General features: G+C 44.0%; 2 protein-coding genes across 4 annotated transcripts; one reads left to right on the top strand and one right to left on the bottom strand.

The window, feature by feature from the left end:
• Window positions 1-22,937: 22,937 nt before the first annotated feature.
• LOC138649864 (general transcription factor II-I repeat domain-containing protein 2B-like) lies at window positions 22,938-35,022 on the bottom strand. The gene is made up of 2 exons (XM_069740585.1): window positions 34,926-35,022; window positions 22,938-25,230 (listed from the first exon to the last, which is right to left on the bottom strand). The coding sequence occupies exons 1-2, from the start codon at window positions 34,971-34,973 to the stop codon at window positions 23,407-23,409; spliced, it is 1,872 nt and encodes a 623-aa protein (XP_069596686.1). The 5' UTR covers window positions 34,974-35,022; the 3' UTR covers window positions 22,938-23,406.
• A 107-nt stretch (window positions 35,023-35,129) lies between these two features.
• MRPL23 (mitochondrial ribosomal protein L23) lies at window positions 35,130-55,517 on the top strand. 3 transcript variants are annotated; one of them, XM_069740032.1, is made up of 5 exons: window positions 35,130-35,276; window positions 44,706-44,828; window positions 52,848-52,930; window positions 54,447-54,520; window positions 55,081-55,517. In XM_069740032.1, the coding sequence occupies exons 1-5, from the start codon at window positions 35,260-35,262 to the stop codon at window positions 55,243-55,245; spliced, it is 462 nt and encodes a 153-aa protein (XP_069596133.1). In that variant the 5' UTR covers window positions 35,130-35,259; the 3' UTR covers window positions 55,246-55,517. The 3 variants fall into 3 exon arrangements, with proteins under 3 accessions (XP_069596133.1, XP_069596134.1, XP_069596136.1); XM_069740033.1 differs by lacking the exon at window positions 35,130-35,276 and adding an exon at window positions 41,237-41,461; XM_069740035.1 differs by lacking the exon at window positions 35,130-35,276 and adding an exon at window positions 42,224-42,340 and having other exon boundaries at window positions 55,081-55,392.
• Window positions 55,518-72,089: the final 16,572 nt, after the last annotated feature.

Here is a 72,089-nt window from a genome sequence, read left to right as displayed (position 1 = left end):
AACATCGGGGTGCTCAGGTACGCTCTTTATCTAGCATCATGGGTGCTCGAACACCATGCTCGAGTTCCCGTCCCCCATGTTTCTCGGCTGTAATGGACAATAAATATGCGGGGATTGCCTGACATACACAATAATGCCATAACCATGTTGCCTTCTGGCATTACTGTGATTTGCTGACTGCATCATGTCATCGGATCTTATAACGTGTTAAATACGTAAAGTTCATTTCTGCAGGTGTTTTTAGCCTGGTTTTAAAAAATAAAGAATTTTAAAAAATGACTTGGGTTCCCAACCTTTTTAGATAATCAGCCAAGGTAAAGCAGACAGATGGCGGCATATATTATAAGGCTGAAAAGGTTCATAGTCATTGGACCCTTCCCAGCCTAAAAATACAAGCCTGCAGCCACCTCAGACATGGGGCATCACATTACATACACCAATTCTAGCGCTTTGCCCACCTCTCCCTGATTGCACGGGTGTGGTGGCAATCGGGAAATTGTAATTGGGGTTGTTAACAGCAATGATTTGTAAAACCACACAGCTGCCATCAACCCCTGTAGATAATAATGGAGATGTGTCCATAGAACACCCACATTAGATACCTGGTAAAAAAAATAGATAAAAAAAAGAGAAAAAAAACATTCTATTTGAATAAAGACTCAACACCACCATCCCTCGTTCACCAATTTATTAAATAAAAATCCATGCAGGTCCAAAGTAATCCAATGAATCCAAAGTAGTCCAGGAAAGAATAGCTAAAAAACATAAAAAGATAGAAATATAGAAAACAGACACTCCCTCGTTCTCCAATTTACCTGAAATGTTGCCATGCAGGTCCAATGTAGTCCACGGTCCTCGAATCTGTCTCCAGCGCTTGTGAGTAGCAGTAAAGTTCTTGTTATTCACAGGCGTTAGGTAGTGACAACTCTCATAAGAGAAGCTGGGACTCGCTGAGTTTGAGAGCAGTGAGACCCTGCGACGATGATGAACGTTGACGTCACTACCCGGCGTCTGTGAAGAGCAGGCACTTAACGGCTGTTTGACATTGTTGAAAGTCTGCGTTCCTCCCACCGCCACCTTCCTCCCATCGCAGGCATACTGACTGCCGGGGCACAGGCACAGGGTGGGCAGTGTCACTGAGTCACTAACACCTCTCACCGCCTGTGCCTCTTTCGCTGCACTGAATTGTACTTGCGTCTTTAAGACGATGTGAGCGCTGCGAAGGACAGGAGGAGAGGAACTGTAATCAGCTCCTTGTCTGCCGGTAACTCCTGCACAGGAATATGGCACTAGAACCACCAGCAGCTTGTTGCTGAGCTGCATTTGTCACATGACCTTAATTTAAACCAATAACAAAATACTGACTGGCACTTCCAATTCAGAAAACTCTTGTGTACAGGTACAATCTGAGTGTAGCCATCTCTGTACATAACAAACAAAGTTCTACTCTGTAGAGGTAAAGCATATAAATATGAAATATATGAAATATTAATAGGAATACTGCTCTAGAAAATAATAAGAAATGGAGATACTTACCACATAATTTGGGCAAATCACGCATGCCCAGAAGCCATCACCAAGGCGATCTCTTGTTTGCAGGGAACGTTCCTAATGTGAATCCTCTCTACCTATCTAGAGCAATAATGCTATTCATCTATCTATATAATCATCTAAGGTCCACTTCCGTCTGTTTGTCTGTCTGTCGCATAAATCCCACGTTGCTGATTGGTCGCGGCTGGCTGGGCATGACCAATCAGCGACAGGCACAGTCCGGCCACGAATTGGCCCCTCCCTACTCCCCTCCAGTCAGCACCCATATAGTGTTTTAGCAGTCCGTTAAGCGGACTGCATTACACCGTGGCATAACGCAGTGTAACGCAGTCCGTTAACGCTGCCATTAACCCTTTGTAACCAACTTTTTACTATTGATGCTGCCTATGCAGCAGCAATAGTAAAAAAGATCTAATGTTAAAAGTGATAATTATAAAAAAAATCATTATATTCTCACCTTCCAGCGTCCGTGGCAGCCTTTCTCGCTTCTCACGATGCTCCGATCCCAAGAATGTATTGCGGCAACGACCCGTGATGACGTAGCGGTCTCGCGAGACCGCTACATCATCACGAGTTATTGCCGCAAGGCATTACTGGGAACGGAGCGTCGCGAGGAGCATCGCTAAAGGCGTGGGCTGGATCCGTGGGCCGCCGGAAGGTGTGTATATAACAATTTTTTTTAAATTCATTTTTTACCAGGATATGGTGCCCACATTGCTATATACTACGTGGGCTGTGTTATGTACTACGAGGGCTGTGTTACATACTGCGTGGGCAGTGTTATATACTACATCGCTGTGCTCTACACTACGTGGGCTGTGCTATATACTACGTGGCTGTGCCATATACTACGTGGCTGTGCTATATACTACGTGGCTGTGTTATATACTACGTGGCTGTGCTATATACTACGTGGCTGTGTTATATACTACGTGTCCTGTGCTCTATACTACGTGGGCTGTGTTATATACTGAGTGGGCTGTGTTATATACTGCGTAGGCTGTGTTATATACTGCGTGGGCTGTGCTATATACTACGTTCTAGAATACCCAATGCGTTAGAATCGGGCCACCATCTAGTATTTCATATTTACATGCTTTAGCACTACAGAATGCAACTGTATTTGTTTGCTAGGTATAGAGATGGCTGCTCTTAGCTCGCACCTGTACACACCTGTTTTCAGAATTGGAAGTGTCAGTCTTTTATTATTTGTTACAGCAGCGGGCTTGGTGAGTACTAACTACTTTTTTTTTTCATTTTTGGATTCAATGCACTTTTTTGGTTATGCACCCCTAGGGCCCACGCAACCAGGAGGAGGTAGAGGTACTGGTACAGCACTGTACGCTGATAGGTGATCGCATATGACAGCAGTGCGGGTATTTATATTTCTTCTTTTGGACTTTTATTATTTGTATATTGGCTCTCCGTCTAAGCAGTCCGCCTTCCATCCAGTCGCAGTATTAATGGCAGAAGGATCTTATCTACCCATAAATTCAGGTTCTAACATAAGAGAGGTGTTCACACTAGGCAGGTTCCCAGCAAATCGGAGATTGCATTGTCGTTGGCTTCTGGGTAAGCATGAATTGGCCAAATTTTGTGCTAAGTATCTCCATTTTTTCTTATTATACAGAGCAGTAATGCTATTCATAATTCATATATTTCATATTTACATGCTTTAGCACTACAGAATGCAATTTTATTAGTTTATTAATATAAACAAAATGACCCCCATTATAATTAAGCTATATTAGTTTCCATAACTATCCTTGGGTCTCACATTTAAAATTTAGGATGTCAGAGGTGAATATCGCTCTTTGTCCCTTGTATTTGGTAAATGGCCCACAAATAATGAATTATTCTTCAAAGACATTGAAATTGTGGTCCCTATTATGCCTCACCCTAAAGTACACCACACTTTTTTTTTACTTTGCTGGTATATTTAGAGGGGGCATACAGAGCAGAATTTCAATATTTGCAGATGACACTAAACTCTGCAGGGTAATCAATACAGAGGAGGACAATTTTATATTACAGGATGATTTATGTAAACTAGAAGCTTGGGCTGATAAATGGCAAATGAGCTTTAATGGGGATAAATGTAAGGTCATGCACTTGGGTAGAAGTAATAAGATGTATAACTATATACTTAATTCTAAAACTCTGGGCAAAACAGTCAATGAAAATGACCTGGGAGTATGGGTGGATGACAAACTCATATTCAGTGGCCAGTGTCAGGCAGCTGCTACAAAGGCAAATAAAATAATGGGATGCATTAAAAGAGGCATAGATGCTCATGAGGAGAACATAATTTTACCTCTATACAAGTCACTAGTTCGACCACACTTAGAATATTGTGCACAGTTCTGGTCTCCGGTGTATAAGAAAGACATAGCTGAACTAGAGCGGGTGCAGAGAAGAGCAACCAAGGTTACTAGAGGACTGGGGGGTCTGCAATACCAAGATAGGTTATTACACTTGGGGCTATTTAGTTTGGAAAAACGAAGGCTAAGGGGTGATCTTATTTTAATGTATAAATATATGAGGGGACAGCACAAAGACCTTTCTGATGATCTTTTTAATCATAGACCTAAGACAGGGACAAGGGGGCATCCTCTACGTCTGGAGGAAAGGAGGTTTAAGCATAATAACAGACGCGGGTTCTTTACTGTAAGAGCAGTGAGACTATGGAACTCCCTGCCGTATGATGTTGTAATCAGTGATTCATTACTTAAATTTAAGAGGGGACTGGATGCCTTTCTTGAAAAGTATAATATTACAGGGTATATACACTAGATTCCTTGATAGGGCGTTGATCCAGGGAACTAGTCTGATTGCCGTATGTGCAGTCGGGAAGGAATTTTTTTCCCCACTGTGGAGCTTACTATTTGCCACGTGGGTTTTTTGCCTTCCTCTGGATCAACATGTTAGGGGATGTTATGTTAGGCTATGGGTTGAATTAGATGGACTTAAAGTTCATAGTCTTAATAACCATGTTACTATGTATTTTGGTGAAATAGGTAACAATTAATGGAAGTGGTTGTAGAGGAGAAGACTGGGCTGTGGATGCTGACAAGGCACGGGCTCCGGAACTGCTGGGGCCGAGCCTACTGTTGCAGAGGGGAAGAAGATTGAGGATGGAGCAGTATAGAGGGGGAGTGGTGAGCCAGGGGATTATAAGATGGTTTGCGTGGGGAAAAAAAGGGGGCTTCTCACCAGAGAGGGGTGTCAGTGAGGACCCATGCTGAGCCACGAGAAAGGATAGGTCACTCGGCAGCGATAAAGGGCGGGTGCAGCAAGGATCCTTAGACTTTGTCAAGTGATGGAGTATACACCAAGTAGAGTATTGTCGTGGACTGCTCTTGGCTGCGCAGCAGCCTAATGGACTAGGGGCTTAGCTGGAGAGACCGGTGACCGCCCGCTTCAGCCAGAAGTGAGACCGACTTGATAGGCGGGGAAGCTGGAAGAAGTCAGCCCCGGCCTCAGCCGGCAGCAAGCCCCCCCAACCCAGGATAAGAGACAGGCACCAGAGTCACACCAAGTGAAGTTGATAGATATTTAAACTGCCACCTTGAGTTGTTCTTCTCCTCTGTATTCCTCGATATTCACCTGAATTATTCCCTGTTGCTCCCTGCAAGGAGGTTATCCCTGTAACAATTAAATTAGCAATTGTTTTCCCGTTAACCTTGCTCTGTGCCTCTGTGTCACAGCATCCAATTACCTATTTTACATGGTCATCAGAGATTGTTACCGGACTGATTGGAAGGGAGAGCCGCAGCGTTAGGAGTAGTGATGAGCGAATATACTCGTTATTCAAGATTTCCCGAGCATGCTCGGGTGACCTCCGAGTATTTTTTAGAGCTCGGAAATTTAGTTTTTATTGCCGCAGCTGAATGATTTGTTAGCCAGCATAAGTACACGTGGGGGTTGCCTGGTTGCTAGGGAATCCCCACATGTACTTATGCTGGCTAACAGATGGAAATCATTCAGCTGCGGCAAAAACTAAATCTCCGAGCACTAAAAAATACTCGGAGGACACCCGAGCGCTCTCGGGAAATCTCGAGTAACGAGTATATTTGATCATCATTAATTAGGAGTCCTGTTATTATAGTTTCTAACCCATTCCTTTTCTCGGGGGGGGGGAGCCATTGGTTTCATCTGCCTAAGCACCAAAATACCTTGTCCAGGTTTTGATGACGATATTAATAAATATAAGAAAAAGCAGTTCTGTATATGAGAATAATCTAACAAAAAGCAACATAGATGTTTTACAAATGTATTTGTGCAATCAAGTTTTCACTAATTTGCATTGATGATAAAATAAAGTGTGTAGATACAGTCACTTTCTCTGGAAAGGAGCAGATGATGATGATTCCGCTCCTCGGGCCTTGGTTTACAGTTGTGCTGATTTCGGACATCCAGGTCTGGATCACACATGACAGAGGAGAAGAGCAGGAATGTGTGACATGTGATCTGTGTAGTTGGAGTTTTCCTGGATTCCTACAGCATCGCGATCAACCATTTGGCCTTCTGTCTGACCATGGGCAGGAAGGTGAAGGAGCAGCCGCTTCCTTCCGTCTGTCCATGGTCTAGTAGGTGAAGGAGCAGCCGCTTCCTTCTGTCTGTACATGGCCAAGTAGGTGAAGGAGCCGCCGCTTCCTTCTGTCTGTACATGGCCTACTAAGATAAGGAGCAGCCGCTTCCTTCTCTCTGTACATTTTCTATAAGTGTAGGAGCAGCCGCTGCCTACTGTCTGTAAATATCCGGCATGTGAAGGAGCAGCCGCTTGCCTTTTTCAGTCCATAACCGGTAGGTGAAGGCGCTTCCGCTTCCTTCTGTCTGTACATGGCCAAGTAGGTGAAGGAGCCGCCGCTTCCTTCTGTCTGTACATGGCCTACTAAGATAAGGAGCAGCCGCTTCCTTCTCTCTGTACATTTTCTATAAGTGTAGGAGCAGCCGCTGCCTACTGTCTGTAAATATCCGGCATGTGAAGGAGCAGCCGCTTCCCTTTTTCAGTCCATAACCGGTAGGTGAAGGAGCAGCCATTTCCCTTTTTCAGTCCATAACCGGTAGGTGAAGGAGTAGCCGCTTCCTTCTTTCTCTCTGTATCCGGTATTTGAAGGAGCAGCCGCTTCCTTCTTTCTCTATGTATCCGTTAACTGAAGGAGCAGCCGCTGGCTTCTTTCTCTAAATATCCTGTAGTCTTCTCTTTACCACCACATTGTAGATGAGTCGTCCAGATGGTGACATAGCAAGTATAGCTGAAAGAAATCCTTCAATATCAGTCTTTAATTACTTGCTATGTTGATCCAGAGGAAGGCGAAAAATAACCCTGAGGACTCGTTCTTAGCTAATCCTCATATCAAGGGAAAAAAATTCCTTCCTGACCCCAAATATGGCGATCGGAATAAATCCCTGGATGTTTGGTGCTCAAATCTACATGGATTTTATGTGGTGGAAGCTCGGTAGGTTTGTCACAGTCCGGTAAATAAGAAAGTCCAGTTACGTTGTCTCATCCGATAAATGTAAATCTTCATTCCTGATGTTACTGGAATGGGGCTGATTGTTATCAGCCTAATAGTCCTGCTGTAAGAAGAGAAATACACACGTCTGAGAATCAGCTCCTCACATTCAGTATATACAGTGTACTGGGGATATAACAATAAGGGGTATAGTGGGTAAGTGTGTTACTGGGTAGTGACAACATTATGGATGTCTGTATGTGTTGTACTTACATAGTAATATGGGAATGGTGGCTCGGATCTGCCGCACTCCACATCGCTCCAGTCTATGTAGCAGAAGAATGGGTGGGATCTGATAGATGATGTAATGGCAAATCGGGCAGATGGAGTTCTGCAGAGAAGCTAGAAAATGAAAGAAAGTATTAGTCATTAGATTATATATTATTAGTGATAAGTTATTACACAATGTCTATGGACTAATAAGCAGAAAAACACAAAAAACTATGTGGCTGCAGCATATTCACATTCAATATCACTAGTGCGCATATGACCCATAGTACATCACAGGACACGTATGGACACACTGAACTCCAACTGGGAAACACCACAAACACTATTCAGTGCAATAAAGTCCAAATATCAATTAAATATATTGCAAAGATATTTATTAATTAAATACACAAGATCAAAATGGCAGAAAACATGGCTAAAAAGTGACAGATCATACCATTTCAAAGTGGCGGTGGGAGAACACATGAGAACCCTGAACAGAGTCACATAGTTACAAGCAGTAATAGCCAAAAACCATGATGCACAGTGGCAGCATCTGTAATCACATAAGTAATGGCACAGCAGCGACACATGCAATCTCCCACCCTCCCCGACGCGCGTTTCGGAAGTACAACTTCCTTCCTCAGGGGGCCCCCAATATATTTAATTGATATTTGAATGTCTATGGACTGTCCACGTCTTATCTTCTATCTCCATCTCATCTTACTCACCCCTTTTAGGATATCAATGGTATTAATGCAGATCCCTGGTGGAAAATAAAGGATTTGCTCACACACAGACTCGTGGTAATCGTCCATTGAGCCTTCGCTGTAGAATGGACGGTCACCTACGCTCATCATATATAAGATGACGCCGAAGGAAAATGAGTCTGCCAGATGGTTGTATCCTTGACGGTTCATTATCTGTGGAAACACAAGATTGGAGAGGAGCTGAATATACCGGATAGGGGATTTACACACAGAGACTATGAGGACCGGTCTGTGATTACGTATGAGCAGGATACATTGGGATCAGATTATCCCTCAGTCCTACCATCAATCACACAGAGATGTTCCTTACCTCAGGCGCTATGTAACCCTTAGTGCCAATAAACTTATTCACTATATCATTCCCAAACACATTAATGGCTGAACAGCCAAAGTCTGAGATTTTGATGTGTCCGGTGTCTTGGATGAGGATGTTATCTGGCTTCAGGTCACTGCAAGGAGAAGGAGCAGACACTGATTGTGAGGATAATTCATGACAAGAACTTTCTACAATAGATATGTAAGGAGACAAGCGAGAGTCACAGGTGACAGATTTATGGAGGTGAAATGATTACCTATGTATGACGCCGTGTTCATGCAGATATTGGAGTCCGCACACCATCTCTGCCGCAAAGAGTCTGTGGAGTAGAAAGTAAAGGGTGGATCAGTGGTTACACACACAATCATACAAAGAACATGAGGAGATCACACACGTGTCCTCTGCATTATTATTTTTTTTTGTTGTCATAGTCCATTGTTCATGGACTACAATGTGCGAGCAGTGGATTATTAACATTTAGCACAAGTCATTTACCTTGTTGTCTTTGTGTTAAACAACTTTGAATCTTTCATGTGGTCAAACAGGTCTCCTCCAGCCATATAGTCCATGGATATTCCATAATCGATTGGTGTCTCCATATACGCCCGCATAGACATTAGGTAGGGGCATCCGGCAGCCATTCTCATGACTTCTAGCTCTGTTGAGAAAATGTCCTCCCTACAAGAACTTTTGTCCATGATCTTAATGGCCTGCAGTCCTTCATTGACCATATCTGATACCAAGATGACCTGTAGAAAAATCACAGCAGATCAGACCAAACTCCCATCTATTATTGTGTAATATTTACATAGTAACATAGTTAGTAAGGCCGAAAAAAGACATTTGTCCATCCAGTTCAGCCTATATTCCATCATAATAAATACCCAGATCTACGTCCTTCTACAGAACCTAATAATTGTATGATACAATATTGTTCTGCTCCAGGAAGACATCCAGGCCTCTCTTGAACCCCTCGACTGAGTTCGCCATCACCACCTCCTCAGGCAAGCAATTCCAGATTCTCACTGCCCTAACAGTAAAGAATCCTCTTCTATGTTGGTGGAAAAACCTTCTCTCCTCCAGACGCAAAGAATGCCCCCTTGTGCCCGTCACCTTCCTTGGTATAAACAGATCCTCAGCGAGATATTTGTATTGTCCCCTTATATACTTATACATGGTTATTAGATCGCCCCTCAGTCGTCTTTTTTCTAGACTAAATAATCCTAATTTCGCTAATCTATCTGGGTATTGTAGTTCTCCCATCCCCTTTATTAATTTTGTTGCCCTCCTTTGTACTCTCTCTAGTTCCATTATATCCTTCCTGAGCACCGGTGCCCAAAACTGGTCACAGTACTCCATGTGCGGTCTAACTAGGGATTTGTACAGAGGCAGTATAATGCTCTCATCATGTGTATCCAGACCTCTTTTAATGCACCCCATGATCCTGTTTGCCTTGGCAGCTGCTGCCTGGCACTGGCTGCTCCAGGTAAGTTTATCATTAACTAGGATCCCCAAGTCCTTCTCCCTGTCAGATTTACCCAGTGGTTTCCCGTTCAGTGTGTAATGGTGACATTGATTCCTTCTTCCCATGTGTATAACCTTACATTTATCATTGTTAAACCTCATCTGCCACCTTTCAGCCCAAGTTTCCAACTTATCCAGATCCATCTGTAGCAGAATACTATCTTCTCTTGTATTAACTGCTTTACATAGTTTTGTATCATCTGCAAATATCGATATTTTACTGTGTAAACCTTCTACCAGATCATTAATGAATATGTTGAAGAGAACAGGTCCCAATACTGACCCCTGCGGTACCCCACTGGTCACAGCGACCCAGTTAGAGACTATACCATTTATAACCACCCTCTGCTTTCTATCACTAAGCCAGTTACTAACCCATTTACACACATTTTCCCCCAGACCAAGCATTCTCATTTTGTGTACCAACCTCTTGTGCGGCACGGTATCAAACGCTTTGGAAAAATCGAGATATACCACGTCCAATGACTCACCGTGGTCCAGTCTATAGCTTACCTCTTCATAAAAACTGATTAGATTGGTTTGACAGGAGCGATTTCTCATAAACCCATGCTGATATGGAGTTAAACAGTTATTCTCATTGAGATAATCCAGAATAACATCCCTCAGAAACCCTTCAAATATTTTACCAACAATAGAGGTTAGACTTACTGGCCTATAATTTCCAGGTTCACTTTTAGAGCCCTTTTTGAATATTGGCACCACATTTGCTATGCGCCAGTCCTGCGGAACAGACCCTGTCGCTATAGAGTCACTAAAAATAAGAAATAATGGTTTATCTATTACATTACTTAGTTCTCTTAGTACTCGTGGGTGTATGCCATCCGGACCCGGAGATTTATCTATTTTAATCTTATTTAGCCGGTTTCGCACCTCTTCTTGGGTTAGATTGGTGACCCTTAATATAGGGTTTTCATTGTTTCTTGGGATTTCACCTAGCATTTCATTTTCCACCGTGAATACCGTGGAGAAGAAGGTGTTTAATATGTTAGCTTTTTCCTCGTCATCTACAACCATTCTTTCCTCACTATTTTTTAAGGGGCCTACATTTTCAGTTTTTATTCTTTTACTATTGATATAGTTGAAGAACAGTTTGGGATTAGTTTTACTCTCCTTAGCAATGTGCTTCTCTGTTTCCTTTTTGGCAGCTTTAATTAGTTTTTTAGATAAAGTATTTTTCTCCCTATAGTTTTTTAGAGCTTCAATGGTGCCATCCTGCTTTAGTAGTGCAAATGCTTTCTTTTTACTGTTAATTGCCTGTCTTACTTCTTTGTTTAGCCACATTGGGTTTTTCCTATTTCTAGTCCTTTTATTCCCACAAGGTATAAACCGCTTACACTGCCTATTTAGGATGTTCTTAAACATTTCCCATTTATTATCTGCATTTCACTAGCTTATCCCAATTATTATTTCAGATGAATATCCTGTAATGAATATGTACATCCTTCCTGTGTATCTGTGCAGGATACATTGGTTGAACATGGAGGAGGATAAATTCACACTTACTTTTCCGTAGCCTCCCTCTGAAAGAAATGTCTGAAATTTAAGGCTGGCAAGGTCAATAGTATTTGGAGTGTTGACCATTTCTGTCATGGGTGAAATACAGATTCTAGCTTCACTCGGGTCTTCTGCTGGCATGGCTGCTATGTCACAAGGTATCATAAGGCTTCCATCTGCTGAGATGATACAAGATTATTAACCCCATTGCGAGCACATAATGGAAATGCTTGTCATGTTGTGCAGTAAAGTTATGGAGCGGGTTCAGGAGCTGAGCCTGTGCCGTACCAGGCAGATGCTGTCTTAGATAGCATGCTGCCTGATTTGTTTTGCATTTTTTGAGGGGCTGTATCCACCTAACCAATTGCAATAAAAAGATATCACAATGTTCTGTCTACCCAGGAAAGGTATCAATAATAACTACAGCTTGCCGCGCCAAAAATCACACAGCTCCATCTTGTAATCAATATCAAAAAGTTACAATGTCTTAGAATATGGGGACACGAACAACTTTATAAACATAATTCCTTATTATCTGTTAAACTTCCCTCTGCATGTTCAGCATTATCATAGTTGGAACTGAAGTGGAGAAACATTTTGTGAGGTAATTTCCACCACAAATGAATGAACACAGTAATAAAAAATGGAAGAATCAGTTTTTTCCACAATTTTATCACTTTTTGAACTTTTTTCCTGGGTTTCCAGGAATAGTGTCCTGCAAAACTACAGCTCAGCCCAGTAAAAAAAACAAGTCCACATACTGCTACATTGGCAGAAAAAAAAAAAAAAGGTTATGGGCTTTAGAAAAATGGAGGGAAAAACAGAATATTACCGTCAAGAAGGGGTTAACAAAAATAGCTCCAGAGCATATATTATAATTGTAAACTGAATTATGTAAATGAGCAGGAAATGTCTAATATTTGTGCTCTCATTAATCAAAACAGTCCAATAACAAAAAAAACTCCTGTTGCCCATAGCAACGAATCACAGCAGATTCCATTTCTTAACATTCTATAGAACAATGAAAGCTGCATTGTGATTGGTTGCTATGGACGACAAGGACAGTTTTTCTGCACTTTTGATAACTGAGGCCAGAACATAATATTAGGAGTATAATCCCCCTCACCCCAGTCTTATTATACAGAGGAGTTTCCATCTTACCTGGTTCCTCTTTATCCAGTGGTGTATTTGGTGGAGAATCACTCAGCTGTTTGTTCTCTGGGATGGAGATGTTCTCAGCTGATGTCCTGGACCTCTGTAATGCATCATTCCCATTGATAATGATCCTCTTCTGGGATGCCGCTCTTTGTAGGTTTGGTGTCTCCAGACGTTCAGATCTGGAGAATATGTCATCCCTCGGTGTATCTTGGAGAACCTCTTCCAGCTCTAACTCTGCGCTGATGTTTCTCCGTCTATTGAGGATGGCATCTTTGTTCCTCCTCCGTATTTCAGGGACCAGATCTCCAATTTTTTTCAAGGAGATAAGAATGGCCCTCTGAAGCTCAGCGGAGGCTGCAGAGTGAGACTCCATGAGGTTCTCCATATTCCTTTTCTCTGTAAGGATTTCATGTCTTTTGGTCTTTCTCATTTTGTCCAGAGTTTGACGTTTGGACGCCATTTCTGAGGCGTCAGTGTCCATGTCCGGTAGAGTAAAGTCTTTTCGCCCTAGAGCGAACAATGGTACCTGCTCTTCATTTATTCCTCTCTTCTCTCTCAGAACCCGATCTCTTTGGGCTCTTCTTCTCTCTTTATCCATTTTGAAATCACTTTTTGCTTCGTTTGCCACGAAAAACAAAAGGGGCTACCTCACCCTTGGGAGTCTGTAAGGCAGTGATTTCCGTAGGCTGTAACACTGGAATATAGAATGTGATGATGTCATCACATCACTTGTGACATCAGTCTTATTATGATGTCACCTAGATAGATAGAAAGATAGATTTCTTCTTTATAGATGGATAGATATCAAATTTGGAGGATGCGAACCAAACTTTTGCTGATGTATACACACACATATATATATATGCACTGTGCGCTCTCTTTGTATATTTGATGAAACATTTAATTATTGAACAACTACAGCACTGTCGGATAGTTCAAAAGATTGATAAACCCAACCCCTGAATATTTAGGAAAATAACAATGAGACTTGGTCTTTCTTTTGAGAATATCTTTATGCAGAATTATTATTGTTTTTTAACTCGTTTCTTACAGAATTCTTTATTATAAACGTTACAAACATGCAGCAATCAGATACAAATCTGAATAATGTTACAAACATCTGTAAATATTCATTTTAAAACCATGTTGCAGGTATTGTATCGTACAATTAACAATAGATGACTGCAATACAGTAAAATATATTAATATATAGGACACTGTACTCATCTGCAGGATCAGTATTATGTGAATGTAGCAGAGATCAAAGTATATATTAGTTCAAGAAAAGAGCAAACACTTCTTGATCCATTTTATATTCGGAATCTCATTGTTCCATGTATTTAGGAATCTGGAGCACATCTGGCTTTTTCTATTATTTTTTGTTATTTATTTATTAATGTTTTATTTTTTATTCCTTATTGTACATTTTTCATTTTTTTCCTCCTTTATTTTTATTTTTCCCTTTATTGTCATTTTGTTATATTTATTAATTTTATTTTTTCTTTTCTTTTTCTTTGTTAACTTTTATTTCTATTTTATTTTTGTTTCCTTTTAGTTACTTTTCTTATATTTTCTTTTTTCTTCCTTTACACTTTTTATCTGCTCAAGTCGTAGCATTGTTTCATTTTCCACCTCTTTCTCTCTTTCCTCTCCCGCTTTCACACCCGTTTCTCATACTTTGTTCCTTCCCTTAGTGGCCTGACATATATATGATAAGATTCCTCTTTGTATTGTCTTTTGTAGTTTGGGATAAAGTAGTTCTATGTCACAGACCAGTGTAATTTCTCTTGCACCAAAAGCCACTCTCTGAATGCTCGTAACGACCCCCCACAAGATCCAAAGCAGCATCAAAATCCGAAATATACGAGACCATGGCTGAACGCTCGAAACAACCCCCCCACAAGATCCAAAGCAGCATCAAAATCCAAAATATACGAGACCATGGCTGATTTTTAAAAACTTGTACTTTTGTCATGAAAAAGGTCTACTATGGCCGAAACTTCGCTTTTTCGATCTACCTCATTTTTAAAACCAGAATGAAAGTTATATTTTATCAATATGGCAAGTTTCTGGTGCCTCGGATATTTTGGATTTTGGTAGTTTTCCAACAGTAAAATTAAAAGCTAAGCCACATAAAGAGGAATACAAATCCTCCACTGGACTTTAGACTTGTGGCTTTATTGTGTGCTCCTTTCAATCACCCCACCTTCTACAGTGAAGGAAATAATTTGATCCCTTGCTGATTTTGTAAGTTTGCCCACTGACAAAGACATGAACAGTCTATAATTTTAATGGTAGGTTAATTTTTAACATTGAGAGATAGAATATCAAAAATAAAATCTAGAAAATCACATTGTATAAATTCTATAAATGTATTTGCATTTTGCAATGAGAAATAAGTATTTGATTCCTCTGGCAAACAACACTTAATACTTGATGGCAAATCCCTTGTTGGCAAGCACAGCAGTGAGACGCTTTTTGTAGTTGATGATGAGGATGGCGCACATGTCAGGAGGAATTTCAGTCCACTCCTCTTTGCAGATCATCTCTAAATCATTAAAATTTTGAGGCTGTCGCTTGGTAACTCGGAGTTTAAACTCCCTCTATAAATTTTGTATGGGATTAAAGGGACTCTGTCACCTGAATTTGGCGGGACTGGTTTTGGGTCATATGGGCGGAGTTTTCGGGTGTTTGATTCACCCTTTCCTTACCCGCTGGCTGCATGCTGGCTGCAATATTGGATTGAAGTTCATTCTCTGTCCTCCATAGTACACGCCTGCACAAAGCAATCTTGCCTTGTGCAGGCGTGTACTATGGAGGACAGAGAATGAAGTTCAATCCAATATTGCAGCCAGCATGCAGCCAGCGGGTAAGAAAAGGGTGAATCAAACACCCAAAAACCCCGCCCATATGACCCAAAACTGGTCCCGCCAAATTCAGGTGACAGGTTCCCTTTAAGGTCTGGAGACTGGTTAGGCCACTTCATGACCTTAATGTACTTCTTTTTGAGCCACTCCTTTATTGCCTAGGCTGTATGATTTGGATTATTGTCTTGCTGGAAGACCCAGCGACGACCCATTTTTAATGTCCTGGCAGAGGGAAGGAGATTGTCACTCAGGATTTTACAGTACATGGCTCCATCCATACTCCCACTGATGCAGTGAAGTGGTCCTGTGCCCTTAGCAGAGAAACACCCCCAAAACATATTTCCACCTCCATGCTTGATAGTGGGGACAGTGTTCTTTGGGTCATAAGCAGCATTTCTCTTCCTCCAACCAGGGCGAGATGAGTTAATGCCAAGGACCTCAATTTCTGTATCATCTGACCACAGCACTTTCTCCCAATCACTCATAGAATCATACAGGTGTTCATTGGCAAACTTCAGATGGGTTTGCACATGTGCCTTCTTGAGTAGGGGGACCTTGCGGGCACTGCAGGATTTTAAACCATTACGGCGTAATGTGTTAGCAATGGTTTTATTGGTGACTGTGGTCCCAGCTACCTTGAGATCATTAACAAGTTCCCCCATGTAGTTTTAGGCTGATCTCTTACCTTTATCATGATCAGGAATACCCCATGAGGTGAGATTTTGCATAGTGCCCCAGATTGATTACGATTGACAGTGATTTTGTATTTCTTCCATTTTCTTACTATTGCACCAACAGTTGTCTCCTTCTCACCCAGAGTCTTCTTTATAGTTTTGTAGCCCTTCCAGCTTTGTTCGGGTATATGATCTTGTCTCTGACATCCTTATAAAGCTCTTTAGCCTTGCCCATGTTGTAGAGGTCAAAGTCTGACTGATTGAGTCTGTGGACAGGAATCTTTTATATAGGTGACTATGTAATACAGCTGTCTTTAATGCAGGTAACTAGTTGATTAGGAGTGTCTAACTGGTCAGTAGGAGCCAGAATTCTTAAAGGTTGGTAGGGGATCAAATACTTATTGTCCCACACTTGCCAACATAATGTAATAATGTATGTTCCTTATTCTGGCCTCCATACAGTAATTTAGTCACTCATCATGGCTCTCTTTATTTAATACTGTGCCCCATCCTTGTACCCTATATCCCTTGGGATAGCTTGCCCCTATGTCCCTTGACTTGGCTGGCCCCCTATGTCACTGGGCCTGGCTGGCTCCCTATGTTCCTTAGCCTATCTGGCCCCCCTGTCCCTTGGCCTGGCTGGCTCCACTGTTCATTGCCTTGGTTGGCCCCCTTGGCTGTCTGGCCCCACTGTCCATTGGCTTAGCTGACCCCGTTCTTTGGCTTCGCTGACCCCATTGTCCCTTGGCTTGGCTGCCCCCACATCTCGTCTTGGCCGCAACTTTTACAGAAGAAACAAAAATCCCCTTACCTACCTGCACTCCCACATGGCATCCTCTTCTTACAGATCTGTTGCCCTCATGTTAAAATGGTTGCCGGCCAGCGACTGATGTGAGTGTGCCTGTTAGGAGATGACGACGACCCTCGTTTGCCCCTCCTCCACATGGGACCTATGTAACCCTTTTTTTGCATGTCAAGTGATGCCTCATGTTTGTTGTCTGGCAATGTATGTGTTTTGCACTTACTCTTGTGTACTGTGAAATATGTTGAAGCCATGTATATTAGTAATGTGTTATGTTAACATTATTTCATTGTGGAAATTCCCTTTTAATTATCTATGTGTTTCATATGTAATTGCTGCCTGTGTATAGTTATAAATAAAAAATGGGTAAAACATGGATTTAACCCCTTTACCCCCAAGGGTGGTTTGCATATTAATTACCAGGCCAATTTTTACAATTCTGATCACTGTACCACGTCAACGGATCCCGGTGATTCTGACATTGTTTTCTCATGACACATTGTTCTTCATGACAGTGGTAAATTTTCTTTGATATAACTTGCGTTTATTTTTGGAAAAAAAGGAAATTTGGCAAAATTTTTGAAAATTTCACAATTTTCCAACTTTGAATTTTCATGCCCTTAAATCACACAGATATAATCACAAAAAATACTTACTAAGTAACATTTTCCACATGTCTACTTTACAGCAGCACAATTTTGGAACCAAGTTTTTTTTGTTAGGGAGTTATAAGGGTTAAAATTTGACCAGAGATTTCTCATTTTTACAACACCATTTTTTTTTAGGGACCACATCACATTTAAAGTCACTTTGAAGGGTCTATATGATAGAAAATACCCAAAAGTGACACCATTCTAAAAACTGCACCCCTCTGGTGAGCAAAACCACATTGAAGAAGTTTATTAACCCTTCAGTTGCTTCACAGGAATTTTTGGAATCGTAAAAAAAAATGGACATTTAACTTTTTTTTCACAAAAAAATTACTTCAGATCCAATTTTGTTAATTTTCCCAAGGGTAACAGAAGAAATTGGACCCAAAAATTATTGTTCAATTTGTCATAAGTATGCTGATACCCCATACGTGGGAGAAAAGTACTCTATTGGCACATGTCGGGGCCTGGAAGGGAAGTAGTGAAGTTTTAGGATGCAGACTTTGATGGAATGGTCTGCGGGTGTCATGTCACATTTGAAGAGCCCCTGATGTGCCTAAACAGTGGAAACCTCCCACAAATGACCCCATTTTGGAAACTACACCCCCCATGGAACTTATTTAGATGAGTGGTGAGAACTTTGAACCCCCAGGTGTTTCCCTAAAGTTTATAGCGACCAGGTGTGAAAATAAAAAAAAAAATCATATTTTTTTCCATAAACATGATCTTTTAGTCCCCACATTTTTTTATTTTCCCAAGGGTAGCAGTAGAAATTGGACCCCAAAAGCTGTTGTGCAATTTGTCCTGAGTACGCTGATACCCCATATGTGGGGGTAAACTACTGTTTGGGTGCATGGCAGAGCTCGGAAGGAAAGTAGCACCTTTTGACTTTTTCAACACAGAATTGGCTGGAATTGAGATCAGACGCCATGTCGTGCTTGGCGAGCCCCTGATGTGCCTAAACATTGGCAAAACCCCAATTCTAACGCCAAACCTTACCCAAAACACACCCCTAACCCTAATCCCAACCACAAACCTAACCCTAATGGGAAAATGGAAATAAATACTTTTTTTTATTTTATTGTTTTTTTCCTAACTAAAGGGGTGATAAAGGGGGGTTTGATTTACTATTTATAGCGGGATTTTATAGCAGGTTTTTATGTTTGGCAGCTGTCAAACACAAAAAGCTTTTTAATGCAAAAAATAGTTTTTGCATCATCATATTTTGAGAGCTATCATTTTTCCATATTTTGGCCCACAGAGTCATGTTAGGTCTTGTTTTTTGCGCGACGAGTTGATGTTTTTATTGGTACCATTTTCAGGCACATGACTTTTTTTTTCGCTCTTTATTCTGATTTTTGTGAGGCAGAATGAACAAAAAACCATCAATTCTTGAATTTCTTTTTTTTTTTTGGGGGGGGGGGGGGGGGGGAAGGGGCGTTTATAGTGCTCCGCATCTGGTAAAATTGATAAAGCAGTTTTTATTCTTCGGGTCAGTACGATGATAGCAATACCTCATTTTTTTTTTTTTAATGTTTGCCGCTTTTATACAATAAAAGCTATTTTATATAAAAAAAATAATATTTTTGGATCGCTTTATTCTGAGAGCTATAACCTTTTTATTTTTCCGCTGATGGAGCTATATGGCGGCCTGTTTTTTGCAGGACAAGATGACATTTTCAGCGGTGCCATGATTATTTATATCTGTCTTTTTGATCACGTGTTATTCTACTTTTTTTTTTATAGTGTTCACTAAAGGGGTTAACTAGTGGGACAGTTTTATAAGGCGGGTCGTTACAGAAGCGGAGATACCAAATATGTGTACTTTTTTTGTTTTGATTTTTTTTCACTCATTTATTCATTGATAGAATTTTTTTTATTATTATTTTTAATATTTTACAATTATTTTAAAAAATGTTTAATTCATTCTGATTTTTACACTGTGTCCCACTATGGGGACACTTGTTTTTTGCAGGTTGATCGCTTTTATTGCATGCAGATGTGCATGCTGCAGAAGCTGGCAGCGCTGCAGCTTCTGTGCACTGACACAGAGACTTCCTGACATGCACTGCGCATGACAGAAAGTCTCTCAGCAGTGGAGACCTGGATGTTGTCATGACGACATAGGATCTCTATGGCAGCGATCGGGCCCCCGTGGGGTCTCCGATCCAAAGGCAGATGGGCTGTCAGCCCCTGTGTCGGCTATGGAACACTGCGATCACGTTTGATCGCAGTGTATTGGGGGTTAAAGTGTCGGGAGTGGTCCGTGACCGCTCCTGGCACCTGCTGCCGCTTGTCAGCTGTGAGAATCAGCTGACACCCGGTCGCGATTGGCCGCACACCCCCATGTGCGCGGCCGATCGACTTCGACGTACTATTTCGTCCATGGGGATTAAGTCCCAGGTCACATGGACGAAATAGTATGTCTGATGGCAGAAAGGGGTTAAAGTCCTGAAACGTCTGTACATCAACATTGTGGTGTTCTTGATAAAGAAGTCTTGTACTTTGAATAAATCCACATTTTAATGGCTACACATTTGGACCTTGAATCATTCTGCAGCACAGATTAAATCCACGTTTTACCCATTTTTTTTTTTTTTCATCTCTGGTTGGTCACGAGTGGACCGGTGGATCTGCTGCAGCAGGATATCTCTATAAGCCTGTCCTTGGCGAGTAGAATCTGATCATTTCAATCATTTGTATCCAGGATAAGACCCTATTGCGCTATTTTCTCCAGCAGCACTTATTGTGTATAGTTAGGGACAGCAATGAGTTAACAAGGTGGACGAGGATAGCAGCCCAAGGAGCGAGAAACTGCTGCTTCCTGGTCAGTACTTCAGGCACGTCTGCCCTGGGCAGGTGTGCAGCAGCCAGGGCATTGCCAGACCCCAGGAGGGGATAGAATCTGTTGCCCAGGACTAAGGACTGCAACATGGGCCCCAGGACTTTGAAAGGGCCCCGCCGAAGGGGCTTCAAATGTTCAGATTCCGGCATATGGAGTACTCCTTCTACAGGCCACCGTGGCTGTTGTGTGTACTGCGGCGCCCCAGGGTCCTAGTCATCGCAGTGGTATTGCTTTCATCTTGGTGAGAGTGATGCTACGTTTGGAGGCAAAGAAGTATGACTGCATCTAGGTATCACAAACATGCAACACATTTCACACTCCAGGCCACCAGCCTGTCACCAGCAAAGCACCCCCACACCATCACACCTCCTCCTCCATGCTTCAGTGGGAACCAGGCACAAAGACACAGTGGTTAGAACCAAAGATCTCAAATTTGGACTCATCAGACCAAAGCACAGATTTAGGCCACCTTCACACTAGCAGTATTTGGTCAGTATTTTACCTCAGTATTTGTAAGCCAAAACTAGGAGTGGAACAATCAGAGGAAACATATCATAGAAACACATTACCGATTCTGTTTTTTTCACCCACTTCTGGTTTTGGCTTACAAATACTGAGGTAAAATACTGACCAAATACTGCGAGTGTGACGGCAGCCTTACACTGATCTAATGTCCATTCCTTGTGTTCTTTAGCCCAAACAAGTCTCTTCTGCTTGTTGCCTGTCCTTAGCAGTGGTTTCCTAGCAGCTATTTTACCATGAAGGCCTGCTGCACAAAGTCTCCTCTTAACAGTTGTTGTAGAGATGTGTCTGCTGCTAGAACTCTGTGTGGCATTGACCTGGTCTGTATTCCGAGCTTCTGTTAACCTGCGATTTCTGAGGCTGGTGACGGATAAACTTATCCTCAGAAGCAGAGGTGACTCTTGGTCTTCCTTTCCTGGGGCGGTCCTCATGTGAGCCATTTTCTTTGTAGCGCTTGATGGTTTTTGCCACTGCACTTGGGGACACTTTCAAAGTTTTCCCAATTTTTCGGACAGGCAACAAGCAGAAGAGACTTGTTTTGGCTAAAGAACACAAGGAATGGACATTAGACCAGTGGAAATCTGTGCTTTGGTCTGAGGAGTCCACATTTGAGATCTTTAGTTCCAACCACCGTGTCTATGTGCGACGCAGAAAAGGTGAACGGATGGACTCTACATGCCTGGTTCCCACCGTCAAGCATGGAGGCGGAGGTGTGATGGTGTGGAGGTGCTTTGCTGGTGACACTGTTGGGGATTTATTCAAAACTGAAGGCATACTGAACCAGCATGGCTACCACAGCATCTTGCAGCGGCATGCTATTCCATCTGGTTTGCGTTTAGTTGGACCATCATTTATTTTTCAACAGGACAATGACCCCAAAAACACCTCCAGGCTGTGTAAGGGCTATTTGACCAAGAAGGAGAGTGATGGGGTGCTACGCCAGATGACCTGGCCTCCACAGTCACCTGACCTAAACCTAATTCAGATGGTTTGGGGTGAGCTGGACCGCAGAGTGAAGGCAAAAGGGCCAACAAGTGCTAAGCATCTCTGGGAACTCCTTCAAGATTGTTGGAGGACCATTCCCAGTGACTACCTCTTGAAGCTCATCAAGAGAATGCCAAGAGTGTGCAAAGCAGTCATCAAAGCAAAAGGTGGCTACTTTGAAGAACCTAGAATATAAGACATAATTTCAGTTGTTTCACACTTTTTTGTTAAGTATATAATTCCACATGTGTTAATACATAGTTTTGATGCCTTCAGTGTGAATGTACAATTTTCATAGTCATGAAAATACAGGAAAATCTTTAAATGAGAAGGTGTGTCCAAACTTTTGGTCTGTACTAATTATATATATATATATATATATATATATATACACACACACATACGCTGGGGGCGTCACTCTGTCCCACCACTGTATATACTGCGCAAACGCTCCCAGTGTTACATTATAGCCACATTGTCCGTCTTAAAGAAAGACTAGAGCCGGAAAGCGCCGACTGCGCTGGTACCGATGTCGGTGTCACGATCTCACCTACTGTTGAAGTCCACCGCCACAGTGTCCCCACACCCTGATTCCGCTGAATGTCCCACTGCTCCTGGAATTGGCACTTTCCGGCGCCATTTTCTTGAAGAGGCAATCGGCGCCTGCGCAGTCCGCTCATTCCGGCGCCATTTTGTTGAAGACACTGCAGCACATGACAGGATGGGGGCGCAGGATGGGAGCAGCACATGATAGAATGACAACGTGCAGACACCCAAAACAGGATAAGAGCACAGCATAGGGGCTGCACATGACAGGAAATGAGCGCAGGATAATAGCAGCATATGACAGGATGGAGGTGCAACATGGTAGCAGCACATAAAGTTAGGACACAGGATGGAAGCAGCACATACCAGGATGTAGAACCTCTTACCAATACAAATGCACGACACCCAGGAGTAGAACGGGTTCAATAGCTATATACACACACACACACCTCACTATGCTAAAAAAAACTGCATACTTTTGCCATTTTGCTGGGTAAAATAGTCACTGTGACGCGTTTATTTTCCATTCACTTGAACAGGTGAAAAACGCTGCAAAAATGCTGAAAGATTAAGGTACATTTTTAAAATTAAAAAAAACAAAACACTTTTTTCAAATCTGCAAGGAGAAAAGACATTTTTTTTACATGTCTATGAGTTTTCAGGAGTCTCATTCACTCTGCTGCCACTGTAAAATGCTGAGTATTTTTTTCAGGGAAAAAAAATGGGGCCAATATGCAGCATGTGAACTCCTTGTTAGATTCTGCCTCCAAATAGCTACCTGTGCTCACATGAGAAAGTGTCCAAATATACACCCATAGTTCACACTGGCCATAAAACTGAAAAAAAAAACATATACATCAGCCAATAATATATTTACAAATGATTCAAAATTTAACATATAACAATATAATTATATAAATCAGACCCATTAAACTTTTGAAGCACAATGTCTTTCATTGTGTTGGCTGAGACAGCAGCTCATCGATGTCCACCTTAAGGTTTGTAGTGGACAGTCGCAGCGCTTGTAGTAGTGTTCTGTTTGAAATGTTATTCCTGTATTTTGATTTGATATGATTTAAGTCAGAAAAAGACTTCTCACAGATATAAGTGCTGCCAAACATAGAGGCAATTTTCAGTCCCAGATCCCGTAAATTAGGGAAGTGCTTCTTATCAAGAAGCTTAAAGAAGGGCACCCCAACCTCTGCTCTGGAGGCAATGTAAAAGTCTTCCTGCACCTCACATAGCTCCAACTGGTAATGTGCATCGGCATTATTAATATCAAAGGAAAGCGGATTATTGAACAATTGGAAACTGGAGTTCAGCTCATTGAACTCTTGATACCGTCCGTTAAAGTTCTCAATAAGAGTTTCAATCTTTGGGATAAATCTGTTGAAGTTCAAGTTGGTTCCTCTCTCTTTGACTTCATGGAAGAGCTCATTGCAGCACTGAAAATTCGTGAGCTCGTTCTGTAACAAATTTAACTTGAGCAACATCAGTTTGGACCTGAAGGCAGAGATGTGCTTGTAGAGCTGACAGATATCCTGCTCCTTCTCCTTCAAGCTTTTGTTCAAAGAGTTTAAAGCCTGCGTAACGTCTATTAAGAAGGCGAGAGAGCAGAGAAAGTCAACGTCGCATAGACGCTCCTCCAAGAATGGATCGGATTTTAACTCCGATAGGAACAGGTATATTTCTTTTCGAAGTCGAAAAAATTTACAGAGATAATTTCCTTCGTTTAACCAACGAATATTTCGATTCTGTGGCAACTCGCACCTGGAGGCTTTAAGCTCCTCTAAAAGACCTTTAAACCTCCTCTGGGTCACGGTGCATTTCTTGTCTCTCATCATGTTAGTAATTTTTATCACAACCTCCATAACGTCGGCCATTTTTAACATTGTTCCCACTAATCCTTCCTCATGGACAATGCAGTGAAATGTCAGACACGCAACGCCATCTCTTTTTAACAAGCCAGCAAGGCCAGAGTTCTTCGCAGTGGTAGTCTTGGCCCCATCAATGAGAATACTTATACATTTATCAAAACCACCAAGTTCAGCCAAGGCCATCTTCACTTCCTCGTAAACATCTTCGTCTTTTGTGGTTCCTTGCAGCGGCATCAGATGTAATAATTCTTCCGAAATGTTGAAGTCGTCATCCACCGTGCGGATGCAAACTATGAGCTGGTTGGTACCTGTGATATCAATCTTTTCATCCACTGCAACTGAAAAATAAGTGCAGTTCTTAATGGCCTCGTGAACTTTCTGAGTCACGTACTGATCCATGACCGATATGCGCCGGGCGACGGTCTGATGGGAGAGTGACACAGACTCAAAGCATTTGGCCATTTCCTCGCTGCCAAAGGCACGAGCCATTTTGACGGCGCACTCTTTAATAAATGCTCCGTCGCTGAAAGCTTTTTTCCTTTTCACGATTTCCTCGCAGATGACGAACGATGCCTTTATTGCCGCCTTTTCCGTATTCATGTCTGGTGTTGGTACCATAGGCTCGCTATTCAGTTTGCTTTTCAGGTCATTGATCACTGCCAGTCTTAGATCTCCGGTATATTTGGAGTACTGGATTTCATGCTGAGAGATGTAATGCCTTTTCACATTATATTCCTTGCAGACTGCCAATATCTGGAAACATACCAAGCACTGCGGTTTGTTTTTGGACTTCACAAACAAGTAATCCATCTCCCAACGCTGCTTAAATGACCTATTTTCACTGTCGACCTTCCTCTGTCTTGGGGGTCCCCATTTTGGAGAGAAACCAGTAAGAGAAACCTGAAAAAAAAAAACAGTAAAATTACATTAAAATAAAAGCAATTTTTTTTTTATTTTTTGGGGAAATAAGACAAAAAAAAACCATCACTAACTGCCATTCCAATGTAAAATCTTTCCTGATGCTTTTATTGAAGAAGGGTGGGAAAGGGGATTATCTCAATCATCTTTTTTAAGGACAAGACATAAAACCAAACACTAGATTATCCAGTTTATCCCACTCTACGGCCCAAGGCCTCCAAACTAACGACTGGGATAAAAATGACCTTTCAAGATATTATCAGGATACAGGTCGCTCTTGTATTTGAATCAGCGTTTCCCAACTTTGGTGCAGAATACAGATCATGTTTTCAAGGTCAGCCACAAGTATGACCTCTATGGCCCTAACCTCTAAACTGTGGCTTGATAGAGGAAGGCTGGGAAATGCTGGAGGTACCGGAGGCCTTGAGAATCGCCATACTATAGTACAAGAAAACTGCGATCATGGCGCATCCTACGAATACTTGAAAGTGAAGTTTAGGGAACCGTGTTATAAAGTGTAATGTCAGCTACAATTTACACACAATCAAATATTTTGGCTAGCTTTATGCTTAAGGGATAGTCACAAAGACAATCCCCTGCCCATATGTCCTATAAGGCAGGGGCGGACACAGAGTGCGCCTGTGCAAGAACAATATATGGGTCCTTTGCAGTCCAATAGCTCCTCATAATGCACAATTTGACCAGCTTTGGAGCTGGAAATGGCACTAAGAGCACTAGAACTCTATGGCGCCACCTGTTGGAAGTAGCGATCCTACAAGTCACCATTGACCCTTTAACAATATGACTTTTAAGATAAAAATCTCAATTTTCAGATCGCTGCTTCTAACATGTTGCGCTATAGAGTTAAAGTCCTCTTCCTCTCTGAAGAGGCAATTTACATATAAAAAAAAATGCACATCACAAAAATCTAATTTAAAGGGAGTTCATCTTCCCCAAAATGGCAATTAAACTGCCTAAACATTTATATTGGGGACCTAGTCCCATTTACATAATACTAGGTAATAAAAAGGTGATTAATACTAAATTTACAGTAACTTATTTAATTAAAAATCAACTTTTAATATACAAATGAGGGTACCTTGGAAAATTTTTACATGGCCTATGTCTTTGTGCAGAGTCACACCCTACTATTTGTATAATAAAGCCGGTACCTTATAGGCGTTGAGAAATATGAAAGGGAACGCGGTGTCTCCTGCATAGTGACACTGGATGACTCTGGCGGTGCACGGGTGCATGCAGCCACACAATGTGCCTGCGGGGGCGCTGTTGTACTCGGCTCCGTACTGGACAGGCGCACAGGGGTCCCAAGAGGTAAGGGGGCTCATTTTCACCTCCAAAACCAGGTGAAATTGTGCATTATGAATGTGGTGCATAGAATCCCGTGCACACGGACGGTCACGGGTGAGAAACGAAGCTGGATTTTTGCACACTGGAGCATTTTAACATATTTTGCATTTGTGTTTTTCAACAGTTTCCCGATGGGGAAATCTACCTGCAGCGCCCCCACAGGGGAAATGAAGAACGACGCATGAAACATTAACGTCCGTATAATGCTGTGCGCATTTCTTCTGCTCCCACTACGAAGCAATACTTCTAAAGCAAGATCTAGGGAATCTGTCACCGGGTTTTTGCTCCCCAATCTGAGAGCAGCATGATACAGAAGCCGAGACCCCAATTCCAGCAATGTGTCACTTATTGGGCTGCTTGCTGCAGTTTTTATAAAACTGATTTTATCAGCAGTGTGGGTGAAGGGGGCATAAAGACACTGAGAAATTAAAGAAAAAAAATAATTATGATTTTTTTTTCTCCAGAAACACAGATTCCAAAAGGATCAGAGATGAAGATTGAAAGTCAGGCGTGGAGCATTTTATTTTTCGGGGGTGGGGGATGGGGTGTTAGAGGAAGATGGAGGAGAGAGGTGAAAAAGCAGCGGCCTGCGTTTATAGGCGGTCTGTGTTTATAGGCGGCCTGCGTTTATCGGCGCCCACCGTTTATCGACGCCTGTGTTTATAGGCGGCCTGCGTTTATCGGCGATCTGTGTTTATTGGCAGCCTGTGATTATAGGCAGCCTGCGTTTATCGGCACCCAGCGTTTATCGCCGGTCTGTGTTTATAGGCGGTCTGTGTTTATAGGCGGCCTGCGTTTATCGCCGGTCTGTGCTTATAGGCGGCCTGCGTTTATCGCCGGTCTGTGCTTATAGGCGGCCTGCGTTTATCGGAGGCCTGTGTTTATTGGCGCTCTGTGTTTATAGGCGGCCTGCGTCTATCGGTGCCCAGCGTTTATAGGCGGCCTGCGTCTATCGGTGCCCTGCGTTTATCGCCGGTCTGTGTTTATAGGCGGCCTGCGTTTACCGGCGGTCTGTGTTTATACTAGTGGTGGAATGGCGTGCACTCTTACTCAATAGGGACAGGTGCAGGCTGAACTTGGATGTTATCCAATTGACCAGTAAATTCATAGAAAAACAGCCGCACACAAGTACTTTGATTTTTTGATGCAAAGAAGAGCAGTTTATTGTATTCACCACAGAAATATATACAGTGGGGCAAAAAAGTATTTAGTCAGTCAGCAATAGTGCAAGTTCCACCACTTAAAAAGATGAGAGGCGTCTGTAATTTACATCATAGGTAGACCTCAACTATGGGAGACAAACTGAGAAAAAAAAATCCAGAAAATCACATTGTCTGTTTTTTTAACATTTTATTTGCATATTATGGTGGAAAATAAGTATTTGGTCAGAAGCAAAATTTCATCTCAATACTTTGTAATATATCCTTTGTTGGCAATGACAGAGGTCAAACGTTTTCTGTAAGTCTTCACAAGGTTGCCACACACTGTTGTTGGTATGTTGGCCCATTCCTCCATGCAGATCTCCTCTAGAGCAGTGATGTTTTTGGCTTTTCGCTTGGCAACACGGACTTTCAACTCCCTCCAAAGGTTTTCTATAGGGTTGAGATCTGGAGACTGGCTATGCCACTCTAGGACCTTGAAATGCTTCTTACGAAGCCACTCCTTCATTGCCCTGGCAGTGTGCTTTGGATCATTGTCATGTTGAAAGACCCAGCCACGTTTCATCTTCAATGCCCTAGCTGATGGAAGGAGGTTTGCACTCAAAATCTCACGATACGTGGCCCCATTCATTCTTTCATGTACCCGGATCAGTCGTCCTGGCCCCTTTGCAGAGAAACAGCCCCAAAGCATGATGTTTCCACCACCATGCTTTACAGTAGGTATGGTGTTTGATGGATGCAACTCAGTATTCTTTTTCCTCCAAACACGACAAGTTGTGTTTCTACCAAACAGTTCCAGTTTGGTTTCATCAGACTATAGGACATTCTCCCAAAACTCCTCTGGATCATCCAAATGCTCTCTAGCAAACTTCAGACGGGCCCGGACACGTACTGGCTTAAGCAGTGGGACACATCTGGCACTGCAGGATCTGAGTCCATGGTGGCGTAGTGTGTTACTTATGGTAGGCCTTGTTACATTGGTCCCAGCTCTCTGCGGTTCATTCACTAGGTCCCCGCGCGTGGTTCTGGGATTTTTGCTCACCGTTCTTGTGATCATTCTGAACCCACGGGGTGGGATTTTGCGTGGAGCCCCAGATCGAGGGAGATTATCAGTGGTCTTGTATGTCTTCCATTTTCTAATTATTGTTCCCACTGTTGATTTCTTCACTCCAAGCTGGTTGGCTATTGCAGATTCAGTCTTCCCAGCCTGGTGCAGGGCTACAATTTTGTTTCTGGTGTCCTTTGACAGCTCTTTGGTCTTCACCATAGTGGAGTTTGGAGTCAGACTGTTTGAGGGTGTGCACAGGTGTCTTTTTATACTGATAACAAGTTTAAACAGGTGCCATTACTACAGGTAATGAGTGGAGGAAAGAGGAGACTCTTAAAGAAGAAGTTACAGGTCTGTGAGAGCCAGAAATCTTGATTGTTTGTTTCTGACCAAATACTTATTTTCCACCATAATATGCAAAAAAAAATGATAAAAAAACAGACAATGTGATTTTCTGGATTTTTTTTTCTCAGTTTGTCTCCCATAGTTGAGGTCTACCTATGATGTAAATTACAGACGCCTCTCATCTTTTTAAGTGGTGGAACTTGCACTATTGCTGACTGACTAAATACTTTTTTGCCCCACTGTAGGTGTGCTGAGGTGTTTATCGGCACCTGTGTTTATAGGCGGCCTGCGTTTATCGCCGGTCTGTGTTTATAGGCGGCCTGCGTTTATTGGCGGTCTGTGTTTATAGGCGGCCTGCGTTTATTGGCGGCCTCCATTTATTGGCGGTCTGTGTTTATAGGCGGCCTGTGTTTATAGGCGGCCTGCGTCTATCGGTGCCCAGCGTTTATCGCCGGTCTGTGTTTATAGGCAGCCTGCGTTTATTGGCGGTCTGTGTTTATCGCCGGTCTGTGTTTATAGGCGGCCTGCGTTTACCGGCGGTCTGTGTTTATCGGCGCCCAGCGTTTATAGGCGGTCTGTGTTTATAGACGGTCTGTGTTTATCGGCGCCCAGCGTTTATAGGCGGTCTGTGTTTATAGACGGTCTGTGTTTATCGGCGCCCAACGTTTATAGGCGGCCTGCGTTTATTGGCGGTCTGTGTTTATAGGCGGCCTGCGTTTATTGGCGGTCTGTGTTTATAGGCGGCCTGCGTTTATTGGCGGCCTCCATTTATTGGCGGTCTGTGTTTATAGGCGGCCTGTGTTTATAGGCGGCCTGCGTCTATCGGTGCCCAGCGTTTATCGCCGGTCTGTGTTTATAGGCAGCCTGCGTTTATTGGCGGTCTGTGTTTATAGGCGGCCTGCGTTTATTGGCGGTCTGTGTTTATAGGCGGCCTGCGTTTATTGGCGGTCTGTGTTTATAGGCGGCCTGCGTTTATTGGCGGTCTGTGTTTATAGGCGGCCTGCGTTTATTGGCGGCCTGCGTTTATTGGCGGTCTGTGTTTATAGGCGGCCTGCGTTTATTGGCGGTCTGTGTTTATAGGCGGCCTGCGTTTATTGGCGGTCTGTGTTTATAGGCGGCCTGCGTTTATTGGCGGTCTGTGTTTATAGGCGGCCTGCGTTTACCGGCGGTCTGTGTTTATACGCGGCCTGCGTTTATCGGCGCCTGTGTTTATAGGCGGCCTGCGTTTATTGGCACCCAGCGTTTATCGCCGGTCTGTGTTTATAGGCGGCCTGTGTTTATTGGCGCTCTGTGTTTATAGGCGGCCTGCGTTTACCGGCACCTGTGTTTATAGGCGGCCTGCGTTTATCGCCGGTCTGTGTTTATAGGCGGCCTGCGTTTATTGGCGGTCTGTGTTTATAGGCGGCCTGCGTTTATTGGCGGTCTGGGTTTATAGGCGGCCTGCGTTTATCGGCGCCTGTGTTTATAGGCGGCCTGCGTTTATTGGCATCCAGCGTTTATCGCCGGTCTGTGTTTATAGGCGGCCTGTGTTTATCGCCGGTCTGTGTTTATAGGCGGCCTGTGTTTATCGCCGGTCTGTGTTTATAGGCGGCCTGCGTTTACCGGCGGTCTGTGTTTATCGGCGCCCAGCGTTTATAGGCGGTCTGTGTTTATAGACGGTCTGTGTTTATCGGCGCCCAACGTTTATAGGCGGTCTGTGTTTATCGGCGGTCTGTGTTTATCGGCGCCCAACGTTTATAGGCGGTCTGTGTTTATAGACGGTCTGTGTTTATCGACGCCCAACGTTTATAGGCGGTCTGTGTTTATAGACGGCCTGTGTTTATCGGCTCCCAGCGTTTATAGGCGGCCTGCGTTTATCGGCGGTCTGTGTTTATAGGCGGCCTGCGTTTATCGGCAGTCTGTGTTTATAGGCGGTCTGTGTTTATAGACGGCCTGTGTTTATCGGCGCCCAGCGTTTATCGGCGGCCTGCGTTTATCGGCGGCCTGTGTTTATAGGCGGTCTGTGTTTATCGGCGCCCAGCGTTTATAGGCGGTCTGCGTTTATCGGCGGTCTGTGTTTATCGGCACCCAGCGTTTATAGGCGGCCTGTGTTTATCGGCGGTCTGCGTTTATAGGCGGCCTGCGTTTATCGGCAGTCTACGTTTATAGGCGGCCTGCGTTTATAGGCGGCCTGTGTTTATCGGCGGTCTGTGTTTATCGGCGGTCTGCGTTTATAGGCGGCCTGTGTTTATCGGCGGCCTGCGTTTATAGGCGGTCTGCGTTTATAGGCGGCCTGCGTTTATCGGCGGTCTGTGTTTATAGGCGGTCTGTGTTTATCGGCGCCCAGCGTTTATCGGCAGTCTGTGTTTATAGGCGGCCTGCGTTTATAGGCGGCCTACGTTTATCGGCGGTCTGTGTTTATAGGCGGTCTGTGTTTATCGGCGCCCAGCGTTTATCGGCGGTCTGTTTATCGGCGCCCAGCGTTTATCGGCGGTCTGTGTTTAGAGGCGGCCTGTGTTTATCGGCGGTCTGTGTTTATCGGCGGTCTGTGTTTATAGGCGGTCTGTGTTTATAGGCGGTCTGTGTTTATAGGCGGTCTGTGTTTATAGGCGGTCTGTGTTTATCGGCGGCCTGTGTTTATCGGCAGTCTGTGTTTAGAGGCGGCCTGTGTTTATCGGCGGTCTGCGTTTATAGGCGGCCTACGTTTATAGGCGGCCTGCGTTTATAGGCGGCCTGTGTTTATCGGCGGTCTGTGTTTATCGGCGCCCAGCGTTTATAGGCGGCCTACGTTTATCGGCAGTCTGTGTTTATCGGCGCCCAGCGTTTATCGGCAGTCTGTGTTTAGAGGCGGTCTGTGTTTAGAGGCGGTCTGTGTTTATCGGCAGTCTGCGTTTATAGGTGGCCTACGTTTATCGGCGGTCTGTGTTTATAGGCGGTCTGTGTTTATCGGCGGCCTGCGTTTATCGGCGGTCTGTGTTTATAGGCGGTCTGTGTGTATCGGCAGTCTGTGTTTAGAGGCGGCCTGTGTTTATCGGCGGCCTGTGTTTATAGGCGGTCTGTGTTTATAGGCGGCCTGTGTTTATCGGCGGCCTGTGTTTATCGGCGCCCAGCGTTTATAGGCGGTCTGTGTTTATCGGCGCCCAGCGTTTATAGGCGGTCTGTGTTTATCGGCGCCCAGCGTTTATCGGCAGTCTGTGTTTATCGGCGGCCTGTGTTTATCGGCGGCCTGCGTTTATAGGCGGCCTGCGTTTATAGGCGGCCTGCGTTTATAGGCGGTCTGTGTTTAGAGGCAGTCTGTGTTTATCGGCGGCCTGCGTTTATAGGCGGCCTGTGTTTATCGGCGGTCTGTGTTTATCGGCGCCCAGCGTTTATAGGCGGTCTGTGTTTATCGGCAGTCTGTGTTTATAGGCGGTCTGTGTTTATCGGCGCCCAGCGTTTATAGGCGGTCTGTGTTTAGAGGCGGCCTGTGTTTATCGGCGGTCTGCGTTTATAGGCGGCCTACGTTTATCGGCAGTCTGTGTTTAGAGGCGGTCTGTGTTTATCGGCAGTCTGCGTTTATAGGTGGCCTACGTTTATCGGCGGTCTGTGTTTATAGGCGGTCTGTGTTTAGAGGCGGCCTGTGTTTATCGGCGGTCTGCGTTTATAGGCGGCCTGTGTTTATCGGCGGTCTGTGTTTATCGGCGCCCAGCGTTTATAGGCGGCCTACGTTTATCGGCAGTCTGTGTTTATAGGCGGTCTGTGTTTATCGGCGCCCAGCGTTTATAGGCGGTCTGTGTTTATCGGCAGTCTGTGTTTATCGGCGGCCTGTGTTTATCGGCGGTCTGTGTTTATCGGCGGTCTGTGTTTAGAGGCGGCCTGTGTTTATCGGCGGTCTGCGTTTATAGGCGGCCTGCGTTTATAGGCGGTCTGTGTTTATCGGCGGCCTGTGTTTATAGGCGGCCTGCGTTTATCGGCGGTCTGTGTTTATCGGCGCCCAGCGTTTATAGGCGGCCTGTGTTTATCGGCGGTCTGTGTTTATCGGCGCCCAGCGTTTATAGGCGGTCTGTGTTTATCGGCAGTCTGTGTTTAGAGGCGGCCTGTGTTTATAGGCGGTCTGCGTTTATAGGCGCCCAACGTTTATCGGCGGCCTGTGTTTATAGGCGATCTGGGTTTATAGGCGGTCTGCGTTTATAGGCGGCCTGCGTTTATAGGCGGCCTGCGTTTATAGGCGGCCTGCGTTTATAGGCGGCCTGCGTTTATAGGCGGCCTGCGTTTATAGGCGGCCTGCGTTTATAGGCGGCCTGCGTTTATAGGCGGCCTGCGTTTATAGGCGGTCTGCGTTTATAGGCGGTCTGTGTTTATCGGCGGTCTGTGTTTATCGGCGGCCTGTGTTTATCGGCGGTCTGTGTTTATAGGCGGCCTGCGTTTATAGGCGGCCTGTGTTTATCGGCGGTCTGTGTTTATCGGCGCCCAGCGTTTATAGGCGGCCTGCGTTTATCGGCAGTCTGTGTTTAGAGGCGGTCTGTGTTTATAGGCGGTCTGCGTTTATAGGCGCCCAACGTTTATCGGCGGCCTGTGTTTATAGGCGATCTGGGTTTATAGGCGGTCTGCGTTTATCGGCAGTCTGTGTTTAGAGGCGGTCTGTGTTTATCGGCGGTCTGCGTTTATAGGTGGTCTGCGTTTATCGGCACCTGTGTTTATAGGCGGTCTGCGTTTATAGGCGGTCTGCGTTTATAGGCGGTCTGCGTTCATAGGCGGTCTGCGTTTATAGGCGGTCTGCGTTTATAGGCGCCCAGCGTTTATCGGCGGCCTGTGTTTATAGGCGGTCTGGGTTTATAGGCGGTCTGCGTTTATAGGCGGCCTGTGTTTATAGGCGGTCTGCGTTTATAGGCGGTCTGTGTTTATCGGCAGTCTGTGTTTATCGGCGGTCTGTGTTTAGAGGCGGTCTGTGTTTAGAGGCGGTCTGTGTTTATCGGCGCCCAGCGTTTATAGGCGGTCTGTGTTTATCGGCAGTCTGTGTTTAGAGGCGGCCTGTGTTTATCGGCGGTCTGTGTTTATCGGCAGTCTGTGTTTATAGGCGGCCTGCGTTTATAGGCGGCCTGCGTTTATCGGCGGTCTGTGTTTATCGGCAGTCTGTGTTTAGAGGCGGCCTGTGTTTATCGGCGGTCTGTGTTTATCGGCAGTCTGTGTTTATAGGCGGCCTGCGTTTATAGGCGGCCTGCGTTTATTGGCGGCCTGTGTTTATAGGCGGTCTGTGTTTATCGGCGGTCTGTGTTTATCGGCGCCCAGCGTTTATAGGCGGTCTGCGTTTATCGGCGCCCAGCGTTTATCGGCGGCCTGCGTTTATCGGCGGCCTGCGTTTATAGGTGGCCTGCGTTCATCGGAGGCCAGTGTTCATGGGAGCCCAGATGGGGGTCCCCGGCCGTCCCTCACCCCTTTACCCATCTTTTAGTAGAAGACACCATATTTTTCCACCTGCACACTCCAGTCTAGGAGCCAACCACTGTGACTAAGCACAGCAGCACTCCGTTACAATGTGCCACTCTCAGCAGGACGAGGTTTCCATTCACTGACAGGAAACAGGTCTTGAAAAATGGTGAGACAGTGAAACACAAAAGCGGATTAGAAAGTTTCTAAACTTTTCTCTCTGGCTTTAGTCAGATAATGTGGGATTCCGTGGCTTTGTTTCCGGGACGGTCGGACTATACACCGAGGACAGCTGTGGACGGTGCTACATGCACACTATCCGTGCAGCGGAATTAGCCCCCAAGGCACAGCCCATGAGAGGAACTACTTACCGTACTGGACTCCATGGCTGCAGGATCATCTTCTCGGGAAGACTCCATGGCATGGACGCAGCACACTGTACAGGAAGTCGAGTCACTGCGCAGCCATTCGGTGAGTGTTTGTAGTCCTCCTAGCCTACAGATGTCGCTGTCTTGCGCTGTCCCTATACACATCGGACGTCATGTTGTCCTCCAAACACCTAGGTGGCGCTGTTATGTCATTTCCCTGCGTGTCCAGCGTACAGACAGCTCGCACCTCCGAACCTGTAGGTGGCGCTGCACATCAGCATCAGGAAGTGTCACCCATCGGTGTGCCAAGTGCTGGGAAGCAGGACACGGCGAAGAAATGGCCAGCAAAGTGATGTGAGTACCGGGGCCGGCCCAGTGTGAACACGGGTGGACAGGTGTGCGGGTTTATATTTCTTTACAGTGGTTTTTTTTCCTCCCCTTCAACGTGTCCTCTATTAGCGGGGCTGAAACTTAATCTGGCGCTTGCCGGGGGTGACCTTAGAACAAAGAGTGAGCGGTGATCCGGCTGTGCTGGAGGCTCGGGGGCCATCTGCCTGCACAGCCGAGGGGCACTACAGGTGCCAGCATGCCCGGCAGACTTCTGATCACTGCAGAGAGCTGGGACTGCCATTCTCCTCATGCTCCAGTCATCTGGGGGGACTACAAGCCCCAGCATGGAGACAGCAGAAATCTACACATCTGCTGAAGAGGAAACTTTATTTACTTTTTTCTGTTGTGAAAAAAAAAGTCCAATATAGAAGTAAATATTTTCCGATATAATTGTTACAATATTTATTATTAATATATAGATATTTACAGTGTTGGTTGCTGTAAATATTTAGCTTTTCTGCTCTGGAGGCAGAGATGATCTATTATTGTGATTAGAAATGCTGATTGATACGATGACGGCAGCTGATGAGGCCGTAACATAACCACAGGGTGTGAATACAGCCCAGAGGTGAAGATCCTGCTGCTGGCAGATTCCCTTTAAAGGGAATGTCCGCTATCTAGAACAACCCCTTTTACAATGAAATAGCCGTTCCTCCCCTCCTGCATCAACGCTGCTCCGGCAATGTTGGCGCCAGGGATCACGTCCCCTACCGATTAATGGCTCTCACTTCTTCCGCTTGTCCAAGGGAAGTGCGATCACAGCAACCCCATAGCGGCATCTGATTGGCTGCACTGATCACATGACAGAAGAATGCCATGCAGTATTTGGGAGACATTGCACCAAGACGGGAGATGACTATCTATTTTTTTTATTTTTTAAGACGTAGCACTTTATTTAAAAAAAGGTAGTGGACGACACCTTTAAGGCCGGAGTCACACGAGCGTATAACACGGCTGAGTGCTATGCGATAAAACATCTCGGCGTTTGGATCAGTGTTACTCTATGGGGCAGCTCAGATCAGTGATTGTTTTCTCATGCTGATTCGCCGTGAGAGAACAATGGCAGCATGCTGAGAATACATTCGAGAAGCGAGCAAATCTATGGGTGCGAGTGAAACCTCAGACGGCACTTGGATGTCATCCGAGTGCAGTGCGATTCTCACGGACATCGGCAATGGAGAAGATGGGGAAATTACTTTCTCCGTCTCCTCCGCCGCTGTGCTGTGATTCTCAGATGACAGAGGATCGGAGCACAGGGCACTGACCCCCGGATCACACTCACAGAAGAGCAGGAGCTGAGGGTCATTAGCATATCGCATCCGCTGTGATTCTCTACTGGGACCCCGGCCTAAGAGGAATATTTTATAAGTCCAGCTATAGATGGGAATAGCTCATGAGTATAACTGTATTCAGCCTCTGCCCTCCCAGCCTGACTGACAGCCGCAGCTTGTGGTGAGCAGGAAGGATTATATAGTCACTCTGATTTTCAAAGTGAATACATCAGCCTCATCGGGTCTAAGAGATCTGCTTTGTTTGTATTGTGAAATCTGGTGACTGATCCAATTTAAAGGATAACTTCTCATCTTTTTCGTTAGAAGATATGGGTGCCCTAGTTCCTGGCAGTGCAGAGCTAGCTGGGAAGCTGGGGCATCTGGTTAGTGGATACAAACCCCAATCACAAGAGATTCCCAGGCATAGCTAACTTATAATGAAAGAATGAGTGCTAGTCAGTATTACTAGTGCTTCCAGTACCTCCTGACCCCGACGTCCCCATGATCAGGAAGTAGCAGCGCTTTGGATGCAGCATATTATCGCTGCGTTGTAATCACGCAGGTAACTCCGCATGTGTTTAGTGAGCAATGTGAATTTACCGCATTCAATATATATCCATTGTGGAAATTCACACACTGTGGCTCATAAACCCGCACTGCAGGGGAGTTTACGCCACCCCAGATAGAAGCAGCGTGGGCATGAGATTTCTATAAATCCATTCACTTTGCTTGTATCGTAGCGCAAGTGACCTGCATCCAAAACACTGCTGTCCCTGACTGTGGGCACGTACCCTTATAGAGAATATGGCCACTGCTTGTGGATTAAATGTAATGAGTAAGAACAGAAGGGATGCATGGATCCCAAGAGGCAGGTAATGAATGAGCCTACATCTATGATAGTTCTTGTTGTCCTCACTTATAAGACCAAGATTCTTATAGACGTCAGTGGAAAACAGCCCAAAAATGGAACATGGATTTGTCCAACTCTGTCCATATTGTGAGACATGCAGATCACCTGTAGTCCCACTATCGGGAGCTCCTGTGATCAGTGGTGGCTATTGTCGGATTCTTATTGTCATGTCAGTGCCCATTGATTGTAATTAGTGATGAGTGAGTGTGCTTGGATAAGGTGTTATCTGAGCATGCTCCAGTGCAAATAGATTATCTCCGGCGTGCTCTACTACTATGTTCGAGTCCTCGCGGCTGCATTTCGACAGCCACAACAACTGCAGGGATTGTCTAACAAACAGGCAACAGGCGATCCCTGCATGTGTTGCGGCTGTCGAACAGCTGTGATAAATGCAGCCGCGAGGACTCGAACATAGTAGTAGAGCACGCCGGAGATACTCTTATTAGTACATGAGCATGCTCGCTCATCACTAATTATAATGGATCACTATGTGGGGCTCAGCAGAAGACCACCCATGTATATGTTTACAATATTGCAGGGGGGGAGTAAACACAGACCGTCGGTTCACAGTTATGATTCTTTTATTTTTCACATTTGCTGCTATAAGAGAACGTTCTTAAAGTCTTGGGCCGCCCCAGTACGAACCATAGTTGTAGTTGGGATGTGTCATATTTCGGATGCAATGTCCTCGGGGCTTATTTGTTCTGCATTTCTAATTGAATTAATCTCAGAACTGTTTTGCAAAGTCTAAAAGTTTATAACGTATTGGTTTACGCAATTAATTTTTACTCCCGTTTGCCAAATGGCAGGTACGGTAACCGCAGCTTCTCTAAAACAAAAAACAAAAATAAGAAAAGACAAACCTGTATTTTTCAACATAAAGCAAATCTATATCTTGTAGTTTACAGTCCTTTTGTCATCTAAAGGTATAATACTTAGTAATCATTGTTTAATCTAGTGTTTCATTTCAGGGTGTTAACCTTAGTTGTGAAGGGATACAAGTGTATTTATTTATTTTTTGGGGGGTAATTCCTAACTAAATTAAGATCAGGGTAGAATATTTGGAGGGTTTCTTTGCTCAAGTTAAGGGCGTAGTCAGGCGGCCATATAACGCGGATGCCGATCACAATTCTCGGACTGGCCGGCCGCTCTTCTTGCCATAGAAATACGTGGTGTCATGCTAAGGTCAGGAGAGCCGAAGGCCAGTCCGGGGATTGCGATGCGATTGTCGTCCGTGTTCTCCGGCCATCTGACTGCGGCCTGTGGCAGATCCTTCAACAGATTTAACAATTCTAACTGCATACATTATTAAAAGGGTTTTCCACTTTTATGAAAGCGGACCTCCACCAATCAGATAGTAGTGTAAAAACAAATGGCGAGATTACTCGTCTACCCTTGGTCCTGCTTCTGCCTCCCACCGCGGCTTCACTGTCTGCGTTTTGGCTGCAGTGGTGACCTCACGACCAATCTCGGAGCTCAGTGGCTCTGCTGATGTTGATGGTACTAGCCGCTAAGCTCTGTGATTGGCTGCAGCACCGATGCGTCCTGTAGCCTAGACTCCGAAGAAGCGGTGGAGAGTCACCGATGGACAAAGGGAGAGCGAGTACTGACTCTTCTTGTTTTTTAAAAAAGCAATTTTTTTTTTTACGATCTGATCAGCACTTTTCTAAAAGTGGAAAACCCCTTTAAATAAACATCAGACGTGATGAGGCTGGTATACTTACTATGAGAATCAATGTCAGAATTTCTGCATAAATCTGGTATTAAAATACCGCAAGCATTTTCTGAGTCTAGGTAGAGGTGGGAAAATTTTCGAAAAGGATTGTACAGACATGCAAACATTGATTTTGAAAGTGCACCAACTTCATCAGGTCTTGGGGTATGTGCACAAAGTTTTTTTTTTTTTTTTGGAGAAGTCATTTGGAGAAGGTCCGCTCCAAAAGGTGCTTGAAACATTTTTCTTATTTAGTTCTATTGTAAAATCGATGTTTTATATATTCAAATTTTTGGACTTTTTTTCTCCGGTTTTGAAAAAAAAGAAATTGCATGTCTTGGGAGTTTTTTTGTAGCTTTTATGGAAAAACCAGCTCAAATGTAGGCACTATCCAATCAAAAAGCTGCAAAAAATAAAATAAAGGTTCATTGAAAAAAATCTCCCAGAAATGCTTACATATTGATCCATTCTCTGCAGGTGTGTTATTGTACTGTATTGCCGCCCGTCTTACGTATTGATCCATCCTCTGCAGGTGTGGGTAAATGCTTTAATTTGGACATACAACACTAGTTTACAGTAAAATTCCTTTAATCTGGAACCCAGTACTCCGGAAACCCTGGTAGCCTGGCATCAACTTAAAATGGTCGTGAATCGGACTTTAATCCAGTGGCATCTAATAGTTCAGAGTCTTACAAGAGCAGAGGAGAAAGATTAAGCAACTGAAAAGAGGACATAAGGCGGCTCAGAGGAAAGTTTAAAAAAGGTCAAGAAAAGTAGTCGGGAGAGAGGCCGACGGGGACGGTAAAAAGTGCACAGCCAACATCCAAAATGGAATCCAACTCAATACAAGGTCCTTCTGTTAAAAGGAAACATGTTACTCTTACAATTCCTCAGAAACTAGAAATTATCCGGAGGCTTGAAAATGGTGAAAGCCGTGCCTCCATTATGGAGGAGTTCAACATTGGCTCCTCAACCATCTATGACATTAAAAAACGAAAGGATCAGTTGTGTTCCTATGTAGCATCCAGCGAAACCATGAGAGGCCTTATGAAGCGACAGACGTTGAAGCAACCCAAGTTAGCTCAGTTGGACAAGGTGGTGTACAGGTGGTTTACCGAAATGCGATCTCAAGGAATAACTGTGACGGGGCCTATGATCATCGAGAATGCCAAAGCTTTCTATACAGAAATGGAAATAACCGAAAAGTGCATATTTTCCGACGGATGGTTAAGGAACTTTAAAGAACGCCATGGCATCAGGAAGATGTCTAGCACCGGCGAGTTATGTTCAGAGGATGCCGAATCTATGGAGGGCTACAATGAATTTTTTAATACCCTTCTGAAAGAACAAAAATTGCTCCCAACCCAGATTTACAACAGTGAAGGCTTTGTAGAAGAGTGGATGGTAGTTGATAAGGACACTCCAGTGGTCCAATACGGCGAAGATCACTTTCCAAACGTTAAAATCCTTGACTTGCCAGGCCCGACTGACGAAGAACAGGAGGCTGCGGAGGAGCCTAAAAAGAAATACACCTGGAATCAGGCTTCCGAATTCATTACCAAATTTGTGGAGTTTGCCGAATCCAGCAGCCATTACACTCCGGCAGAAGTTATGGATCTTCGCATCGTCCTCGATAATTTTTACCAGAAAAAGGCTTCATTCCTAAAACGCATGCATCACAAGAGCAGAAGCAAAAAGCACCCCAAGAGACGTTCCGCACTAAGTTCTACGTCAACTACCTCCATCATTGTAAAGACTACTGAGCCTCACTCTCCCGAACGATCCATCTCGCCCGTGTCCATAGAATATAAAGTGGTGGACCTTGACGTATCGGATGACGCAGTAGAAGATATCAAATTAGAAGACTCGTCTGATTAGTTGTGCAGCCCAAATATTTTAAAGGGTCATTTCTTGATTACAGTAACTTCTCAAGTTAATTGGCCCAGGAACCCCATAACCAAATCTCGCATACCTACGTAACCTGGACCCTAGAGTAAGTGAAGCTTAGTTGTAGGGTTCCTGGGCCGAGGTGTCCTCAAAACTCAAACTTTAGTATTATTTAACTGTATGCTTATTTAATTTTGTACCATCTAGTTTTTAGTTTTACTGACTTCTTTTATTTGAAAAGTTACTGGAATTCAATAAATACGCAAATTAATAATAAAGTGATAGCATTTTTCTTTCCTTTTTATTTTGGACTGTACACTAATCTCCGTTGAGCTTCATGTCTTCCTGAGGATATCGACTCTTAAAGGTATTATTTCAACTTCTATTCTTAACACTTAATACTCTTTCCAGAATCCTAAATATTCAGTAATCCGGCACCCGTCTGGTCCTGTGGGTGCCAGATTAAAGGAATTTTACTATTTATATAAATTATTGTTAGTAGCTGTCAATCGTGCCTATAGAAGTTAGCTTTGAAAACCGTAGTCAAAGAATAAAGTCTTCTATGTAACCTAGAAGTGAACACTTTCACCACTCCGATCCAACTCCAGCAGTGCTACTTTACGGAGAATCTGTCGCCACCTTTATGCTGCCCTCATCAGATTTCTGCTTGTGTCCCTTATCTATTGTATTCATCTTATTTATCGTATTCTTCTTAATAGTATGCAGGAGCAATGATGAGCTGCGTGCTCACTCTGCCCTCCAGTCTTTTATATACAGTTTTCAGCCTATGCACAGTAATAGGTAAAAAAAAGCTGTCAACAAGTGGCTGGTGAAGCCTTCGTCTAATGAAAACTACACCACAGGCCGACATAACCATAAATGAGACAAAATGAAATAATCGTAAGGCTTCATTCACTTGTCCGTGTTGCACGTACGTATTCTACAAATTGGTTTTTTCACTGCAACACGTACCCATTAAAACCTATGATGCTATTCACGTGTCTGTGTTTTTTTTCACAGACCATGTGTCCGTGCACAAATCTCAGAGACATGTCGTTTTTTCTCCAGCGTCATCGATGGCATCCTTGTGCTGTCCATATTTAACACTGCGAAGGATAGGTGAAGCTTTGTAATCTATTTATCCAGCCGCGAAAAACTCGCACTGTAAAAACGGACGATACACTGATCCAAAACGCTGATGACATCGGTCCCGTTTTTTTCCACATATGCGTTTAAACATTTGAAGGTACACAGTGCTATATAATATAATCGCAATATATAAGAGAACAGAAGGTTTGATGGGAGGAGAGCTTCTTTAACAAATGTTGCAAACTTATATTCAAAGTTCTTCCTTTACGTTAGCAGGGTCCCCTAGTTTTAGGCTAAAAACAGCGTGTCCTGCTACTCGCAATTCCCGGCAGTCGGCTGTGATTTGTGGGGGAGCTGTTTAAAGGGGTTATCCAGGACAATTAGTAAAAAAAATTATGAGCCTAAGGCTATGTGCACACATTGTGGATTTTGCAGCGGATTGGCCGCAGTTTTCCATGCGTTTACAGTACAATGTAAATAAACCTATGGAAAAAAAAAATCCGCAGTGCCCATGGTGTGGAAAAAAAACGCGTGGAAACACTGCGTTGTTTATTCCGCAGCATGTCCATTCTTTTGTGCAGATTCCGCAGCGGTTTACACCTGCTCCATAATAGGAATCCGCAGGTGGAATCCGCACAAAATCCACAAAAAAATTGCAGTAATTCCACAGGAAATCCGCAGTGCGGTTTACATGTGGATTTACCAAAATCAGTCCGCAAAAATCCGCCGTGTGATTGCAGCGTGAGCACGTGGCCTTAGGACTAATAGGCATGTATGTTCTAAATAGTGCTAGGCACAACAGGCAGATAATCTCTGCCGCCACAGAGCTGACATGGACCGCTCCTGCCGGTGATTTGGCAGCTTCCGTTGATGTCACGTTGACAGAGCAGCGGCTTCTCATCTGCTCTTCTCTGTTGATGGGGCGTGATTGCTTCCATCATGCTGATTGACAGCCAGCCCCGCTCTGCCTGAAGCCGACTGTCAATCAGCATGACATCAACAGTCACACCCTATCAACAGAGCAGCCTGGAAGAAGCAGAGCTGCTCTGTTGATGTTGAACAGCTGAATCGCAGGCAGGAGCAGTCGGGTACCACGTTGAGCCAGGGCTGGAAAGAGCAGCCAAGTAGTTGATTTTTAGGCCCATAGTAAAGAAAAAAAATTAGTGCTGGACCACCCTTTTAATTTTCCTGCAGAGCCTCCACAAGGAAAAAGAGGTATCACCGTTTACAAACCTCTGACTGATGGCGATGTGAATTGTGTAAAGAGTTGCTGGATCCTCCCAATAGAAGGGCTCATGCTGACGACTGTAGTTTCCATCCAATTGTCATTCGTTAAAACACCGGATTGTACCCGGACCAATGGAATTCAATGAAGCATTGCACTATTTGCATCGATAATTGGATGGCACTCACCCATTTATTCTATGTGTCCATGGAAAACATCGGACCAGACTTGAGTGACAACCGAGTGCGGTCCGACAGACTGAATGGAGAAACTTTTTTTATTTTTTAATTCTCCATGAAAATCGATTTATACTATAATGATCCAATGATCATATTCTGATCAGTGCGATTAGCATAACTGACCGATTTTTTTTTTTTTTTTTTTTTTTTCAGATATTGAGAAAACAGTCTTCTGCACCTGCCCTTTAAAAAAAAAAAAAAGTATTTGAAAATAACTTTTCCAAATTAGACATCCCTTTTAACTGAATGGACACATTGGGGCACTCTAGCACTAATTATTATGACATATTGTAACACATTTGGCAGAATTTTTCTTCTTGTGACCCTGACTCGGATGAGAGTTATAAAAACTGGTGCATTAATTCAATTGATTTATTTTCTAAATGGCGTCTGAAAAATGGTCTAGATGCCGACCCCATTTTTCCTTTTGCACCAGTCTGAATAAGGCTATGTGCACACGTTCCGGATTTTGCTGCTGATCCGCAGCGGATTCACAGCAGTTTTCCATGCGTTGTACAGTACCATGTTAATGTATGGAAAAGAAATTCGTAGTGCCCATGGTGCAGGAAAATACAGCTCAGAAACGCTGCGTTGTATTTTCCGCAGCATGTCAATTCTTTGTGCGGATTCCGCAGCGTTTTACACCTGCTCCTCAATTGGAATCCGCAGGTGTAAAACCGCGGTGGAATCCGCGCAAAAAACCGCAGTAAATCCGCAGGTAAAACGCACCAGAATCCACAATGTGTGCACATAGCCTAACCTCTCCCTCAATGGCTGACTCTTCTGCCGGCTGAGTGCTTCTCATAGCTTCTGTCTTGGTACATGGATTTACTCTGGTGGGGCCATCTTATTATACCAAACCCTCAATTCTGTGCACAATATCAGTATTTACTTGTTACAATGTGAACTGGCCTTTATATCTGTAAAGTAGAATTTGCTGGATTGGTGCAGAGATGTGATAAGATAGACCACACCGACATGACACCTCTGAACACTGCTGGAAACCTCATGTTCTTGGCAGCATCAGTCTTATAATCGTATCTATTTTTCAATTTTAGATATCCCCTTTACCAACTTGGAAATCCACAGCTCCGTGTGTTTAGGACCAACTTCTTTATGACCCTGGTGAGACCTGGTAAACCGCTCCCCCCAGACACAGTACAGTTCCGTATACCCCTAGAGTAAGTATCTGCGTCTCTTCCCATCCTCTTTGTATGCCGTCTACACTAACTGCAGAATTTCTTTTCCAGTTACACAAATGAAGGGGAAAAAATCATTAGAAAAGTTTGTGTCCTCGAATCTATAGTGAAGGTTTGCATTCTGATGGGCAAATGAATGACCCAAGGGTAGAGCACCACTGAGAACCAAAGGGATTTCCTTGCATGAATCAGAGCGAGTCCACACAATTGCATCCAGATATACCGTATATACTCGAGTATAAGCCGACCCCCCTAATTTTGCCACAAAAAACTGGGAAAATTTATTGACTCGAGTACCAAACCAGGGATTCAAGCTTCAGGAGGCTAATTTGCATATTCCAGGTGCCTTCTGGGAGAAGCGAAGTCTCCCTAAGCTAGAAGATCGTTGGGTACAGCCGGGACCAGCTGCTTCGAAAGCATCACCAAACCAGGGATTCAAGCTTCAGGAGGCTAATTTGCATATTCCAGGTGCCTTCTGGGAGAAGCGAAGTCTCCCTAAGCTAGAAGATCGTTGGGTACAGCCGGGACCAGCTGCTTCGAAAGCATCACCAAACCAGGGATTCAAGCTTCAGGAGGCTAATTTGCATATTCCAGGTGCCTTCTGGGAGAAGCGAAGTCTCCCTAAGCTAGAAGATCGTTGGGTACAGCCGGGACCAGCTGCTTCGAAAGCATCACCAAACCAGGGATTCAAGCTTCAGGAGGCTAATTTGCATATTCCAGGTGCCTTCTGGGAGAAGCGAAGTCTCCCTAAACTAGAAGATCGTTGGGTACAGCCGGGACCAGCTGCTTCGAAAGCATCACCAAACCAGGGATTCAAGCTTCAGGAGGCTAATTTGCATATTCCAGGTGCCTTCTGGGAGAAGCGAAGTCTCCCTAAGCTAGAAGATCGTTGGGTACAGCCGGGACCAGCTGCTTCGAAAGCATCACCAAACCAGGGATTCAAGCTTCAGGAGGCTAATTTGCATATTCCAGGTGCCTTCTGGGAGAAGCGAAGTCTCCCTAAGCTAGAAGATCGTTGGGTACAGCCGGGACCAGCTGCTTCGAAAGCATCACCAAACCAGGGATTCAAGCTTCAGGAGGCTAATTTGCATATTCCAGGTGCCTTCTGGGAGAAGCGAAGTCTCCCTAAGCTAGAAGATCGTTGGGTACAGCCGGGACCAGCTGCTTCGAAAGCATCACCAAACCGCGCGCCTTACGAATTTTTGCCTGTAGGACATTATTGCAAGAGAGCTTGGCTGAGTAGATTACACAAGAAGGAAAACACACAGCAAGTCAGCAGGATCTAGGAGCAACATGGCAGATGTGACAACCTACATGGTGAGCTGCAGCATGTGCTACATGTTCACAGATCGACCAGAAGAAGAATCCAATTTCACCTGTCAGAAGTGTAGACTAGTGGCCCTTTTAGAAGAAAAGGTGCGGGGTCTGGAAGAAAGAATAGCAACTTTGAAACTCATCAAAGAGAATGAAGACTTTCTAGACAGAACAGAAGCATCTCTACTGGTCACAGAAGGTGCAAAAAGTGTCAGAGAACCTCCAAAAGCAGATGAGTGGAAGCATGTGACCAAAAGAAGCAAGAAGACCATGGAGAAATCACCAACCACACAACTGAAGAACCGATATCAAATCTTTGTAGAGGATGAAGATGGCACACCTAAGAATGAAGCAATACCAGCAAGCAAAAAAGAAAAGGGCACACAGCAACAAGTGACAGCAAAAAGTACAGCCAAGAAGCAACGAAGAGTGGTGGTGGTGGGAGACTCACTACTGAGAGGCACCGAAGCAGCCATCTGCAGACCGGACATAACTGCAAGAGAAGTATGCTGCCTTCCAGGTGCGATGATCAAGGATGTGACCGATAGGATACCAAAGCTCTTCAGCTCCAAGGACGTCCACCCATTTCTTCTGATACATGTTGGCACCAATGACACGGCAAGGAAGGACCTACCGACAATCTGCAAGGACTTTGAAGAGTTGGGGAAGAAAGTAAAGGAACTGGATGCACAGGTAGTTTTTTCTTCTATCCTTCCAGTAGACGGGCATGGCACCAGGAGATGGAACAGGATCCTTGATGCAAACAACTGGCTAAGACGATGGTGCAGACAACAAGGATTTGGATTCCTGGACCACGGTGTGAATTACTGGTATGATGGACTCCTCGCCAGAGACGGACTACACCTCAACAAACCTGGGAAACACACATTCGCCAGAAGACTCGCTACACTCATCAGGAGGGCGTTAAACTAGAAGAAGAGGGGACGGGAAGAAAAACATTAGACTCGAACAAAGACGACCCAGGAAAACATACTCAGAAGGGAGGTAAGAACATTTCTAAAACAATCCACAGTGAGGAGATTGGAACAAAACAAAATCCTCTAAACTGCATGCTCGCAAACGCCAGAAGCCTGACAAACAAGATGGAAGAACTAGAAGCAGAAATATCTACAGGTAACTTTGACATAGTGGGAATAACCGAGACATGGTTAGATGAAAGCTATGACTGGGCAGTTAACTTACAGGGTTACAGTCTGTTTAGAAAGGATCGTAAAAATCGGAGAGGAGGAGGGGTTTGTCTCTATGTAAAGTCTTGTCTAAAGTCCACTTTAAGGGAGGATATTAGCGAAGGGAATGAGGATGTCGAGTCCATATGGGTTGAAATTCATGGAGGGAAAAATGGTAACAAAATTCTCATTGGGGTCTGTTACAAACCCCCAAATATAACAGAAAGCATGGAAAGTCTACTTCTAAAGCAGATAGATGAAGCTGCAACCCATAATGAGGTCCTGGTTATGGGGGACTTTAACTACCCGGATATTAACTGGGAAACAGAAACCTGTGAAACCCATAAAGGCAACAGGTTTCTGCTAATAACCAAGAAAAATTATCTTTCACAATTGGTGCAGAATCCAACCAGAGGAGCAGCACTTTTAGACCTAATACTATCTAATAGACCTGACAGAATAACAAATCTGCAGGTGGTCGGGCATCTAGGAAATAGCGACCACAATATTGTACAGTTTCACCTGTCTTTCACTAGGGGGACTTGTCAGGGAGTCACAAAAACACTGAACTTTAGGAAGGCAAAGTTTGACCAGCTTAGAGATGCCCTTAATCTGGTAGACTGGGACAATATCCTCAGAAATAAGAATACAGATAATAAATGGGAAATGTTTAAGAACATCCTAAATAGGCAGTGTAAGCGGTTTATACCTTGTGGGAATAAAAGGACTAGAAATAGGAAAAACCCAATGTGGCTAAACAAAGAAGTAAGACAGGCAATTAACAGTAAAAAGAAAGCATTTGCACTACTAAAGCAGGATGGCACCATTGAAGCTCTAAAAAACTATAGGGAGAAAAATACTTTATCTAAAAAACTAATTAAAGCTGCCAAAAAGGAAACAGAGAAGCACATTGCTAAGGAGAGTAAAACTAATCCCAAACTGTTCTTCAACTATATCAATAGTAAAAGAATAAAAACTGAAAATGTAGGCCCCTTAAAAAATAGTGAGGAAAGAATGGTTGTAGATGACGAGGAAAAAGCTAACATATTAAACACCTTCTTCTCCACGGTATTCACGGTGGAAAATGAAATGCTAGGTGAAATCCCAAGAAACAATAAAAACCCTATATTAAGGGTCACCAATCTAACCCAAGAAGAGGTGCGAAACCGGCTAAATAAGATTAAAATAGATAAATCTCCGGGTCCGGATGGCATACACCCACGAGTACTAAGAGAACTAAGTAATGTAATAGATAAACCATTATTTCTTATTTTTAGTGACTCTATAGCGACAGGGTCTGTTCCGCAGGACTGGCGCATAGCAAATGTGGTGCCAATATTCAAAAAGGGCTCTAAAAGTGAACCTGGAAATTATAGGCCAGTAAGTCTAACCTCTATTGTTGGTAAAATATTTGAAGGGTTTCTGAGGGATGTTATTCTGGATTATCTCAATGAGAATAACTGTTTAACTCCATATCAGCATGGGTTTATGAGAAATCGCTCCTGTCAAACCAATCTAATCAGTTTTTATGAAGAGGTAAGCTATAGACTGGACCACGGTGAGTCATTGGACGTGGTATATCTCGATTTTTCCAAAGCGTTTGATACCGTGCCGCACAAGAGGTTGGTACACAAAATGAGAATGCTTGGTCTGGGGGAAAATGTGTGTAAATGGGTTAGTAACTGGCTTAGTGATAGAAAGCAGAGGGTGGTTATAAATGGTATAGTCTCTAACTGGGTCGCTGTGACCAGTGGGGTACCGCAGGGGTCAGTATTGGGACCTGTTCTCTTCAACATATTCATTAATGATCTGGTAGAAGGTTTACACAGTAAAATATCGATATTTGCAGATGATACAAAACTATGTAAAGCAGTTAATACAAGAGAAGATAGTATTCTGCTACAGATGGATCTGGATAAGTTGGAAACTTGGGCTGAAAGGTGGCAGATGAGGTTTAACAATGATAAATGTAAGGTTATACACATGGGAAGAGGGAATCAATATCACCATTACACACTGAACGGGAAACCACTGGGTAAATCTGACAGGGAGAAGGACTTGGGGATCCTAGTTAATGATAAACTTACCTGGAGCAGCCAGTGCCAGGCAGCAGCTGCCAAGGCAAACAGGATCATGGGGTGCATTAAAAGAGGTCTGGATACACATGATGAGAGCATTATACTGCCTCTGTACAAATCCCTAGTTAGACCGCACATGGAGTACTGTGTCCAGTTTTGGGCACCGGTGCTCAGGAAGGATATAATGGAACTAGAGAGAGTACAAAGGAGGGCAACAAAATTAATAAAGGGGATGGGAGAACTACAATACCCAGATAGATTAGCGAAATTAGGATTATTTAGTCTAGAAAAAAGACGACTGAGGGGCGATCTAATAACCATGTATAAGTATATAAGGGGACAATACAAATATCTCGCTGAGGATCTGTTTATACCAAGGAAGGTGACGGGCACAAGGGGGCATTCTTTGCGTCTGGAGGAGAGAAGGTTTTTCCACCAACATAGAAGAGGATTCTTTACTGTTAGGGCAGTGAGAATCTGGAATTGCTTGCCTGAGGAGGTGGTGATGGCGAACTCAGTCGAGGGGTTCAAGAGAGGCCTGGATGTCTTCCTGGAGCAGAACAATATTGTATCATACAATTATTAGGTTCTGTAGAAGGACGTAGATCTGGGTATTTATTATGATGGAATATAGGCTGAACTGGATGGACAAATGTCTTTTTTCGGCCTTACTAACTATGTTACTATGTATGTTACTATGAGTATAAGCCTAGGGTAGGAAATGCAGCAGCTACCGATGAATTTGAAAAATAGAAATAGATGCTCCATACCGTTCATTATTGCCCCATAAGATGCTCCTTATAAAGCTGTGCCCCATATAATTCTCCATATCGTTCATTGTTGCCCCATAGAAAGCTGTGCCATATATAATGCTCTGCACTGTTCATTATGGCCCCATAGATGCTCCATAGAAATATGTGCCCCATATAGAATGCTCTGCACTGTTCATTATTGATCCATAGAAAGCTGTGCCATATAGAATGCTCTGCACCGTTCATTATTGCCCCATAGATGCTCCATAGAAAGCTGTGCCATATAGAATGCTCTGCACCGTTCATTATGGCCCCATAGATGCTCCATATAAAGCTGTGCCATATAGAATGCTCTGCACCGTTCATTATGGCCCCATAGATGCTCCTTATAAAGCTGTGCCATATAGAATGCTCTGCACCGTTCATTATTGCCCCATAGATGCTCCATAGAAAGCTGTGCCATATAGAATGCTCTGCACCGTTCATTATGGCCCCATAGATGCTCCTTATAAAGCTGTGCCATATATATATATTGCTCTGCACCGTTGATTATGGCCCCATGGATGCTCCTTATAAAGCTGTGCCATATATATATATTGCTCTGCACCGTTGATTATGGCCCCATGGATGCTCCTTATAATGCTGTGCCATATAGAATGCTCTGCACCGTTCATTATTGCCCCATAGATGCTCCATAGAAAGCTGTGCCATATAGAATGCTCTGCACCGTTCATTATGGCCCCATAGATGCTCCTTATAAAGCTGTGCCATATATATATATTGCTCTGCACCGTTGATTATGGCCCCATGGATGCTCCTTATAATGCTGTGCCATATAGAATGCTCTGCGCCGTTCATTATGGCCCCATAGATGCTCCTTATAAAGCTGTGCCATATATATATATATATATATATATATTGCTCTGCACTGTTGATTATAGCCCCATAGATGCTCCATAGAAAGCTGTGCCATATATAATGCTCTGCACCGTTGATTATTGCCCCATAGATGCTCCTTATAAAGCTGTGCCATATATAATGCTGCTGCTGCAATAAAAAAAAAAAATCACATACTCACCTTTCTTCGCTCAGGACCCCGGCGCTTTCAATATTTACCTGCTCCTCGTGCGGCTCCATCTCCAGCACTGATGCTCAGCAGAGGGCACGCACTGACTACGTCACCGCGCCCTCTGAACTGAGCGTCACTGCTAGAGGACGCTGCAGACGGAGCCGCACTGGAGCGAGGAGCAGGCAAATATCGCGCAGCACTCCCCTCCCCGTATACTTACCTGCTCCCGGCGTGGTCCCTGCAGTCCCTGACTTCTCCCAGCGCTGCTTCTTCTTGCTGTATTGAGCGGTCACAGTTACCGCTCATTTACTGCAATGGATGTGTCTCCACCCCTATGGGAGGTGGAGCCGCATATTCATTTCTGTAATGAGCGGTACCATGTGACCACTCAGTACAGGAAGAATCTGCAGCGCCGGGGAAGCCAGGGACTGCAGGGACCGCGCCGGGAGTAGGTAAGTATAATTACACAGCCCCCGCTCCCCCTCCCCTGCTGACCTCCCGGTATATGACTTGAGTATAAGCCGAGAGGGGGACTTTCAGCCCAAAAAAATGGGCTGAAAATCTCGGCTTATACTCGAGTATATACGGTACTTCTCCAACGTTTCAGAGAAAATATCCTCGTCTGGCTCTGCCCAGCACCCATGCTGGCGATTAACAGATTCTCCCTTGTGTGTACATAGGGAGAGACCTGTCGATTACATTTAGCAGAGCTAGGAAAAACCCATCAAGGATCATTACCAGAGACCAGACTAGTCTTGCTGTGCCCTAGTTCAGAAAATAATCTATCTGGCTGCAATTCATACTGCTCACAGTTTGGGCAGCACAAATTGCATGAAAGTTTTCGCTAAAGAAATAAAATTGACAGTTTCTAAAATTTTAATCCCTCAAAATGTCTTATAGAATGGGAATACAGCTGTTTCTAAAAGGTCCATCTGCACAAGTAGAGCGTAGTTGTAAAGAGTTAATTTGAACAAGAAGGAATTGGCTGCCTGTAAAGGGTTAACCTATGTCCCTGCATACACACAGCACCAGATAGCAACAGGAAGCTGTGATATGATTTTCCTCTGTTGCTGATTCATTTTTGCCCCTCTCCTGCTGCATATTACACAGGAATCCATCTAGCATTAGTGACATCCAGCACTGAAGTCAGAGACAGCAGCACACATTTCCTCTTCACACTGTCAGCCTTCTCATACAGTGGTAGATTTCAGCTCAAATGCAGGAAGTCTCACACAAATGGCAAAATATTGAGACGGTGGAGAGCCCCTTCAGTCTCCTCTTCTTAAAGGAACGGAGCTATTTTAACTAAATTAACAGGTTTTTTTCTTCGTTTTCCTAATTATATTCATTTGAGAGGTTAAAGTTTGGTCTCCTTTTAGTTAGTGAGGGAAGTGATGGGTCTATTTTAAATTTGTCTTGTTCATGTGATGTTCTGGCGTTCAAGAAAAAATAACGTTTGAAGATCAATCATCTTGAGTACATATAAAACAGTTGCAGAGTTTATATTTTACGGTTTGTCTTTGATAAAAGCATTGCTGCTTTGTCACAGCCACATCTGCACATCTTCTAATGTATTGCACACACATTTCTCTACATTGCAGAATGACAAAGTTCGATGTCCAGAACTATCTGCAGCGTATTTACAACGTGGCTGTCATTGCTGTCCGTACTCGCATCCAGTTTGGTGAGTGACGTTGTTAATTTCACTGCACTCCCGATGCGATAGCATGGGGCCTATTTCTAGTTATTTTATAAATGCTTGTTTCCATTTTTGAGAAATCCATCACTGAATTTGTATGAAAATGATCCGCTGGTGCAGCAAGGATTGGTCCTGCACTTTTGGCTCTCTTACCTCTCTCCCCATTTCCCCGCCCTCCGCTTGCTTCCTGACAGCAACAGGCTGGTCACTCTTGTCTCTCTCGACAGAGATCTCATGCTGTCATTGGGGTGGCGCATGCGCAGATTGATAGTACAGCTATTACACGTCATCAGGACCTTTCCGCCCCTACACCACCCCAGGGAATGACAGTGCCTATGTGTAATCTCGGGCAGGAGTGTCAAGACTGACCTGTCAGTCACTGACAGGGGGCAGACAGTAGTGAAACAGAGTGAAGCCAAAGAGCTGTAGACTTGAAGTCTAGCTGTAGACTTGTAGACTAGCTGTAGACTTCAGTGTCAACCCTGATTCCAGCCGTGCTTACAAGCTCAATAGTAAATCGTATACTATAATACGAAATCTCAGATGTGCATGTCTCTGACACAAGTATGGCCAGAGCATCACTTCTGGCGCTTGGTAATGATGTGTGCGGGTCATTGATGTCATCGGGGATTTCCCCGTGACCCGCACCAACGTGATGGCGCCGGGGTCCTACGCTTGTCTGTTCGGATACATCTGCCATTTCTCAAACAAATTGCCAACACCTGATACCAAAGAGAGGGATATATAACATGGGCATGTGAGGACATCTATATCATCTTTGCCTCCTGAGGAAGCCGACGTGAAACGTACGTTGGGGCACGTGTTATACTCGCAGCCATGAATACAGGTGAGAACTATTAATGGCATGACTCGCTTCACCACTGTCTGGGAGAATTCTCTAATGGTCACTGACTTTATAATACCTATATCACGTCCTGATTTCCTAATGTGGTGACAAAGCGTCTGCCATTTTTGTTTTGGCTTTCTTTATAAACACATTCACTGCACTTTGTTTCTATATAATTTAATGAAGGCCCTCTATCTGTTTTTATGCCTGTGGGGTGACACTACTTTTTTGGTGCACCTCTGACCCGACTTGAATAGCTCTATAAATGATCAATCTGTTGTGATACATGTATTGTACTGTATTTTTTTTAATTAATTGTCATTAAAAAAATTTATATATTTTTTTTTAGAACATTCCCTGGTGATTTATACGCTCCATGTGTTTTTGTTATAATGTCAGTAGTAAATCTTGTAAAGCGCTGTCTAGCAGCAGTGTTCGATCCCCTAGGTCAGATTAATATCTCAAAAATGACTGAACATTTCAATAAGCAGAGAATTGCTTATTTGTGCAAGCTTTATCCAAGAACATCCGTTTATGAAGATGGGAATAACCCTTTAAGGCGAAGACCACAATGGAGGCCAGTCTTATTATATGTCCACGTGTTATTTTGTTTCTAAAATTTGGACCCCACTGATGTAATTATCACTTCTGTAGGTAGCAACCGGAAAAGAAATCATCTAAACCAAAGAGTGAAGGTCCCCGACTACAAGGTAGCCTATGTACAGCTGGTGAGTATCTTCCCAATCTCATGTAGGTGTTGCTCAGAATTTTCACATTCTGCAAAGTCGATGGCCGTACGCAGTGCCCCTTTGTTGATTGCCTTCATTACTCCAAGCCCCTGGTTCTGTACAATGAGGCTGTTGTGTTTTTTTTCCTTTGTGGTGCCAGGCTTCCTAATGCTGCTTGTCTGCTTCCAGCAGTCAACAACACATGTCTGGTGACTCAAATGTTCTGAGCTTTGAAAACGAGGGTCGTATTGTAATGCAATGTGTGTTTACAGCAGACATCATTCCTGGATTGAGTTACAAGTGTCTCTGATTCAGAGCTTTAATATTTCCTGTGATGTGCCTGTGATATCGATAGGGCTCTAACCATCTCAGTCTGTTCTCTCTCTTTGTTGTCCGCAAACCCTCATGAGAAGTAATGGTTAGATCAGGCTCTCCCCCACTATCACCACTTGTCCATAACGTCTTCCCCCTATGGAGTAAGGCCATATTGACCCAATTTTTTGATACATCTGCCTCCGGAAAGCTGTGCTGTAGGCTGATCTTTCTCTCTTTTTGCGCAGGTCCAAGGTCAAACTTTCCAGTTCCCAGATCTCTTTCCAGAGAAGGAGTCCTCTGCAGAATCTGGCTCGTTTGAAGAACTGCAAGGAGAATATATGGAGAACGAAAAGCAGCGGCAGCTGAACGACCCACGTAGGGGCGGACTTAACGACTGGTTCGGACTTTGACGCCTCTGTTTTAGGATCCGAATTACTCTTGGCCCATCCAGTTCCTTACTTCATTACTCCGAAAAATGAATTCACAGTCTCATGGCCAGGTTATCATGAACTTTTTAAGTTTCCAATTCTGTAGAAACAGACTGTCCATCCGAGCTATCACTTGTTTATTATTATTATTACTACTCATTTTTATAAGCAGAGTTTATAAGTATTGCATTGATATTCAGGAATATAAATTAATTTAGGACTCAACAGTCTAAAATAAAACCAAAATTTGATTATTTTGTCTTGTGAACGTTTCAGCTGCCAATGGGATTTATTTATTTTCTTCTATCCCTGTCTCTTGAACTTTGAAGGACTTAAAAAAAAAAAAAAAAAAAGTATAGATCAGTAAAATTGGTATATAAAAAAATAAGTCTATGGGGAACTCTTCTTCCTTGTACACCTAAGATGAAAGTTGTCTTAACCTGGATGTCAGCGGGACTTCCTGTCCTTCTAAGCTGCCCTTTCTTGATAATGGATGGTCTTAGTCGGCCATACACATTAGATGGCTATTGGGCGAACAAAGCTGATCATTTTAATTGACAGCCAACTCTCCCACTCAAAGGAGTTCTCATTCGGCTAAGTGATTCTATGCTCTCCCTGACAAAGCCACCAACAGACATCTATTCTTGTGGCTTAATTTTGGGAAAAGAAAGTGATCGTCAGTCCAAAATCGGACTTGTCCAATCGACATCTCTCCCGATGATCAGTTGGCCATCGCTCCCATACACATTAGAGTGTAAGCTGACATTAGTCTGTTTATAGGGGGCTTTAGAAAGGTTGAATTTCTATACATTTACAGGAGGTAAGGCAGCAGTCGAATTATCAGTTGAATAAGTGTTTGGCTGTCAACTATCTAAAATGTATGACCAACTTAGGAGATAACCATATACGGTGCCGGATATAAAATGGACAACATCATTCTAATCAGGCAGGTACTGCTTCCATACCAACACAATCACAGCATGAGCCCCACCCATAAGTATAGCCGGTTTCTTGTTGAAACTGCAGAGATTGGTGGTCATGCAGACCTCCACAGTTTAACCCTGTAGATACTGCAGTATACAGTGCAGCAATTGGGGAGGGAGCTCAACAATGGTCGCAAAGGTTGCCACCGTGGTTCTTCTATTAGACCCGGACAAAGGCTTAGTCTAATACAATCCCTGCCATGGTTATGCCGACAGGCCTAACACAGTGCAATGCAGAAGAGCTTCAGCAGACTAAATGAGTAATAAGGCTAATTTACGTTTAAGGCACCCTGTGAGGCTGAAAGTAAAAAGCGGAACAAAAAAAATCACTCTTTTGTCCTTTTGTCAGACGGTTAGCTCAGTAATTTGTGGCTCCTGGACAAGAGCCTTAAGAACGGTCTCTAACCTGAAGGCATCACAGCTCTTCGAGGAGCCTAGGGATGCCATCATATAAAAGGCGATTCTTAGGGCTCCAGTCCTGCAACCACAGATTACTTGCGAGAGAGCTGAACCGGATGCTGAGAATCTATATGCACCATCAAGACATGCATTTGCTGCCTTTTGTTCAATCATCTACTTCCCAAAATTGGAATAAAAGCGAACAAGTATTCTACTATGCCCCAAATTGGTACATAAACATAAAATATCCCAAAAATTGTAGAATTCTTTTTTTTTCCCCACCTTTCACCCCCATTATATGTATTCCAAAATGGATAATTTCAATGAAAAATACAACTTGTTCAACAAAATACACACATGGCTATTTCAGCTGAAAAGTGAAACGTTTATAGTTCTTAAAACAAAGTAATAAAAAAATTAAAATATAACTATTTTCTCAAGGCCATGTGTCACGTGTCTGGGGCAGATGTATGAAGTGGGTTCAGGAGCTGAGACCACTATATACTCATTGGGTGCCGGCTGTGTCATACAGCCAACATTTTTGTTTCTAATAGCAGCGATCAGGTCCGACTGAGGCATTTAAGCCTGGGGCTGAGTTTCATAAAAGGTTGATGATTTTACCATATACTGCAATACAAAAATAAAAAATATTGTGGTATATTTTGTAAGCATTGAAATTCACAGGAAGACTAAAAAAAATATAAAAAAGAGTTTTAAATAATAAATAACTATAAACACCAAGAAAAAGATGTCATGCTATATAAAGGGGACCACCGAGAAATAACAATAATATATAAAATGAATACTTTATTATAGCGGCCAAAAAACACAAAACAACACACTACAATTAAAAACATTTAAAACAAAAATAACAACGTAGATTCCTCTAGGGAACCTCCCCCTGGACACATAATGTATAATGCAATAAGAATACAGAATATCACAAAAATCATTAGATCAAGGGTACCACTGCTCTAAATACATATTCGGACGGATGATACAGCTGAACATAGCATATCAATACAGTGTAAAGATAATAATGAGGACATATACCTGACCCAGCTCGCAGCACACAATGGTGGGTACTATTAAGAAGTCCCAAATACCGTATACTGTGCCCATATATACAAATAGTAACTCATATACACATGTGCAATAAGCAAATATATCCCTTATTAGAAGGTAATAAACAGGGGATAGATGTAATAAGTACACAATATCTGTGACCAAAAAGGTATATCACTCAAAGAGTCCCCCCACACATATGTCAAATAGGTTGTCAATCAAGAGGTGATCAGCCTCTGATGCAAAAATTAAGTAAGCATATGTCTCATATAAAAAAGAGGAACCTATCGAATATAATAGTGGCCCTCAGCCTAAATATGTACACATCAGTCAAGCACACTGGTGCTGTTCCTAGAGAGTGTCTGGACCCAGTAAGGTTGTCCAGAACCCCATTGTATGTAGAAAAACAGCCCTAATACACAATGTATGCAGGATATATAAAAAAAGAGAGCAAGGCCCACTAAATGGGGCAAAGTGCTGAGAGTGTAGAGCAGCTATACCGATAGAGCATGACCAGAATACCCATCCCTATGAAAGTCCAGGGGGCAAGAGCTTATTGCACATGTGTATATGAGTTACTATTTGTATATATGGGCACAGTATACGGTATTTGGGACTTCTTAATAGTACCCACCATTGTGTGCTGCGAGCTGGGTCAGGTATATGTCCTCATTATTATCTTTACACTGTATTGATATGCTATGTTCAGCTGTATCATCCGTCCGAATATGTATTTAGAGCAGTGGTACCCTTGATCTAATGATTTTTGTGATATTCTGTATTCTTATTGCATTATACATTATGTGTCCAGGGGGAGGTTCCCTAGAGGAATCTACGTTGTTATTTTTGTTTTAAATGTTTTTAATTGTAGTGTGTTGTTTTGTGTTTTTTGGCCGCTATAATAAAGTATTCATTTTATATATTATTGTTATTTCTCGGTGGTCCCCTTTATATAGCATGACATCTTTTTCTTGGTGTTTATGGATCTTACTATAGGTCGTGCTTTGGGTTGAACCCCTGTTTTTTGGTTACCATACTGGATGGTGCCCTCCACTTCTGTGTTTTATAAATAATAAATAACTGTACTGAAATCAGGTCAACTAGGGAGAAAATTAAATGTATTTCTCTCGGGAAGCTCCGGCTTTCAGTCATGCAGGCATGCCCGGTGCAATTACGGTCACCACTCACATCACTGAGAGCAATGGCTGTAGGCATGCTCCAGCACTGACTGACAGCTTACTGTGCAGTGCATCGGTACAGATCCGGCTATCAGTCAATGCTGGGGTGTAGTCACTGCTGCCACCCTCAGTGCTGTGAGCGCTAACTATAATTGCTCCGGGCACCTTTGCATGACTGAAAGCGGGTGTGTCCCCGGAAAAATAAAGTTAAGGGGAACCTGTCACCCCGAAAATCGCGGGTGTGGTAATCCCACCGTCATCAGGGGCTTATCTACAGCATTCTGTAATGCTGTAGATAAGCCCCCGATGTTACCTGAAAGAGGAGAAAAAGACGTTATATTATACTCACCCAGGGGCGGTCCCGCTGCTGGTCCGGTCGGATGGGCGTCTCTGGTCCGCTGCGGTGCCTCCGATCTTCATTCCAAGACGTCCTCTTCTGATCTTCAGCCACGGCTCCGGCGCAGGCGTACTTTGTCTGCCCTGTTGAGGGCAGAGCAAAGTATTGCAGTGCACAGGCGCCGGGCCTCTCTGACCTTTCCGGCGCCTACGCACTGCAGTACTTTGTTCTGCCCTCAACAGGGCAGACAAAGTATGCCTGCGCCGGAGCCGTGGCTGAAGATCAGAAGAGGACGTCTTGGAATGAAGATGGGAGGCGCCGGAGCAGACCAGAGACACCCATCCGACCGGACCAGCAGCGGGACCGCCCCTGGGTGAGTATAATCTAACGTCTTTTTCTCCTCTTTCAAGTAACATCGGGGGCTTATCTACAGCATTCTGATGCCGGTGGGCTTACCTCACCCGCGATTTTCGGGGTGACAGGTTCCCTTTAATTTTCTTCTAGGTGCGGTACTTTCAGTCCTGCAGCTGGACACCTTCATAACACTGGTAACCTGCAGATTAATCCTATATCTTCAGGTTAATAGCATTATCGGACCTGACAGGTTATCTTTAAGTCGGAAACCTATTAAAAGAATGGAATCTATTTTCTGAGTGCCATCGTCTTTGAATATTGTCGAACCAGATACAATAATTCTTGTTAGGATTATTATTATTTTCTTCTGTTTACTTAATATGGGAAATATAATGGTACCAAAAATAGCATATCACTTCTCCCACAAAAATCAAGCTCTCATACTGCTATGTCAATGGAAAAAAAATAGAAAGATATGGCTCTTGGAAGGGTATACAGTCATAGTTGAAAGTGTTGGGACCCTTGAAATTGTACCAGAAAATGAAATATTTTTCCCAGAAAATTATTGCAATTACACGTTTTGTTATACATATTTTAATTTCATTTGTGTGTATTGGAACAATGCAAAAACAACAGAGGAAAAAAAGGCAAATTGGACATAATTTCACAAACAACTCTAAAAATGGTCCGCACAAAATTGTTGCCACCCTCAACTTAATATTTGATTGCACATCTTTTGGAATAAATAACTGCAATCATTCGCTTACTATAATCATCAACAAGCTTCTTGCACCTCTCAACTGGAATTTTGTACCATTCTTCTTTTGCAAACTGCTCCAGGTCTCTCGTATTTGAAGGAGCCTTCTCCCAACATTACTATTATTATTTATTATTGTAGCCCCACTTATTCCAAGGCGTTTTACATGTGAGGAGGGGTATACATAATAAAAAACAAGTACAATAATCTTAATACAAGTCACGACTGGTACAGGAGGAGAGAGGACCCTGCCCACGAGGGCTCACAATCTACAAGGGATGGGTGAGGATACAGTAGGCGAGGGTAGAGCTGGTCGTGCAGCGGTTTGGTCGATTGGTGGTTACTGCAGGTTGTAGGCTTGTCGGAAGCGGTTGGTCTTCAGGTTCTTTTTGAAGGTTTCGATGGAAGGCCAGAGTCTGATATGTTGTGGTAGAGAGTTCCAGAGGAGGGGAGATGCGCCAGAGAAATCTTGTATGTGATTGTGGGAAGAGGAGATAAGAGGGGAATATCGAAGAAAATCTTGTGAGGATCGGAGGTTGCGTGTAGGTCAGTATCGTAGGTAAGTATCGGGAGACGAGGTCACAGAAGTATGGAGGAGACAGGTTGTGGATGGCTTTGTATGCCACGGTTAGGGTTTTGAACTGCAGTCTCTGGGTAATGGGGAGCCAGTGAAGGGATTGACAGAGGGGAGAGGCCGGGGAATAGCGGGGGGACAGGTGGATTAGCCGGTCAGCAGAGTTTAGAATATATTGGAGAGGGTGCGAGAGTGTTAGAGGGGAGGCCACAGAGCAGGAGGTTTCAGTAGTCGAGGCGGGAGATGATGAGGGCATGGACTGGGGTTTTTGCAGATTCTTGGTTGAGGAATGTACGGATCCGGGAAATATTTTTGAGTTGGAGTTGGCAGGAAGTGGAAAGGGCTTGGATATGTGGTTTGAAGGAGAGATCAGTGTCAAGGATTACACCGCGGCAGCGAGCTTGTGGGACTGGGGAGAGTGGGCAGCCATTTACTTTAATGGATAGGTCTGTTAGGGGAGTCAAGTGAGATGGGGGAAAGATGGATGAATTCTGTTTTGTCCATTTTAAGTTTTAGAAATCTAGTGGAGAAGAAGGATGAAATAGCGGACAGATATTGTGGGATTCTGGTTAGCATAGAGATGATACTGACAGCGTGAAATTCTATGAGCTGTCCCAGGCCGAAGGTGTTAATGGAGAAGAGCAGGGGCCCTAGGACTGAACCTTGCGGGACTCCAACAGATAGGGGGGTGAGGTGAGGAGGTGGTGTGTGAGTGGGAGACGCTGAAGGTCTGGTCTGTTAGTTATGATGAGATCCAGGATAGGGCCAAGTCTGTGATGCCAAGGGATGAAAGGATCTGTAATAATAGGGAATGGTCCACTGTGTCAAAGGCAGAGGACAGGTCCAGGAGGAGGAGGACAGAGTAGTGTCACTTGGCCTTGGCGGTTAATAGGTAATTGGTGACCTTAGTTAGGGCAGTTTCAGTGGAGTGGTGTGACTGGGATCCAGATTGTAAGTGTTCGAAGAGGGAGCAAGAAGAGAGGTGGGAGGACAGTTCAAGATGGACGTGTTGTTCCAGTAGTAATGAAGGCATAGGGGAGAAGTGATATGGGGCGACAGCTAGATACAGAGGATAGGTCAAGAGGGCTTTTTGAGGATGTGTCATTGAGGCATGTTTAAAGCTTGAGGAAGACACCAGTTGTTAGTGATAGGTTGAAGAGATGGGTTACGGTTGGGATGAAGACTGGTGATGTTTGGGATGAAGTGGGGTGGGATTGGGTCAAGTGCACAGGTGGTGAGATGCGATCTTGAGAGTAGAGTGTAGAGGCCATCTTCTGTAATGGTGGAGAAGTTAGTTTTGGAGGAGGAGGAGGACTGGGCAGTTAGGAGAAAGGGCTCTGGGGGTTGGACCAAAACCGTCTCTGGTGTTATCAATCTTCTGCTTGAAAAATGAGGCAAAGTCTTCGGCTGAGATGAGTGGAGAGGGAGGGGGAGCTAGGGGATGGACGAGAGAATTGAAAGTGTTGAATAGCTGTTTAGGGTTGTGAGACAGGGAGGATATGAGTAGTATGTTTGTTTTGCTGCAGCGAGTGAGGCCGTGAAAGTAGTGAGGGACTGTTTGAATGCGATGAAGTGCTTATTGGAGTGGGATCTTTTCCATCTCCGCTCAGCAGCCCTGGAAGCTCGCCTCTGTTCTTTGGTCAGGCTGGTGTGCCAGGTCTGTCTGTTGATTTTGCGAGCTTTGGTATGTGTGAGAGGGGCAACCAAATCTGGATCTACAGCTATTGTAGTGTTATACAAAGCAGCAGCATCATCCGCATTGTGTAGCGAACTTATGCCTGTAAGAGGGAGAAGGGATTCAGACAGTGAGTGTAGATTGAGGTGTTTAAGATTTCTGCGAGGGTGTGTGAGTTTGCGGGGTGGGGATTGTGGACAAGGAGTGGAGAGGGAAGAGAATGTGAGTAGGTTGAGGTTAGATAGGGAGCAGAGGCGGGTGAAGATGGGGTCCAGTGTGTGGCCATCTTTGCAAGTGGCTGCAGAAGACCATTGAGAGGCCGAAGGAGGAAGTGAGAGAAAGAAGCTTAGTGGCAGCTGAGAGGGAAGTGTCAATGGGAATGTTGAAGTCGCCCATGATGATAGTGAGGATGTCAGCGGAAAGGAAATGAAGTAACCAGGTGGTAAAGTGGTCAAAGAAGGTGGTGGCTGGCCCTGGGGGCCGGTAAATGACAGCCAGTTGGAGGTTGGAGGGGGAATAGATGCACTCAGAGTGCACCTCAAAGGAAGGGAGGGTAACAGAGGGTGGGATGTGGGTGAAGGAGCAGTTGTCTGACAGGAGAAAACCAACTTCTCCACCATGCTTGCTGCTGGGGCGGGGAGTGTGGGAAAAGGGGAATCCACCATACGAGAGTGCAGCAAGAGAGGCTGTGTCAGAGGGGGAGAGCCAGGTTTCGGTGATGGCGAGGAAGGAAAGTTTGTGAGTAATGAAAATATCATGGATGTAGGAAAGTTTGTTGCAGACAGAGCGAGCGTTCCATAGAGCTCCTGTTAGTGGGACTGGGGAAGCGGGGGCTGGGCGAATAAGTATTAGGTTAGAGAGGTTACGGAAAATTCTGATAGAGTGTGGATGGGAGGTAGAAATGACTGTGGGAATATGGTGAGGAGAGCCAGGATTTTGAGAGATATCACCGGCAGTGAGGAGGAGCAGAGAAAGTGTTAGCAGGAGAGGGCATGGGGTGGCTGTCTGTGCTTGGAGACAGAGGATTGTATGTTAAAGGGAACCTGTTACCTGAATTTGACGGGACCGGTTTTCGGTTATATGGGCGGAGTTTTCGGTTGTTTGATTCACCCTTTCCTTACCCGCTGGCTGCATGCTGGCCGCAATATTGGATTTAAGTTCATTCTATGTCCCCTGTAGTACACGCCTGCGTAAGGCAATCTGCAGGGTTCAGTTGAAAAGCATACCAAGTTTTGTTACAGGCTGAGATAGGAAAGTTCAGTTTGGAAAAGCTGAATGACATACCTGCAGGGAGAATAGATAAATATACATGCTGATTAGAGTGCGATGATGTCAGATGGCAGGGTGTAATCTCTATACATCATTCTGGAATTAATTCTGAGCATTACACTTCTATGATACACTTATGTGATGCACTGGGCAGACATCAATTTTAATATCTCTCCACAGGTGTTCAATGTGATTTAGATCCAGACTCATTGCTGGCCACTTCAGAAGTGTCCAGCGCTTTGTTTCCAGGCATTTCTTGGTACTTCATGAAATACTAGACTGTGGCCCGATTCTAACGCATCGGGTATTCTAGAATAGTCCAGAATTCGCGGCAGACTGTGCCCGTCGCTGATTGGTCGAAGCAACCTTTATGACATCATCGTCGCCATGGCAACCATTATGACATCTACGTCGATACTGTGCCCGTCGCTGAATCAGAAACGTGAGATGTCTACGTCCTTTATGACATCATCGTCGCTGTGCCCGTTGCTGATTGGTCGAGGCCTGGCGGCATCGGGTATCGGGTATTCTAGAATATGCATGTCCCCGTAGTATATGGACAATGATGATTCCAGAATTCGCGGCACACTGTGCCCGTCGCTGATTGGTCGAGGCAACCTTTATGACATCATCGTCGCCATGGCAACCATTATGACATCTACGTCGATACTGTGCCCGTCGCTGATTGATCGAGGCAACCTTTATGACATCGTCGCCATGGCAACCATTATGACATCATCGTCGCTGTGCCCGTTGCTGATTGGTCGAGGCCGCCAATCTGAGACGCGGGATTTCTACGTCGATGCTGTGCCGGTCTCTGATTGGTCGAGGCCTGGCGGCCTCAACCAATCAGAGAGCCGGGATTTCCAAGACAGACAGACAGACGGAAAAACCCTTAGACAATTATATATAGATGTTTGGGGTCATTATCCTGCCTGAAGACCCTTGACCTAGGACACAAGCCCAGCTTTCTGACATTGCGACCCAAAATTCTTTAATCTTCAGATTTAATGATGCCTTGCACACAGTCAAGCCACCCACTGAAAGAGGTAGCAAAACAACCCCAAACCATCTTTGAACCTCCACCATATTTGACTGTAGGTACAATGTTCTTGGTTGGCCACATTCTGTTTTCGGTAAGCAGTAGAAGGATGTGCTTTACCACAAAGTTCTATCTTGTTATCGTTCGTCCACAAGTCACTTTCCTAGATTGATTTTTGGCTTACGTACATTTTGACAAACTGCACACTAGCTTTTTACGTTTCTGTGTCAGCAGTGTAGTCCTCCTGGGTCTCCTGCCATAGTGTATAATTTAATTCAAATCACGACTGATAGTTCACGCTAACACTGATGCACCCTGAGCCTGTAGGACAGCTTAAATTTCTTTGGAACTTGATTGAGGCTTCTTATCCACCATTCGGACTATCCTGGCATTGCAACCTTTCATCAATTTTTCTGTTATGTCCACGTCCAGGGAGATTAGCTGAAGTGTCATGGGTTGTAAAGTTCTTGATTATGTTATGCACCGTGGACAAAGGAACATCAAGATCTCCAGAGATGGACTTGCAACTTTGAGATTTTTGATATTTTTCAACAATTATTATCCTCAATCCTCAGACAGTTCTCTTCTCCTCTTTCTGTTTTCCATTCTTAGTGTGGCATATACAGACACACACACAATGCAAAGATTGAGTCAACTTCTCTCTCTCTCTCTTTTTAATTCTTTATTTTAGGTACAGTACAGACCAAAAGTTTGGACACACTTTCTCATTTACAGATTTTTCTGTATTTTCATGACTATGAAAATTGTACATTCACACTGAAGGCATCAAAACTATGAATTAACACATGTGGAATTATATACTTAAAAAAGAGTGAAACCACTGAAATTATGTCTTATATTCTAGGTTCTTCAAAGTAGCCACCTTTTGCTTTGATGACTGCTTTGCACACTCTTGACTGGGGTCTAAGGGGTAACGTTTCTCCTTATGGAGAGTGATATACCAGCTCTGGCTTGTCAAGGTAAGGAGGCTTATTCGCCGTGCAATGCTCCTCTGGGAAATATAATATGCAAATTGCCTCTTCAGAGCAAAAGAGGACTTAAACTCTATAGCGCCACCTGTTGGAAGTGAGATACTGATTTGGCTTTTATCCTAAGTCATATTGCACGACTCGTTAAAGGGTTGATTGTGACTTGTAGGATCGCTACTTCCAACAGGTGGGTCTGTGGATCTCATCTCGTTACCTAATGGCAGTCATGGCACATCTGGCTAGCATATGGAGGGCTGTATGGCCCTCCAAAGAAATGGTTACCCACAGCATTACTGACCCACTGCACTGCACTGCTGGACGAAAATGCAGGCAGCAGAACCCTCTCCATGGCATCTCCAGACACTGTAACGTCTGTTATATGTGCTCAGTGTGTACCTGCTCTCATCCGTGAAGAGCACATGACGTCAATGTCGAATCTGCTAATCTTTGTTTTCGCTGGCAAATGCCAATCTCCCTGCACGGTATTGAGCTGTAAGCACAACACCTACTATGGATATCAGGCCCTCAAACCATCCTTGTGGAGTCTTGACAGTTTGAGCAGACACATGGATGTTAGTGTGTTAGTGGCCTGCTGGAGGTCATTTTGCAGGGCTCTGCCACTGCTCCTCTTTGCATAAAAGAGGAGGTAGTGGTCCTGCATCTGGGTTGTTCCTCCTACGGCCCTCTCCACATCTCCTGGTGTATTGGTCTTTGTCCTGGTATCTGCTTCATACTCTGGACTTTGTGCTGAAAGACACAGATACCCTTCTTGCCACAACTCGCATTGATGAGCCATCCTGGATGAGCTGCATTACCCATGAAACTTCTGTGGGTTGCAGACATTGCTTCATGCTTCTGTACAGTTTCTCTAGGGGTGATGACTAAATGCAACAGTGACCAAAATAACAGCCAAAAATGATGGGAACAGAGAAATGGTCTGTGGTCATCCCCTGCAGAACCACTTCTTTATAGGAGTTTTCTTGTTAAATAACTATCATTTCTACCTGTTGTCTGTTCCATTTGCACAACAGCAGGAGAAATTGATTCTGTGTTGCTTCATAACTGGACAGGTTGAATTCATACAAGTGTGATTGACTTGGAGTTACATTATGCTGTTTAAGTGTTCCCTCTATTTTTTTAGCTGTGTATATGTTGATGAGGCGTTACTGCCAGCATCATACTGATTGACAGCCAGCTTCCCGCAGTTAGGCAAAGGGCAGTTGGCTGTCAATCAACATGACATCGGCAGTCAAACCCTGTATACAGAGTAGAGCAGAAAATAAGCCACTGCTCTTTCGATGTGATGTTAGCAAAAGCCTCTTAATCGCCTGCAGGAGATGTCTGTAACCGCTCTGTGCCTGTAGAGATCTGCTCTGGGCACAAGAGGCAGGTAGTTAGTAACTACCTGACTGTTAGTGTTTAGGCCCCTAGTAAAAAAAAAAATAGTCCTGGATAAACACTTTAAGAATGATTGACAGGCCAGTTGCAATAATGTTTTATATGGAGATGAGTTAAAATTCAATTTTTTGCACTTTAGCCTACAAAAAGTGTTAAGTATAAATATGACTGACAGCATGCATTTCTTACCAACAGGTGGTGCTGGTGTGGTGTATGGAGTTGATAGCTGCTCTGTGACCTGGAGAAGTAGCAATTGCTAAGTAAACCATTATGTTATTTGCATTTACATTGTGCTGACATTTTTTAAGCTAAAACTTGTAGCGGGGTAAAAAGAAAACAGACAAGAAACGTGTATGATTCCTTTTACTTAACGATCCACAAAAAAATCCATCCAATCCACAAGTATGAACGCATCATGTATACCCTTCCTCTGCTCCGGTAATTGTTTACACGTTGCTTTGGTGGAAGCACAACTACTGCACACATGACCCCTGCAGCCAATCACTGAGTTCAGTGTTTTGTGTCTTTATTCATCTGAGCACAGTGAATGACTGTAACAGAGACGTGCACTGTAGTCTGCTGTGTGATCCCTTAGAAGTGTGTCCTTAAAAGTGTGGATTACAGTAGAATTAAAACCTGAAAGATGTATACAGACTGTGCCCTGCTACCTGCCACCATCACACTCTAACAAGCATCTCTATTCTTCCAACAGGTATGCTTATCCACCCAGCTCTCCTGCTTTGTCTGTCTATGAAGTGCACATAGTACATCACCCAGCTTTGCACATAGATTTCCCTCTGCTCCTAGCTTCCACACGGTATGCTTTTCAGCTAACCTCAGCTCTACCCTAGTGTTATGACCTTGTTTACTCAGGCCTGATTGTATGCATCTGGTCCACTCTTAATTCTCTGACCAAGATGAGCAGAGACCACTCCTCTCTGCTTCACACCTGAACGCACTTAGTTTTCCATATATTGCATAGCAAAAGTCTGCAATGACTTTAGTCTGCTGTGTGATCCCTTAGAAGTGTGTCCTTAAAAGTGTGGATTACAGTAGAATTAAAACCTGAAAGATGTATACAGACTGTGCCCTGCTACCTGCCACCATCACACTCTAACAAGCATCTCTATTCTTCCAACAGGTATGCTTATCCACCCAGCTCTCCTGCTTTGTCTGTCTATGAAGTGCACATAGTACATCACCCAGCTTTGCACATAGATTTCCCTCTGCTCCTAGCTTCCACACGGTATGCTTTTCAGCTAACCTCAGCTCTACCCTAGTGTTATGACCTTGTTTACTCAGGCCTGATTGTGTGCATCTGGTCCACTCTTAATTCTCTGACCAAGATGAGCAGAGACCACTCCTCTCTGCTTCACACCTGAACGCACTTAGTTTTCCATATATTGCATAGCAAAAGTCTGCAATGACTTTAGTCTGCTGTGTGATCCCTTAGAAGTGTGTCCTTAAAAGTGTGGATTACAGTAGAATTAAAACCTGAAAGATGTATACAGACTGTGCCCTGCTACCTGCCACCATCACACTCTAACAAGCATCTCTATTCTTCCAACAGGTATGCTTATCCACCCAGCTCTCCTGCTTTGTCTGTCTATGAAGTGCACATAGTACATCACCCAGCTTTGCACATAGATTTCCCTCTGCTCCTAGCTTCCACACGGTATGCTTTTCAGCTAACCTCAGCTCTACCCTAGTGTTATGACCTTGTTTACTCAGGCCTGATTGTGTGCATCTGGTCCACTCTTAATTCTCTGACCAAGATGAGCAGAGACCACTCCTCTCTGCTTCACACCTGAACGCACTTAGTTTTCCATATATTGCATAGCAAAAGTCTGCAATGACTTTAGTCTGCTGTGTGATCCCTTAGAAGTGTGTCCTTAAAAGTGTGGATTACAGTAGAATTAAAACCTGAAAGATGTATACAGACTGTGCCCTGCTACCTGCCACCATCACACTCTAACAAGCATCTCTATTCTTCCAACAGGTATGCTTATCCACCCAGCTCTCCTGCTTTGTCTGTCTATGAAGTGCACATAGTACATCACCCAGCTTTGCACATAGATTTCCCTCTGCTCCTAGCTTCCACACGGTATGCTTTTCAGCTAACCTCAGCTCTACCCTAGTGTTATGACCTTGTTTACTCAGGCCTGATTGTGTGCATCTGGTCCACTCTTAATTCTCTGACCAAGATGAGCAGAGACCACTCCTCTCTGCTTCACACCTGAACGCACTTAGTTTTCCATATATTGCATAGCAAAAGTCTGCAATGACTTTAGTCTGCTGTGTGATCCCTTAGAAGTGTGTCCTTAAAAGTGTGGATTACAGTAGAATTAAAACCTGAAAGATGTATACAGACTGTGCCCTGCTACCTGCCACCATCACACTCTAACAAGCATCTCTATTCTTCCAACAGGTATGCTTATCCACCCAGCTCTCCTGCTTTGTCTGTCTATGAAGTGCACATAGTACATCACCCAGCTTTGCACATAGATTTCCCTCTGCTCCTAGCTTCCACACGGTATGCTTTTCAGCTAACCTCAGCTCTACCCTAGTGTTATGACCTTGTTTACTCAGGCCTGATTGTGTGCATCTGGTCCACTCTTAATTCTCTGACCAAGATGAGCAGAGACCACTCCTCTCTGCTTCACACCTGAACGCACTTAGTTTTCCATATATTGCATAGCAAAAGTCTGCAATGACTTTAGTCTGCTGTGTGATCCCTTAGAAGTGTGTCCTTAAAAGTGTGGATTACAGTAGAATTAAAACCTGAAAGATGTATACAGACTGTGCCCTGCTACCTGCCACCATCACACTCTAACAAGCATCTCTATTCTTCCAACAGGTATGCTTATCCACCCAGCTCTCCTGCTTTGTCTGTCTATGAAGTGCACATAGTACATCACCCAGCTTTGCACATAGATTTCCCTCTGCTCCTAGCTTCCACACGGTATGCTTTTCAGCTAACCTCAGCTCTACCCTAGTGTTATGACCTTGTTTACTCAGGCCTGATTGTGTGCATCTGGTCCACTCTTAATTCTCTGACCAAGATGAGCAGAGACCACTCCTCTCTGCTTCACACCTGAACGCACTTAGTTTTCCATATATTGCATAGCAAAAGTCTGCAATGACTTTAGTCTGCTGTGTGATCCCTTAGAAGTGTGTCCTTAAAAGTGTGGATTACAGTAGAATTAAAACCTGAAAGATGTATACAGACTGTGCCCTGCTACCTGCCACCATCACACTCTAACAAGCATCTCTATTCTTCCAACAGGTATGCTTATCCACCCAGCTCTCCTGCTTTGTCTGTCTATGAAGTGCACATAGTACATCACCCAGCTTTGCACATAGATTTCCCTCTGCTCCTAGCTTCCACACGGTATGCTTTTCAGCTAACCTCAGCTCTACTCTAGTGTTATGACCTTGTTTACTCAGGCCTGATTGTGTGCATCTGGTCCACTCTTAATTCTCTGACCAAGATGAGCAGAGACCACTCCTCTCTGCTTCACACCTGAACGCACTTAGTTTTCCATATATTGCATAGCAAAAGTCTGCAATGACTTTAGTCTGCTGTGTGATCCCTTAGAAGTGTGTCCTTAAAAGTGTGGATTACAGTAGAATTAAAACCTGAAAGATGTATACAGACTGTGCCCTGCTACCTGCCACCATCACACTCTAACAAGCATCTCTATTCTTCCAACAGGTATGCTTATCCACCCAGCTCTCCTGCTTTGTCTGTCTATGAAGTGCACATAGTACATCACCCAGCTTTGCACATAGATTTCCCTCTGCTCCTAGCTTCCACACGGTATGCTTTTCAGCTAACCTCAGCTCTACCCTAGTGTTATGACCTTGTTTACTCAGGCCTGATTGTGTGCATCTGGTCCACTCTTAATTCTCTGACCAAGATGAGCAGAGACCACTCCTCTCTGCTTCACACCTGAACGCACTTAGTTTTCCATATATTGCATAGCAAAAGTCTGCAATGACTTTAGTCTGCTGTGTGATCCCTTAGAAGTGTGTCCTTAAAAGTGTGGATTACAGTAGAATTAAAACCTGAAAGATGTATACAGACTGTGCCCTGCTACCTGCCACCATCACACTCTAACAAGCATCTCTATTCTTCCAACAGGTATGCTTATCCACCCAGCTCTCCTGCTTTGTCTGTCTATGAAGTGCACATAGTACATCACCCAGCTTTGCACATAGATTTCCCTCTGCTCCTAGCTTCCACACGGTATGCTTTTCAGCTAACCTCAGCTCTACCCTAGTGTTATGACCTTGTTTACTCAGGCCTGATTGTGTGCATCTGGTCCACTCTTAATTCTCTGACCAAGATGAGCAGAGACCACTCCTCTCTGCTTCACACCTGAACGCACTTAGTTTTCCATATATTGCATAGCAAAAGTCTGCAATGACTTTAGTCTGCTGTGTGATCCCTTAGAAGTGTGTCCTTAAAAGTGTGGATTACAGTAGAATTAAAACCTGAAAGATGTATACAGACTGTGCCCTGCTACCTGCCACCATCACACTCTAACAAGCATCTCTATTCTTCCAACAGGTATGCTTATCCACCCAGCTCTCCTGCTTTGTCTGTCTATGAAGTGCACATAGTACATCACCCAGCTTTGCACATAGATTTCCCTCTGCTCCTAGCTTCCACACGGTATGCTTTTCAGCTAACCTCAGCTCTACCCTAGTGTTATGACCTTGTTTACTCAGGCCTGATTGTGTGCATCTGGTCCACTCTTAATTCTCTGACCAAGATGAGCAGAGACCACTCCTCTCTGCTTC

This window comes from Ranitomeya imitator, chromosome 9 (assembly GCF_032444005.1).
Source record: "Ranitomeya imitator isolate aRanImi1 chromosome 9, aRanImi1.pri, whole genome shotgun sequence".
Taxonomy (NCBI): Eukaryota; Metazoa; Chordata; class Amphibia; order Anura; family Dendrobatidae; genus Ranitomeya; species Ranitomeya imitator.
The sequence above is the reverse complement of the archived record's forward strand: the minus strand, read 5'-3'. Positions and strand labels throughout refer to the sequence as shown.

Bases quoted from the DNA above. Each gene is read 5' to 3' on its own strand.
- MRPL23 (XM_069740032.1), top strand. The intron at 44,829-52,847 runs GTAAGTATCTGC...TCTACATTGCAG, and splicing joins CAGTTCCGTATACCCCTAGA to AATGACAAAGTTCGATGTCC. The intron at 54,521-55,080 runs GTGAGTATCTTC...CTTTTTGCGCAG, and splicing joins AGGTAGCCTATGTACAGCTG to GTCCAAGGTCAAACTTTCCA.
- LOC138649864 (XM_069740585.1), bottom strand. From the start codon at position 34,973: ATGGAGTCTTCCCGAGAAGATGATCCTGCAGCCATGGAGTCCAGTACG. The intron at 25,231-34,925 runs GTAAGTAGTTCC...TTTTTTTTTCAG, and splicing joins CAGCCATGGAGTCCAGTACG to GTTTCTCTTACTGGTTTCTC.